The sequence below is a fragment of the Ciconia boyciana genome, chromosome 10, assembly GCF_034638445.1.
Source record: "Ciconia boyciana chromosome 10, ASM3463844v1, whole genome shotgun sequence".
Lineage (NCBI taxonomy): Eukaryota > Metazoa > Chordata > Aves > Ciconiiformes > Ciconiidae > Ciconia > Ciconia boyciana.
This window is the reverse complement of record NC_132943.1, coordinates 21,690,552-21,742,902: the sequence shown is the minus strand read 5'-3', so window position 1 is coordinate 21,742,902 and position 52,351 is coordinate 21,690,552. Positions and strand designations below refer to the sequence as shown.

Here is a 52,351-nt window from a genome sequence, read left to right as displayed (position 1 = left end):
GACAAAATATGTCTTAAAAGGTTACCTTAAAAAGTATGTAAATGATCCACAAACTGACAGGAATAATAGACTGCTTCAAAAATAAGGTAGTAAATTGAATAATATTTTTTAATATCCTATACACAGCTTTTTAAACTTTGCTTTTCTCAAGGAAATAGTTTTAAGATAAATGAGAACTATGCCACTCTCACTGCAGATCACAGGTCATGGCCATGCAAAAATACTTGTTTCTCATACCTAGTTTAGGTTTTCAACGTTGCAGAAACCAAAATGTTACTTCAGAACAAGTAGAGCATCACTTAAACATACCAGAAAATTTTAAGGATCATCTTGACCAACAAGGAAAAACAAATATGCTTACATATTACTTCTTTGGCACCTTCCTGACGCTGGGGATGAGAAGCACATGATGGAGTAGTGCCATGTGTGATGAATTTATTAGGAAAGCTTACTCTGAGTGCTCTCCATTAGAAGAATTAGCTTCACCTACTAATTCAGTGCAAGATGGGTTCGCCTCCTTGTACTAAATGGCACTATTGATGGTTTTCATGTCGGACGGACAGCACAACCGCTCCAAAGGAATGTTATTTAGCAACAGTTGTTTGTTTCTGGTGTCTAGAACCAATGACTGAGGATGCTTTCACCTCCAGGGGAAAACCTGAATTTTACTAGTCTTTGCAACCCTGACATTCCCCAGGAGGAAGGAAAGAGGAAAAAAAAGAGAACTTTCTGTATTTGATTTTACCCCATTGCTGTTTCATTTCTACAGAGAAGCTTCACATAACTTGAAGTGCTCAGTATTGAGATACATTATGAAACATATGGAGTGTGGGCCACTTAGTGGTATGTCCAGCCAAAAAAAGGCAAGAAAATAAACAAATTCGCAAGGCTTTCCATTCAGCGTTCAGGCAGTGACAGACTACCTGGCGTAAGCCCTCCTGAGGCACAGCCGGCGAGACCGCCCGTCGCCGCCGACAGGGGGCGCCGCACCCCTCAACCAGCACCGCCCGCCAAGGTGTGTTCAAACCCCTCCCCCTCCGCCTCGCGCCCAATGGTACGGGACCTCTCGCCCAGATGGTCCCGCCCCCATCTCCCGAGAACCCAATGGGCCGCCAGACCCGTTCCGGCGTTTTCCAGAAGATTTTCTTCCCGTGTCTCTCCCGCCTCCTTTCCCTCCAAGCCAATGGCAGTGAGCGCTCCTGCTAGCCAGCCAATGGCAGCGTGCTGCCAGGCTCTCCCTCGCCCTTCCGGAGGCTCCCTTCAGCGGCGCTGGGTAGCAACGATGGACGCTGAGGTGCAACAGGTGAGCGCTGCTGCTGGGCGCCGTCCCGCTCCGGGCCTCTCCGCGGGCGTGGGGCTGCCCAGGGGCTGGGGCCGGCGAGCCGCAGGAGGGGGTGGTGGAGCCTGGGGCAGGAGGGTGAGCGGCCAGACGGCGCTGGTCCGGGACAGTCGGCGCGGTCTCCTGCCGTCCCGGGGTGAAGAGTTTGCACGAGTGAACCGAGGCCGCCTCTCCCGCAGGCCCTGCTCAATTATTACTGCCAAGAAGGCTACTTCCACCACGTCCGGGCTGCGGCGGATGAGGCGCTGGGGCGGCTGGGCAGCGATCCGGTGTTCCTTTTCTACCGGGCGTACGGCGCCCTGAGGGCAGGTAATGCGGGGCTGGGGAGCTCCTTGTTGTGTCCTGTTCCTCCGCCGCTCTCCCAAAACACTGGTCTTCCTTGCGTCACAAAATTCAGTCTTAAGTCTACTGCACAGAAAGAAAGCAATGTTATGGAGTCTGAATGTTTTCCATGTTGAGAAGATTACCAGTGTTTCATGATCTATCACCGCCCTTCCCCCCCAGTTTGAATGAAACTGATCTAGACCACAAACTGCTGAAGAGAGAAATGATGAGTATGTCTTTATTTTTTTCCTTTTTTTTTTTTTAAATGATTACATGAATGTGGGTCAGGTAAACGGGTTCCTTGGAGGGAAATTGAGACCTGCCCAAATGCCCATTGCATTGTATAACAAAATAAATTTGCTCGTTACAGCTAATCTCTCTTCCCTTCAATGCAGCTGTATCTAACTTTGTTGTCTCCATCTGCCTCAGAGGAGCTGACAGCTAATAGCTATTGGGAGGATCTTTGTGTGCATTAAACTGTTTTGAGAAGTTTATTTAGCTAAATCAAGGATGCCACAGAATACTAACAAGTAACCCAAAGTGAGGGAGGGCTGTGGCAGGGGGCTAGGAAGGGTTCAAAAGACTTTGAGGTGGTGTACCTGATCCCAAACTCCCTGACTCTCTTTGTTTGTTTTACAGTCATACGTTTCTGTTTTTCCAAATGTTGTCTCTTCTATTGATGTTCAAAAGATTTACACAAACAAGGCAAAAATCCTGACTATATAAAGAAACAGGAGCAAAAAGAGCTGCTCAATGCCCTGTATAAAACAAATAATAAAGATGATTTTCATCTTTATGGCAGTTGGCAGAACTAGCACATAACTCCTTTCAAGCTCTCTGCATTGAGATGCTTTTTTCTTTCTTGTGTCTGTTTGAAAGACTTGCACAAACAAGTGAAAATGAATGTGTGAATAGTGAAGAAAGTTATGAAGAAAGTGTTATCAAAAACACAGAAGAAAAAATTGAGGGAAAAATTTAAGTCAGATTGGGGTTTTTATGCTGATACTCTGTCTTGAAAAATGTTGTAGCCTATTCTGCACTTGTTTTCACTAGGTGACATCCAAGAGGGTATTCGACAGTTGGAGTCTATTAAAAACAAACAGGAGGTGTCACTTTGTACAATGATGGCTCTGATTTATGCCCATAAAAAGAGCCCTAATCCAGGTATGCTCATTAATGCAATATTGCTTTGTGTTTTAAACAGCTATGTGTTAAGATCTGAGAGTTGTAGACTAATTCTGCCTAATTTAAAAAGGTATGCTCCATTGTTATGTTTGAAACAGTACTGAGTTGCATGACACTTAACGATACTGTAAACAAAAATACCAAAACACAAAACTGTGAAGAGTAAGACTGAATGTTAAAATAAAACACTGAAAAAAAAAAAAAAATCTGACTTATTTACCGTGACGAAAAATCTTTTATGGGGAAAAACAAAAAAAAGGAATCAAGCTTCTTGTGATTGTTCACTCTTGCCTGATATCGGTTCTTTTGAGCAGAACTGCAATTTAAGCAGATTAAAGCCACGACATTTTTATCCTTCAAGTTACTCTGACATTACAAATGGAGAAAAGAATTTTGTGAATGTTGGTATTCCTTTCTCCAATCTAAAAACTGGGGTTATTTTGCTAAGAATTATATTCTCAAAACCATGGTTGGTTTATCAGGTAAACTGAGTTGTCATTAAACTATTGCCCTGGTATATTCCTGACTGTGCAGATTTATAACTGTTACTGACAACTTTGTTAAGCAGTATGATGTGAAACAGTTCTGACTAAGACATCACTCTTATTTGAGTCCCTAAGGATTAATACTGTAGGGCAGCAAAATTATCATGCATTTCAAAGACTCTGAGAAAGTCATGGCAGTAAGAGTCAGACATTTGATTTTAATGCCTCCTAAAAAAGGACCAGAAATGAACGTGGGTAAAAGAAAATATTTGGCAGTAAGTCCCACACACCAAATGAATTTTCTATGTGGGATTAACCTGATGAGAGCAACTGACAATAACAATGAGGAAGAAGCTGAGCTTTAGTGTTAAGAAACACATCACGCATTTTCCAGGGATTCTGGAACTAAATCATCTTGTGTTCAGCATTTTAGGGCTGCTCTGCAGTTAACTGTTTACTTATTTGGTGGACACTGGTATAAATGTGAACCTTATTGTCAAGTTTCCATTTATCTGGCAGGAATCTCAGCTACAAATCTGAGGTTTAACAAATAGCAGGGTTCTTGCACAAATGGCTATGCTGATGGGAACCCTCTTTTGTCTTTTATATCTGTACCTGATTAATATTTTAATTGGGAGGGATTGCCTGTGTGTTTATATAATACAGAAAACAATGTTTGCTTTGGAAGCCCTTGGCTTATGTGCTGCTCTTTTGTAATATTTTGAGATGCTATCAACAAAAGCTCTGAACAAAATCTTTTCAGATCGAGATGCTATTCTAGAGTTGGATGCAAAAATGAAGGAGCAACGTAAAACAGCAGGACAGCAGGCTCTGTACTTCGCTGGCTTATTTTTGTGGCATCTTGGTCGTGAGGACAAAGCCCGTGAATATGTTGATAGAATGATCAAAGTTTCTGGTGGTGGTAAAGAGGTAACCTTTTTTTAATGTAAAATAGTAATAGGACCATGTATACTGTGAAGCTAGACTTATTGCACCAATGCTGTTTGGAGGTTTCCTTTAACTGTTTTGTGTTCTAATACTTTCTTTCTTAATGTCATAAATTTGACAGGGCTGAGTAGAATTCCCATAATGTTTTCTTTTTTTTTTTGTCCGCTAAGTATTCATTTTCACTTGGTCAATGCAGACCTCTCATTTACTAATGGAAATAATGTGTAGTTATGCCAATTTTGCTACTAGATACTGAGCATCGTAATTGCTAGCAAAAAATTGAACGTGATAGTCTCACAAGAGGGAGACATCTGTTTTGAATCTACAGATTCAAAAATACCCAGAGGATTGGGGATTTAAATTTTCAGCATTTGTTAAAGGTAAAATTTGCCTAGGATTTTACTGAATGTAATTTATTTCAAAATCTGTGTAAGTGTTGTATGTAGCAATGTCTTCTGCATTTGTATACAGATATTAAAATTCACTAGAATCTTTAAAGAGGTTTGTGAAAACTTACGGTGTTGGTTGTTTTTTTTTTTTTTTAGAAGGAGGTATCAGCTTGAATTCAAGGAGAGAAAAAGAATATTTTTTTAATTCAGATGTCTTCAAGGCAGAGCTGTTAAAATTGAATACATAATTGTTCTCTTATGACACTAGTATTAAACACAAATGTTGTTTCTGAATTGTTCCTCTATGTGGTTCAGTAGCTTCCTCAATTTGTAGTCTACAGTTTTATGGTTTACATGATATTATGTGAGTTAGAAGTCTGCAACTATTCTACACATTAATTTCTGAAATTGCATTATGAATTTAAGTAATGGCTTAGCTTTTGAACTATCACTGATTGTTAATTAAAATTGGTAGTTATTTTTAATTACTGGCTAATTTTTACTAATGAAGAAATACTTAAGGACATCACAAAGCATTAATACATTAATTTCTAAAAACACTAAGGATATGCCATTTTGGTAAAATAGCAGTATTTATGACTTTGCTTATTGAAATCATAGTCGTTGGGTTTAGTTTGCTTATTTTTGTTTTTAATAGATACTATTTGGGAATGTTGCTTAGTAAGAAATAGTTCCAGTGGAAGTATTTAATGGATTTGAAATAATTTATTTTTTTTACAGCGGGACATGTACATAAAAAATGTACATTAGCATTTAAATATATAGAAAACAAATATTTTTCCTTTTTTCTAAGTTCACTTATGCTTATCTCTTTTCCTAGTTTGGCAATACAAAGTTATGTGTATTTCAGATTTATTGGGAGGTGGTTAGGGGTGCTTGAACTTGGTGAAATATGATTTGCTTAGTATATACAGTTTGTTTTGATAAAATACTTTATGTACTCCTTATATAGAAGTAAAATACCTTCTGTTTTTTTAAAATGCTTGAGTATATGAATTTCAGCCAGTTTCTGTTGCATAACAAAATCACAACCCTGACTGTTAGCAGTTACAAAATATTGCTCTTCTACTAACATTTGAGTTTTAAATACATGACTCACTACTCTAATTTTACGTTACAAAAGAGCGAGTGATATTTTATAGTTTAAATTTTTGTTTTGACAGTAATTATAATTTGGTTAAATAATCCAGTGCTTCAAAATAGATTTGATTTATTTAAGCTATAAATGTCTGGAACACATAAGAGAAATAGAATTTTTAAAAGGTGAAATGTGTCTTTTCATTGAAGGTGTTATTACTTGTAATTAATGAATTTTAAGTACTTTTTTCTTTTTGTAATACTGTTGGGGATTTGGGAAATGTCAGATCTTTGCCCTTTACACACAAGTTTTTCTTTTTAATCAGATAGTAGAAGAAGAAAAACAAGTTTCTCTCCTTTTTCAGCACCCCATAAGTTTCTCAGTGTCTGATCTGCTATAAACAAAATCTTAAGAAAATATTCTGCAGAAATGTTTGCAGAAAATATTCTTACAGTCTAATGTGATCACTTCTGTGAGGTTTTGTTCTGCCTGCTTAGCATGCTAGATTAGTTCAGTGCCATTGGTTTTTTTAATCCTGCAAGTAAATATACTATTTGATTAATTTAATGCTGGAATGAATTACTAATATTTTAGGTTATGCTGTAGACTAGTTATAATTTCAAATATATATTTTAAATAGTTAAAAATAGATACTTTCATTTTAAGTCCTATTTTATTTTTAGGTTATTTCTACTTATTACTGTATCTAGTATACTTTTTGTACTACCTAGTTTGTGAAGAGTTTCAGTTTATATTTTGTTTACAGGGGTTGATTTTGAAAGCATGGCTTGATCTCACCTGTGGGAAAGAAACTCACATTAAAAAAGCTGTGAAATACTTTGATGAAGCACTGCAGGAAGGCAATGATGTTTTTGCTCTGCTTGGTAAAGTAAGTTTACTTCATGATTTCAGCGTTTCAGAAATGTCATATTAGTCTTGTAGAGTGATTAGAGATGCTGAGAAGAGTTGTCTATAAGTGAGCTTGTCCAGGGAGTAGAAGTATAGCTCAGTCATACTCTTCTTGTTCAGAGGTAAAGGGTAGGTTTTAGCAGAAATTAAGTTTGACTTGATTTATGAAATTGTTTAAGGAACATAGAACAGTTATCACACAAATTGATTACTAGCACAATAAAAATACACTGACATGTCTGTCTCCTGTGGTAGACAGCCCATTTTAAATAGTTTGTAGTTAATTTTAACGAATGGCCGAGGTTTGTAAGACTTCTCACTTGCTTTGACGATTAAGACAAAGGGGCATGCCTGGGTGGCAGTAATGGTACACTGTGTCTGTTACCATATCCGTAATAATGAATTTATGGGGGGTTCTTGTACTATTATTACATTTCTCTGGTATAAAACATTGCTGCAGTGGAATATTGCTTCAATAAATACAATTATACAATTTCCACTTTTTTTGGTTTTTTTGGATGAACTGGAGCTGGTAACTATTTCTTCCCATATGTGTGTATTTCTTAAGTATGTGAAAAAGATGTGCTTTTTTTTTCCTTTGGAATAAAAATGGCTACCAGATGATACTTTAGGGTCCATTAGACACCAATGTAAAAAAGAAAGGTATAGATTATATACAGTCAGTCTAAATATATATTGAGGTTACGATTTTACTATGTACACAAGAAACTGGTTTTAGTCATGTATTTATATGTAAGAAATTAGGTTTCAAATCGCCTGAAAATGTAAAAGTATGTGTGATATCTTCATTTTTGCATGGGACATCTATGAGCATTACAGAATTGCTGTGTATCATGGCAAAAAAAGTAGTAGTTAAGCACTGTAGTGTGATCATCTATGAACATTGTTAACACTTTTTAAATTGTCATTAGTCCGTTTCAAGTGTTCATTTTGATTACGTTTCATTGTGGTATGAATTGTTTTCTTTACACATTTTTCTGTTTCAGCGTATACTAGTTTATCACAGACCTTGTTACTCATTAATGTATAGTTTGTTTAATATTCTAAAGCTAAATGCAGAAAAAAAATTGTTCAATGAAAATAAGAAGACTAAAGTTCAGGAGAGTGTGCACAATGGTGTGCACAATGGTGTGCACACTGTCCGCATACAGCCAAGCACACACAGTGTGCGCTTGGCTGTATGCGGACTGTGGAGTTCAATTACCAGTGTATGTCAAATTTAGTTTCTGGAATTAGATTTTGGACAGAGAGCTATCTTGCTAAGGCTTAAGAAATTAACTCCCAGAAACTATGTTTGCACCATTTCTATCTCAAAAATATGAAATAAAATGGCATGCACACAGTCACCTGGAATATGGTAAGTAAATTTTAAGCATCAAAGTAGAGGATTTAAGCCCTAAATTGATTTCTACTTGATTTCATTTAAAACTGTGATACTTTATACTTCTGAAGTAGTTTTATATTTGGAGTACCCTGTAAATTGCTTTACAGTTAAAAAATGGTTAATTCTGGCAACAACAGTGACCTACTGAGTGTGGGTTTTTAGATGGTACATACCTCAGGGCTTAAAAAATGTTTAATGTATGGATTGTGTTCAATATCCTAAAATCGTGAGATGCTTTATGCAAAGTCATTTGAAATCTCATATGGCAATTTTACTCTTCAGCTACATCTCTCGGTGGTCTTCTTGCTTGTAACTGACTAGTAAATTCTAAATGCTGCCATTACCTTTGTTATAGAGTGCTGCCCACACACCAGGTTCTACATGTCATCTTTTGCTATTTGGTTGTTGCAGTATCTAGTTGTGGTTGATGCTAAAGTAAAACTATTACTTAAAGGAAGATTTTTCTCTCACTAGCTCTTTTTCCTGGTTTCTGTATTAAGAACTTCTGAATCTTTTCACCTCTGTAAGTGTACAGGCTTTTGATGTGACTTCTCTTCCTTCCATTAGGCACAGTATTTTGAGGTCCGACAGAATTATTCAGGAGCTCTGGAAACTGTGAACCAGATAATTGCAAACTTTCCAAACTTCATTCCTGCTTTCATAAAGAAAATGAAGCTACAACTAGCCTTGCAGGACTGGGAGCAGGCAGTTGAAACAGCACATAGGTTGAGTATGAAGTAACACACCACTAATTGTGTTCTTGCCATGTTTACACTGTAAAAACACTTTGAAACAAGTAGAAAGGTTTCCATTGATTTTTAATGAATTTGAATTACTTAAATCAGTTTTTTTAAAAAATAAATTTAAACTAAATTAAGTGTTATTAGAACCCCGCCTTGCATTTCTGTGAGGGTACTACATCAATATGTGAATCCATTTTAGGTGGAAGAGGACCTCTTTTGAGATAGGCATGAAGTAGCAAAGCTGTGCTTTCAATTGAAAGCTATGACTTAAAGTGACTGTGCAATACAAGTTATTTTATTCCCCTTTTAGGATAAAACAGATGATTGAGCAAAGGTTTTTGTTTTGGTTTATTTACATTCACCTTTTGTTTGGCTTTAGACTATTGCAGAAAGATGCCCTCAATTTAGAAGCCATAAGAATGGAGGCCCTGCATTATCTGTGCAGGGAAGGAAATATATCTGAGGTGAGTCTTTTTATTAGCAGACTGTTGAGCATAATACAGCCTTTGTAGGGACTAGATGCCACATGCACTATCTTCTTTGTCTTCTCCTCATATACTTTGTCTGGTCCTGTGCTACACTAGTTATCTGCAGGAAGAGGTATATTCACCTATTCTCACTCAAATGGCTGCTCTAGCTTATTGTTGGGGTGTCTTCTGGATGCCAAGGGAAACATCATTTTTTACCTCCATCTTTCCAAAGAACAGGAATCAAGCCAAACAGAAGTCTCCTCTGGACAGTTAATTGAATCATGTTGATTTGAATCATCAAAGCTGGGTCATCATCAATTTGAATCATCAATTTCGCTGAGGGAACTGGGGTTGTTTAGTCTGGAGAAAAGGAGGCTGAGGGGAGACCTTATTGCTCTCTACAACTACCTGAAAGGAGGTTGTAGCGAGGTGGGGGTCGGTCTCTTCTCCCAGGTAACAAGCCATAGGACGAGGGGAAATGGCCTCAAGTTGCACCAGGGGAGGTTTAGACTGGATATTGGGAAATTTTACTTCACTGAAAGGGTTATCAAGCATTGGAACAGGCTGCCCAGGGAAGTGGTTGAGTCACCATCCCTGGGGGTATTTAAAAGATATTTGGATGAGGTGCTTATGGACATGGTGTAGTGGCAGACTTGATAGTGTTAGGTTTACGGTTGGACTTGATGATCTTAAAGGTCTTTTCCAACTTATACGATTCTGTGATTCTGTAATATTTTATTCTTTAAATGCTCTTTTGATAAATTCATAAGTTATTGTAAGCCTTCCATTAATTTTAAGTATTTTATTAATTGAAATAGGGGAAATAATGTGGTCTTCTAGTGATAAATTTTTGCAAGGGTGTCATAGTTACTTAACAACAGTTTGCGATGTTAGGTTGTATAACCTGTGCTTTGTTCACCGTTTTTTGACAATTACTGTGGGTTTTTTTAGCTCTAAGAAGTCTCTTTAACTTTTTCTTCTCTTCCTAAGATCCTTTTCTGCACAGGGATATATGCATCTATTTTGTACATATGGTGCTTGTGCCATTTTTCAGGAGATTTTAAAATACATTATCTAAATTGTCATGAAAAATCATTAAATATTTAAAAATATTTTTCTCATTATGCAAAAATGCTGGTATAATTTAAGTGGAGATTTAGCAAAAAAGGTAAAGTATTTTCAGTGTTTTGTAGGTTTTTTCCAAGTTCTAGAGGAAAAGGTATTTTAGGTTGTTTAACACATTCTTAGTTATTACAAAGAACTCTTTAGTCATTAGTGTATTTATAATCAAATTTAAGTCTTACTTATGCACAATCATAGGAAATATGGAGAAACAGTAACAACTGCAGACTCCAATTCAATAAAGCTGTCCAGGAATGAAACTTGCTGGACATGGTAGGGTATCAACAAAAGGTTCTGAGGTAAAATGTTACATGTGACTAAGACCCATGTCTAGGGAAAAAATTTTAAAAAACGATGAAATTTAAACATGATTCAGGTGTCTACATCTAAAATAATATTAAGAACAACCCACGTACCTTATTATTGTAACCCCAGAAATGTCTGAAGTACCTTAGGTGGTTTGAGAAACTGCGATGTTAAAAGTCTGAGCATCTGGAAGTGCTTTGGTTTTGAGCATGTGTGTCTGGATCACACTGAAGCCCAAACAAGATTCACAGATCAGATTCCTCAGACTATCTTGCTTTATGGGATTCTTCCATTATATCAGATTCTGATCAAGTCTTTCACTTTTTTTAGAGCATGTATAGTGGACACATGATCTATTTTATTGTCACTTTACTATTCCAAAGTATTTTTCTAGGAATTCCAAAATAAATCTAACTCCTAGCCCTGAAAACTTCTGAGTTTAAATTTCAAGCTATTATTGCATAGTAAAATATGTGACTAGGTTTTAGTGAAAACTGTTCAATTGTCCTAATTTGTTCGTTCTTTCTATTACTTATTATGTTACTCCTTTTTCTCCAAGGCTTCAGCAAGACTGGGAGACTTAATTAAAGCACTGGACAGGTTAGAACCACATAATTCGCAGCTCTTCTGTAAAATGGCTTTAGCTTTCAGTAGAACAGTGAGTATGATTTTTATTTTTTTTTTTCCTTAAGCAGCATACAACTATGTATATACTGGTTTATGTTTTATTTTCTGGTAGACAGTTATTAAAAGTCTACTAAAAAGTAGAATATTGCAGATAATTGAAATAGACTGCCTTGTGTAGCCTTTGGTAACTATGTTTTTAAAATTTTACATTTAGTATGAATTACAATACTTAAGCCATCTCATTCCAAAAATGTTTTTACTGCTTGCTTTTAAATGGGAAACAGCTTTCCAATGCAAATACACTCAAATGTCCACCAACCATATTCTTAACATAGGAAAGTGACAAGGTTAATCACATAACCTTGAAGCTGAAGGTTTCTTTAATCTTTGTATTTATCAGAATCATTTTAAGGAAGCATTCAAAGCAACTATCAACTGTGCCTTATTGTATGGTATCGTTTATTTATGTTTGAATCCAGCACACTTTAATGTCACAATTTTTATAGAATCACTACAGATTATATTGATCTTATATGAGAAGTTGTTGTCTCAACTGCTATAGCAATACGTAGTGTGTTTTTCTAAGGGAATCTGAAAAATAAGGAAAACTTGAGGTTTAAAGATTATTCTTACCATTAGTGTGGCCGGAACCAACTCATCCTTCAACATACACAAACCTTAGTTGAAAGAGCATCTGATTTGGCATCCGACAATGCAGAATTTGCTACTGAACTTGGCTACCAAATGATTTTACAAGGGAAAGTGAAAGAAGCTTTAAAATGGTACAAGACTGCTATGACACTTGATGAAACAAGTGTTTCTGCACTAACTGGTAAGGTCTTACACTTTCTTTTGATTTTTACTGGTCTTAAGACACAGACAATGCTTTTGATCACGTTTTCCTGCTATTAGGAAAATCTAGAACTATTAGAACAGGAGCATTGGGCAGTACTTCTTGATTCATGTTATGCTGTCTTCCTTGTAGCAACAGTTTCTCCTCACTGGATATGTCTTCTGGTCTTCCTTTTGAAAAGTGAAACTTTTCACTTTTAAATTAGAACTCTCAAGGTAATGGTAAGGACAGAGATGTGGCTGTATTTTTTTTTTTTAAATTATTATTTATTTATTTTATTTCTGTAGTGCCTAAGAACTAGACAACTCTTAGGCACTACAAAAATAAAAAATTTAAGGGCAGCTGGTAGAACAAGCTGTCCATGGCTACATACATGTCTAAATTAGATTGAAAAACATAATCAAGTCAAAACATCCGACAGTTTTGATGTACATGTTATGTTCTTTGAAAAAAAATTACTTTTGATAAAGTCCAATTGCTTTCAAGAAAATGGAGAGTAAATATGGCATACTTGCTTCACAGATTTTCCCCTGCATTTTTTCTCCTTGACATGCCATTGCCTTCTAATCTGAAACTTCAAACAGTACGAAAAATTTAGAGGGTAGGAATGGCTTGTGTGTGTGATTTACTGTTTTAAACTTTGTAATATAAGGGATGACATCTTTCCATGAAACTGCTTTATAGCATTGCATGTATTAATGTATCAATCATGTATCATCTGTCCTAGGTATTTCTGAGTACATAAAACCTGCATTACCATAAGTCTTGATCTATTCTGTCGTCTTGTATCACCACTTTATGAAGAGGTTGAGGAGAGAAAAGGTCAATTCTGGAAAACAAAGCATGTGCTTGACTAGGAAGACAAATCTGCAATAAAATGTTTAAATATGTTACAGGAATTATCCGTTGTCAGCTAATACAAGGGCAATTAGAAGATGCAGAGCAGCAGTTGGAGTTTCTTAATGAAATTCAACAGTCCATTGGGAAATCTGGGGTAGGAGACGTCTTCCTTCATTAAAATACTTTGATTACAATTTGAATTGTGGTCTACTAGCTACTTCATGTTCTATATTTCAGTCACTTGAACAGGGCATTCTTAATGGAGTATCATTAAATCTAAATTTCAGTTTTTCTTCCTATCAATCTGAGTTAATGTGTTGCCTAACTTTGCAACACAAGGCTGTTCAATGTTTTGATGAGCAAAAACATCATTGCCTTCCTGCAGTGCTTTATCTCTTTAAAATGTCAGGAAGGGAGGGATGTTAATTATTTTCAGGATTTGGAGCTCAGAAAAATTCAGAGCTTCTTTCACAAATTAAAGTAATGCATTGATATAATAATCATCGGTGTCATTTACAGTGAACATACTAAATATCTTACAGTATCTCTAAATATAAAGAAGAAATGGCTAAGATTAATAATTACATAGTATTGTATAAGTAACAGATGAACATATCTGGAATATGGAGATTGTTTTATTTCTTTTTTTTTTTCTGTAGGAATTATCTTTCTTGCATGCAGTCCTAGCTATGAAAAAACATAAGAGACAAGAAGAAGTTATTGCCTTATTGAATGATGTTCTGGATACTCACTTTTCATCTTTGCATGGTTTTCCTCTTGGTGTGGAATATTTTGAAAAACTAAACCCTGATTTCTTGCTAGAAATCGTTAGGGAATATCTTAATTTTTGCCCAGCACAGGTAAGCAACTGTAGGTCACATCTGTCTGAAAATGGAAATTATTCTTGGATTTCATTTTGAGATCAGTTAATCATGAAGCAAAAATTTAGAAATTTTTCCCTCTTAAATGTGAATTTATTAAAAGTAAAAGTGTGTTTTAAGGTATTATACCACTATTTAATCAAAATCACTATGAAAATACATCTTTTCTGAAGTGAGCAAGTTGCAATAATGACACCTGAGGAAACTTGGGATATTTGTTTAATGCACTCTGTGTGTGTATGTATACTTTTTTAGTATCTCTTTTGGTCAGGAAACTGTAACAATACAATGAATAGAGCTATGTCAATATGAAACTAGGATGTTCACGCTAACGATCCTATTCTTGAAATGTTTTTGTCAGCTCAGAGTATCTCTTCAATATACATATGTTCTTTCTTTCAGTTTCTTTTGTGTGTCGGTAAAAATCAGTGGAATACTACTTTTTAATATTATTACTAATTCCAAAGAAAAATATCACTTACATAGATGGCTAATTTTCTGTGACTGAATTTGCTTGTGCTAGTTTTGGCAACAAAAGCATGTAGAACTTAATAAATTGAATGTGGACCTGACATCTCTAAATCAGAAGAAACACATTTATTTTCTTTAAATAGTGTCTTCCTTAAATAGATTATTCTTCTGAAATAGCTGGGAGCCGACTCTTGTTATCCTGTAATTAGCAGATTTCTAGTCTAATTATAGAACCTTCCCATAAATATTTGTTTATGTACAGTTTTAAAATCTAACAGACAAACAAGTAGTTTTCCATTGTTATGAGCCATCCCACCATCTATAATGAAATGGTAATGTTTGAAAATCTGGAACATCAGTAGCAATGACAATTTCATGTCACAGATGGAGATAAATAAGACGTGTCATTCTATGAGGTAGTGTCTTGTCTGAAGGGATATATTCCAGAAGTACTTAATGGCAATGATGGTTTTTAACTTGGAATGAAAACTGTTTTTCCTGAACTATTGTCCATAGGAAGATTTGTAAAAGAAAAGATAGGCTTTTCCTGAAGTGTCATTATCTCTTTATTGCAAAAAGGAGTTTGTGACGTTAGAAAGTGAGGAGTTTAGCCAGGTGGTGGAGGCTTCTGGTTTGATAGTGGAGGGTTGCTGCTTCCCCAGGGCTTGGGTCCTGTGGAAATGTTAGCTGTAACCAGAAGGATCTTTAGGTTGCCTTTTTTCCTTTTTTATATATAACAGTTAGCAACTAGCTAAAGTAATAGAGGGAATGAACAATGTTTCTGATAATGAGCAATTAAAATGTGGTACATTGTACTAGGAGTTTACATGAAAGTAGCTATTTCGCAGCTGCTATTTTCAGTTTGTTGCTAGCAGTATGGATATGTTCTGTGGTGTGGAATGAGGGTAGGAGGGACAGAACCAGAAACTCTTCTCCTTATCCTTCTGGTCATTCATTCTAACTTCAGCTCTCTTGAAGTTTAGTTCAAGTTACCATTGTGTTGGATGAGTTGGCATGGTAATTTAGAGTTTGTTGCCAGATGTTTATGGACTGACTCTTCAGCTTATGCCACATCTGAAGCGTTTTATCATCCTTGAAGTCCATGAGGCTGTCTTGTGTTCCTGCTGGTATCAAGAAGTCGCCCCCTTAAATTTAAAAGTTATTTTTATATTTCTTCACAATGTTGTGGTTTAGCTTCAGTCAGCAACTAAGCACCACATAGCTGCTTGCCTGCCCCCCCCCCCCCCCCCGTGGGATGGGGGAGAGAATCAGAAGAGCAAAAGTAAGAAAACTCGTGGGTTGCGATAAGAACAGTTTAATAATTGTGAAAAGGAAAAAAACTATATAAAATAATAATAATAAATTGTAATGAAAAGGCAAACAACAAAAGAGAGAGAAGAACAAAACCCAGGGAAAAACAAAAAAAACAAGTGATGCAACCGCTCACCACCCACTGACTGACGCCCAGCCAGTCCCCAAGCAGCGATTGCTACCCCCCAGCCAACTCCCCCCAGTTTATATACTGAGCATGATGTCATATGGTATGGAATAGCCCTTTGGCCAGTTTGGATCAATTATCTTGGCTGTGTCCCCTCCCAGCTTCTTGTGCACCTGGCAGAGCATGGGAAGCTGAAAAGTCCTTGACTTAGTGTAAGTGCTACTTAGCAACAACTAAAACATCAGTGTGTTATCAACATTATTCTTGTCCTAAATCCAAAACACAGCACTATACCAGCTACTAGGAAGAAAATTAACTCTATCCCAGCTGAAACCAGGACAACAGCTTTCAGCTTTTTGGGCTGAAGAAAACAACAATGCTTTGCTATTTGTCATTTGAGTTTAAGATGAAGCTCAGACTTGGAATCAAATCTAAGTCCAAAACCTGTCAGCTGAAGTGTTGGTTTTTGTTTGGTTGTGGTTTTGCTTTGTGGTTTTTTTTTGTTTTTTTTTTTCTCCTAGTCTGCAAGTCCTGGGCAGTCTCTTTCACCACTTCTCAAGCACTGTGCTTCTGTTCTTGAAACTGTGGTAAAAACTGTGCCTGGTCTTCAACAAGCTGTCTTTTTAATTGCCAAAGTGAAATACTTGTCAGGTAATAGTTACATGAATGGTTGGCTATCCATCTCTTTAGTTTCTTTAATATAAAAAATTAATTTCACACTTTTAAATAATGATGAATATTTTTCTGTCACTGCAGAACCCTGCACTACAGCTAAGTGAAGAACTCTTGCACTGCCTTTTTTTTGTGATTTGTATGAGCTATATTAATTGCGCAGACACATAAGTATGGTATTTTTTATCTATTGCTTCTAAAAAAGATCACTTATTGAATGATTTACAGATGGAACAATGAGAAAATATCTTACCTTTGACCTGGGTTTGATTTCATTTCATAGCCACATAATACTTAGTATTTGAGTGTTTTCACTAAATGCTCACATTTATTTAAAAATCCCAAGTTATAAAATTGGTGAATAATTAATAAATGCTCTATATTTAACCTCTTTATTTCATATCAACTACTTTTTCACTTTCCCTTTTTTAACTTCCTAGGGGATATTGAAGCAGCCCATAGTAATCTACATTACTGTCTTGAAAGGAATCCTTCTTACGCAGATGCACACTTACTGATGGCCCAGGTGTATTTGGCTCAAAACAATACTAAACTTTGTTCTCAATCCTTGGAACTTTGTCTGAGCTACAATTTTGAGGTGAGTTGGACAAAAGAATGAAACCATTTTCTTCAGGCAGTCATCTGAAGTTATATGTTATTTTGTATAATAATTTTTAAATGGAACTTTTTATGACTCTTCCACTACAAGTTTAATATCTAATATTTATATGAACATAGTATCTGAATATTTATCAAAGAAATAACCGTAAGGACAAAACTAATACCTTATTACAACATACTGAAATTGTTCTGAAATACAAAAAAAGGAAATGGTAGCTTTTTTCAAATTCTTACATAAATATTAAAAACATGTTATATAAACAGAATCTGTAATTCCAGACTAACCTTGCAACAGTCTTTAAAAGCCAGCATAGAAGGATTTGAAGAGTGATCCAGTGTTGTTTCTGGACGTTTTGCACAGATACACAATTGCTAATGAAGATATGCACAGCTGCATGAGTGGATCAGGAGGAGTCCGTAGTTACCTTTTGACAATTCATGCTGCGTTAAATACTCTAAGCCTTAAGAGAGTAGTCATATGCTATGCTTTCTTCCATTAATGTCACATCTTTGTCTGTCTTTTCTGTCCCTTCAGGAGCAAATTTGGTAAATTAAGCCCTGTATTAGAAAACTTTCACTGTTTTGCAGTGGTCCTCACCAGTTTTATTTCTTGGGGCTAATACATTGCAGTATGGGATTTTTGATTTGTTGACATCAGTGGACTTTATGTATGATTAACAGTGAGCTGGGAACACTCTACACAGCACTTATTAGGTCTGTATTGTGCTAAGTCTCTTGACAGAGCTTGGCTGAAGAGTGACAAACTACAATTTCCTTGCAAGCATGCTCCCATCTTGGTTCCTTCCTCCAAGTGATGCAAGAAAGCTGATGATAAACTACCTAGTTACGAGACATTGAGGTGCTTGCGGCTTTGTACACAGTTACATTTCCCTTATGGACATTTCCTTTTCATGGGAAGTATGTTTTAAGAAGGTGGAAAAATGGCAGGCAGGACTTGTGCCAAATAATGATTGTATACTTCTTTTAATTAATAGCCTAACAAAGTGTGCATACAGCAGTGTGGGAGGTGCTTAAAATCCCTTAAAATTCAGTCTAGTTTCAAATAATGCTGTAATGAATGTTTTTTTCTATCCCAAAGTCTAATCTCATGTAATAGTTTTTCTTTTTTAATTAAAAACTTAATTACTAGTTTGCATACTCTTTGAAAATTATAATATTTTCCTAATTAAATTACTGAAATTGAAATTGGATATATTTGGAGGAAAGAAGGAACTGAGGTCAATATTTAAAAAAAAAAATTAAAAATCTTCTTTCAAGGGGTTCACAGTATTCATACTGTGCATAAAGTAAAATTTGGAAACTCCTTATCTCATTATATTCTTTTAGGTGAGAGAACATCCTGTTTATCACTTAATTAAGGCCCAAACCCAGAAGAAGATGGGAGAATTATCAGAAGCTATTAAGACCTTACAGATGGCAAAGAATTTGCCTGGAATGAGAAAACCTACAGCTTCCTCAAAAACTAAAGGAAAAAGAATGGCAGTTGATGCAAGTGATCGTGTGTCTCTCTTCCTAGAGTTAGTAGAAGCTCATCGTTTGAATGGAGAACCGGTAAGATGGCAAACTTGTTAAGATGTAATATATACCTGAAAACAATTTCCTCTTCCCGTTAACAGAAGTGTCTATCCACATTAGTTCAGAATAGAAGACCATCACTTCTTTTACCAAGAGGATTTGCTTGCTAAAATTTCCAAGATGTTAATATCTGACTTGACAACCTGTACCTTAAATCGTACAGACAAAAAAAAAAAAACTACTTGCAGGTGCTCAATTTTGAGTCTACAAAACCCCTTTTAATTTTGAGGAGGAGATACTGTTGATGCTCGTTTGCCGGCATGTGGATTCTTGTTTTGCTGTCAGAATGCTATTAGAAATATTTTTGGATCATGTAGCAGCATCCTTACTATCAGCTGTATCTTAATAATTAACAGTAGGACACTACATATGTATAGGAATATAAGAGAAGCCATAAAATCGTGTAGTTGGAAGTCACCCCTGGAGGTCATCTTATTCAAAGCAGGACCTGTTATAGCAAGGTGCTAAAGGCATTGTCCAGTTGAATTTTGAGCATCTCCTTGTATATATGCAATACAAGAGTTATTTTCTCTACTAAAACTTTTTCTGGTAGTTCATATCACATAAATTTTATTTACAAAATCAAGAGGAAAAAAAAAATTTTTAATGTTTTAGCAAAACAAATGGATACTATGGTTTGGGGGTTTTTTGTGGGTTTTTGGTTGGTTTGTGTAATGCCCCCAGACATTAATTTGCTTATGATGTCTTTATTTTTGGCTGTTCAACAACAGGATATACATTAATTCTGTTGGTTTTATTATTTGAAGCATGAAGCTGCTATAATACTGCAAGACGCCATTAATGAATTTTCTGGAACTCCTGAGGAACTAAGAGTTGTGATTGCAAATGCAGATCTGGCAATTGCTCAAGGAGATGTTGAACAAGCCTTGACTATGCTCCGAAATATTACACCTGAACAGCCTTACTTTGTACAAGCTAAAGAAAAAATGGCAGATATTTATCTTCAGTACAGGAAAGATAAGAAGTTATATGCTGGCTGCTATAGGTAAAAGTTTGTGGTGTGTGTATATATTTTCCTACATGTTTAATGATAGCATGGTGAGCTCATTTTTTCCCTTTCTACTACAATAAATCAGAAATATTTAGTGGCATAATTAATTCGTCTGAGTAAGTGTTGTAACATTTAAAACAGTAATTGGAAGTCCTATTTTGGAAAGATATCTCAGATTTTTTTTGTTTTATTTTCAGAAATAAAGAAAAACTAAAATCTGCAGAGGATAAAATTGTTGTGCCCTATTTGTTGTTGTTTAGATACCAGTATTGACATGTTAAATATTGAGCAAGGTTCTGTCTTCTGTTTCCAGAGACCTAGTAGAAAAACTGCCAAGTGCTCATACTTTTCTTCTTCTTGGTGATGCATACATGAATATTCAAGAGGTAAGTGCTTGCTAGAGATTAATAGAATGATTGAGTCATTTGTTGACTTTGGCAACTTGAGACAATGTAGCATGCTGACTTATTGATTAGTAGTTGGCAAACAAACTGCTTAGGATGCAAAAAAGCATAATTACTGGCTACGAATGTAACTGTTCTAAGTTCAAAGAAAAACGTGTTGAAAATTTGTTTCTTCTAATAACTGACTGGGTGGAAGTCAAGGAGAGAATTTTCTCTAGAAGACTGACCCATAAGACTAACGAAAATCTAAAGTGAGAGCTAAATTAAATTCAGAAGGAAGTTGGAGATGTTTAGAACTAGAGTTCTGAAGCTTAGAATAATTCTAGATAACTTAGTTCTCATATTGAAAGTTTTATTTAAAAATTTTAAACTACTGAATTCCTATACTTTTTTTTTAATTTACATCCTTTGCTTTCTTGATGAACTGGAAATGTTATTCAGTACTTGTAAAAGACAATGTAGTCAAGTGGACATAGGAATTTGAAGGATACACATTTAAATTCATATTTTGAAAAAATAGATTGGGTTACGACATGGAATAGTTTAGATTACTAGCTTGGGGCTCTGTAGGTGATTAATGGTTCTTTACTTATTAACGTTTGTGTGTAGTTTTCTGCTTAATGAAGAATTATAAAGCAAAAAGGAATTTGTTTAGATCTGCTGTAACATGGCTAGAGGAGAGAAATGGATGATCATCCAACACAGTAATAAGTTTGCATAATTTTTGTTAACATGAAAATAGTAGTAGAGAAATTTCAGTGGAAAAAGAATCAGGTTAACTCAAACTCATTTATTTGCCAAGTTCTCTCCACATTCTGTTTTAGCATGGAAATGTAAATTTACATGGGCTTTACACTTCCTGCAATTTCATAGTGACCATTCTTCTCTCAGAAGTGTTGTAGCTTATGAACCAGTAGTACTTGGCAGTCATTCCTGGAGGTGTTACCAGATTTTGTTTTCTTCAGACACTTGTTATATTAATCCTTGACTTCTGTGTTTTTTATCTTTTACTGTTGAAGCCTGATGAAGCCATAGAAGTCTATGAGCAGGCCTTGAAGAAAAATCCAAAAGATCCAGCTTTAGCAAGTAAAATTGGAAAAGCCCTAATCAAAACACATAACTATTCAAAGGTATTCTATAAGTACTGTATTACGCTAATTAAGTATTGTGTCCATTATTGTCAACATATGGGCTTTGCCTGATTTTTGTTTTCAGGTTGGGTACAAGCATTTCACTTAAAGTCTGTTTAGTGCTTTAATCCTGAAAGTAGGTTTGTAGATCCCCTTCAAAATATCTAGTCAGTCAGCTCTGTGGCCCTTGCACGGGACAGGGACGGGAAGAAAGTATTTTGGGACAGCCTAGGAAGGAAACAAGCAGGGCTGTAATGCTGGGGAAATGGCGTGATTGTACCCTTAGTGCTTACATACAGGAATCTTGAACTTGGGACTTTTATTTTTTGTTTACATCTCACTGAGCCTTTTAATACAATGTTCTTAAATAGTCTCTATGTTGCCAAAAAGACCTAACTGTTCTGTGCTTACGATATTCTGCATATGGACTGTGAAAGAAGCTGAGAGTTTCTAATTTATTTTTTGGAGGAAGCAAACATCTTCTCAAGCTGTCATGTGCGTTAGTTACAAGTGGTTTTGACATGGATTCGTAGAAAATTGCAGAGGAATCAGTGCCAGCTTCCTAACTTTCAGCATCTGCTGTCTTTTCTAGTCACTTATATTGAAATAACAAACAGTAAATGGGTACAGAAAGTGTCTGGGAGACCAAGTAAGAGAAATGGCTCTGTACTCTGTTTCAGCAGCACCTCTTCCATAAATGGTTAGCACAATCTTCCTCTGTACTCATGGAAGTTATTTCAAATAATGGTGTCTCTATGTCTCTTGGACCTGGAAGAAGTTAGGAGGACAGCAACAAAGATGATCAGGGAGTTGGAGCACCTCCCCTATGAGGACAGGCTGAGAGTTGCCGTTGTTTAGCCTAGAGAAGAGAAGGCTCCGGGGAGACCTTATAGCAGCCTTCCAGTACTTCAAGAGGGCCTACAGGAAAGGTGGCAAGAGACTCTTTATCAGGGAGTGTAGGGATAGGACAAGGGGTAATGGTTTCAAACTGAAAGAGGGTAGATTTAGATTAGATATGATGAAAAAAATCTTTACTGTGAGGGTGGTGAGATACTGGAACAGGTTGCCCAGAGAAGCTGTGGATGGCCTGTCCCTGGAGGTGTTCAAGGCCAGGTTGGATGAGGCTTTGAGCAACCTTTTCTAGTGGAAGGTGTCCCTGCCCATGGCAGGGGAGTTGGAACCAGATGATGTCTAAGGTCCTTTCCAACCCAAACCATTCCATGATTCTCTGAAATCTATTTTCTGCCTTGGATTCAGGACAGGACTGTTAGTTCCCATCATCACTTCTTGTCAGGCTTAATACTGATTGAAGGTTCCAGTCTGAATTTTTGTATTACCAGCTTAGATAAGCGATACTGCATAGACTCTTTCAAGCAACATACTAATATGCCATCATCTTACCTGTTTAAAGTTGCATGTTTATTACCATTGTGCTAGGAGGTTGCCTAAGGGGAAACATGGTGTTAGCTCCACGGAGTAAACCCAAAGGTTCTCTATCTTCTGGGAATGTCTATTTAATAGATTTTTTTCATTTTTTCAGGAAGACTATTAATGAACAAGCAAGTTACCAAGCAGTGACTGGGGAGTTCTGTTGCATAGAAGTCCCACTACAGATTTCTTTCTTATCACATGGAATGTGAAATATTCAGTGTGTTGTTCCAGGGAATACACAGTTTTTATATTTGTGATGTATGAGCTGGTTTTTGCATATATGCACTGTGATTAGTCAACTGCACTTTCACTGTTTTCAGGTTGGATAGAAGGAAGCCTTTCCCTTTAAAGCACTAAACAGTCTTTTTATCCTGAAAGTAAGTTTGTAGATCCCCTTCAAAATATCTGGCCAAAGGCACAGTTACATGTTGGTGGATACAAATCTGGTGAATTGTAGTTCTGGTGACTTGCAGTTTATGTGGTTTTGGGCCTCACTCGAAACCATGTTTAATTACTTCTCCATTGACCCAGTCTTATTATGTCTTCTAGCCTTAACATTGGCTAGGAGAGTAGTAATAGAGGCTTTAACTTATTGTAGGAAAAGCAGAAGAAAATGTTTGGGGAAAATTTGCCAGAGCAAATGATTTTATTTGGGCAACTCAAACTACTGGAGGGTGTGTCCAAATTGTGTTTTGTGTTTGCAATGTTAGAATTTTCACTTGCTTCTGTTTAGGTCAGTATTACAAGCAGCTCAGTATATGATTCCTATCTTGCTCCGTGATACTTCAGACCTTTTTTGTGTGTGTGTAATAATCTAATGTACTGTGAGGGTTCCTAGAGTTACTATAGAAAAACTTGTAATCTCTATGGTGATGAGTGTTTTATGGACTTCAATTTTTTTATTTTGAGGCTTCACCTATATTATCCTTGCGATGCTTAAGCCTAAATAGGTAACCTGCCTGATATATGCATTATTAGCACATTTAAACATGTTCTATTTTAAAACAATAGAAGTTAATAAAATATTTCAAATTCACTTTGGAAATGTAACTTTTCAAAATAATTCCAGTTCTCATTTTTCCCTTTACTTAGACAAGTAACATCCTATTTCAAGACTACTTAAATTATTTTGAACTGTTTTTTTTTTTTAAACTTGTGGAATAATAATTTATTGATGCAGAACATTGCTTTTTTTTCTTGAGTATATGTTTGACTTTTTTAATCGATAGTCAGTTTTTGTGTTTAAAAATGCAAAAAGAGAAGACTCCTTTCTATTAGATTATGCTTAGTTGGTATTTTTAAACTTTTCGTTACTGCTTTTATCTTCATGTTTTGCAGGTAGACTTTGGGAAAATATTTGTCCTTTGTATACAGTAAACTCCAGTCTGACTGAAATTATACAACTTCAGCAGCTAATGAAAATGTAGTTTAATTGGCAGTGATCCTGTCAAAGATACAACATCATAATGTGGCTAGGCTATGTAAATGCATGTTTGTCAAAATGTGGGCTCTAGTTATTCATTTATCTTTTTAATTTGGCATTACATTCTCAGAAGCCTGAACTTGCAACTAAATAACATCTCTTTAATACAGTATTTATTAGAAATGACTTGGCTATAAGAGAAGTGAAGAAAATAGAGAAAACTCTAAGCAGCATGTCATTGAATACCTAAGTAGCAAGGTGGTTGTCTTTAAATAAGAGTCAGATTTTTGTTTCTTCCTTTTAGGCAATCAGTTACTATGAGGCTGCATTGAGAAGCGGTCAACAGAATTTCCTTTGCTATGATTTGGCTGAGCTTTTAATGAAACTGAAGCAATATGAAAAGGCAGAAAAAGTACTTCAGCAAGCTTTAGATCATGAGCCTGGTAGGAATGGTATTAATTTACAGCAAAACATACAATTTCTACTGTTGTTTGTGTCTTCTGTGTGATTGTAAGGAATAAACAAGTTCCATATAAACTTTTTTTGAACTGTAAAACACAGGAAACTTAAGTGATAAATGAGAAATGCACTCTAAAATTAACTTCACTTACATTTAAAGGTGCCTTTGGCAGGAGTTTTAAACTTGCAGCATCTGTGATAGATGAAGTCAGTAAATACAATGGCAGAACTCCACACGTGCAAGGTCCTTTCTTTTCTTTGCTAACAAATGTTCTGATTCTGAATTGATCAAATATAGATGAGTCATTCCTGCTGTTAGGGAATGGTTGTTTAGGTGGTAAATGCTATACAGTGTCCTTCAGAGCAAAGAGATTGAAGTGGTTGAAAATGTCTCTTAGGACCCTCTTTTACATGGAATATGTATGGGAATATGCACTTGTAAAGCTAAAACTTTTGGATTTTTTTTCCTTGTTTTTGTTAAAAGGCAATTATGAAGTTTTAAGGTGTTTAGTGTGAGCTATTGAGCTGTACCCTTAATTAAGGAAAGCTTTTTGTAGTGGTTTAATTATATTTGTTAACTTTTGTGGCTGAATACAGAAACAGTACTATCAAGTCTTATTACGAGACCCTTCTGTAAGTTTTTCTTATGTCACTATTTTACTGGTCTTTCGTACTGTGCAGTGGAGTGTTGGTTTTCTGTCTTGTTTACTTCTTACTGAAAAAATCCTCTGATTTAATGTTATATTCCTGTCTTAGTTAAGCCTTTGAGGACCTGGCTAATTTAATAATCATGCTCAAGACAGCTTGATCTTCTAGTGTGGAAATATAAATTAGCAGTAAATACAGTTTGCCCCGTATACTTTAAAATCTTCTCTTCCATCTTACAATGAAGCAAAAAGTACATAAGCCAATATCCTTTTTGTACGTCTTTTGATATACATGCATTCTCAACATGAAAAAAGTATATCTCATTGGCCGACTGGGAAAATTATTGAACAGTTTAATATCTTTTTTTAGAAATGCTAAAATATCCTTCATTTGTGAAAGAAAAATGAAATATAGGAAATGTACTGGAGGGAATGATCTTACATGGCTGGCTACATGGCCTAATCTCTGATTCAGAATAGCATGTCACAATTACAGCACTTTGAAGACAGTTTGCTAATAGAGTATATCTCAAGATACTTTTATTTTTTTTAATTTTAATAAAGCATGGATTTTGGTGGCTTTTATGTTTTTAATGTGGAACTGTGCTCAAGATACCACTTTGTCGATAGATTAAAATGAATACAAGCCAGGGAGATCTTGTATTCTTCAAATACTATTTTATGCATATGTATTTTAACTATTATTCAAAAGTAGCTTGCTGCTTTTTTAATAGATACTGAAATATTTAGTTAAATAACTGTTTGTATTCATGTCTGTTCCAGATTCTAGCAAAAGAAAGGTAGTTTGAGGTCTGACTAGAAATTTCATCAAACAATCTCATGCTTTTTGGGTGTACAGTAGCACTCATTGAATCAATTTGGACATTTTTCAATGACTTTGAAGAGGATTTAAACAAGAAATGTCAGGAGGGGTTTTATTTCCTGTCCATTTAAATCAAAAGCTTTTCTTTCATATTTCTGAGAATGCAAATAGACTAGACAGTTAATTTTTTTGTATCCCTTTTTCATCTTTCAATGTCGTTGGCCTTACAACCTACAAACAGAATGAGATTTAATGTTTGCTTTGCCCACTAACAACACACCCGAGTCAAATCACAATCCTAAGATCGAGCTGTGGACTTTTCTCTTAAGCTCTTGCCTGGAGTATGTAGAGAGCTTCATCTTTCTTCGACTTTACCAGGATCAGTTCTTGGAAGAATCATGTATGTTCAATGTAATTCATTCTAGTTAATGAATTGTCTTCTCTCATGGAAGATGGACGTTACCAGGTGCTTCTGGCAAAAATTTACAGCAAAATGGAGAAGATTGATGAAGCTATTGTTTCATTACAACAGGTAAAGGGGAAAACAAAAAACGCTATAAAAGCTTGCAGTGGCCTCACTTTTATCCCTGGTTTCACTTTTATCCCAGATTCAAACCATAATATTTTTGTGAATGAGGAAAATGCATACATGGAAGGGATAAAGCACCAGTGACTGGTGTGAAATGTAAAGAACATAAGTGGTTAGAAAGTCTTAAGATTTTGTGAGCAGTGTTATCTGAATTTTAGCTCAGAATGCAGGCTTTTACTGGAAGCCTGCATTGGTACTATGCCTTCATTTGTGTGTGGAGCATAGTTTTAGCAGAGCAGGTGAAAACAAAATTGACTATGGGGACAGCTAGGTTACATATCTTTAGCTCAGCATTGAACACCACTCATTGAAAGCTGTTCCAGATTGTTCTATGGTTACCTGTCATTTTGTTCTACCGCTGTTTATTTTAAACAGCAATAATAAGATCTGTTCATTCTGGAGTTGAATATTATCACTCAGTCTGAGGCTTGAAAGGACAAAGTTGGAACCTAGAGATAATTTAATGCATTTAGAAGATGCTTTCTCAAAACAAAGGCTGAGCAAGAGGTTGGGTCAGTACATTCTCTTCTGTTATACCTCCACTCTGTTACAGAAACAGTAAACTCTGGTAGCATCTTCTGACCAGCAAGAAAAGTAAATTATGTAGATTGGTTAGAAAGATAATTGTACATAAGAGTTAAAATCCTACTGATATTGCTATTTAATCTGTTGTTAAATTCTTGCTTCTTTTTTCCTTATAATGCACTTTTTTCATTCTCAAAGTTGTTTTTTTTCCCCCCATTCTGCTTTAGTAAATTTTGCCCAAAGCAGTGTACTTCCCTTACTCTTTACTACTTTAGTTCTTTCAAGTTTCTCACTACATCTCACTTCAAAAACTTTGTGTTTGTGTCTCTCCCCTTTTTTTTCTTCTGTTGTTGTTTTTGTTACTGACCTCAAAACTGTCCTTCCTTGTACCTATTCTCTTTGAAATCTTTTCCTGCTCCTTCTCCTTTTGCTGCCACATTCATTTACACAAAACCACCTGTATTTTGATTATTTCAGCAGGAGTAGCTGCTCGGTCATGCTATTGCCTGTTCTTAAACAGGTTTCTTCCCTTGGTTTTCAGAGTGATGTTAGAAGTTCCCTGCAGATTTTACTTTGTGTTTGAATTCTCCTTCCCTGCTAGGCAAAATGGGGGGCGAGAAGCAGCAGAATAATATTAGTGCTTCCTTCTCTTCAGCTTGTGAACTTTTAAATGAGCGAAGCAGCTGTTCTGAGATTTTATTTCAATGTTAAGATAGTTACAAAACTGCTTGAGCAGAAAGAGGGAATCTCTTGTGTGTTAATTGGCTAGAATTCCAGTTGAAATCAAAGAAAACTGATCAGGCATAATCAGAATTGGGCATAGCTATTTCCTTATCTGACCCCTTTTGGGGCATCTGCTATTAACAGAGGTCTACCTCTATGCTTTTGCTAGACTTTCTCAATCACCCCCTAAATGAAGGACCGCAGAAAATAAAATCTGAAGGATTTTTTGCACACACCCCCCAGGTTTTCTGTGCTTAATAATAGATTTAAGTACATACACCTTCTGGGTTTTGGCCTTTGAGGTCTTGTTTGTACATCTTATCAAAAGCTTAATTTTAAGAAAAAAAGGAAAAAGGCATGTAATGCTTCTGTTTAATATTTTTGATGTAGGAAAGTAGCTTGGAGACTAAGGAAGTTCTTAAGGGGAACCCATGGAGATGATGATAAAATTGTTCTAAGCAAAACTGTAGGGCTTGTGTGCAAAAGCATTGCTTTTCTCTTTAATAATGAGACTTTGTTCAATGATGTCCTACACCAGCATTTTTTTGTGATTACAGCTCTGCTAATAGTTATAAATTGGAACATAACCATTTGAATTGGGGAAGAGGTTAGTTATAAATAATGCAAGGCACAGAAATACTGGGGGAAATTTAGACCAATAAAAATGTGTCATCTTTATTCAAATAAATGTATTTGACCTAAATATTCCTTAGATGGAGTATTAAATAAGCTTGTTCATACCACCCTTTTCTTCAAGTACACAAGGGGTAAACTCGATCCCTCCCTGTCTTTTTGCTTTAATGTCCTGTTCCTTACGTTTCACAAAATACAGTATGTAAGATTATCTTAATTATGTTCTACAAAGTGTAGAGTATACATTATTGGATTGGCATGCAGTTGTCATAAGGAGTATTTTAGAAAAAGTGTATTGGGATTCCATCTTAGTGGAAGTGTTGAACACTAGGTTGCTTTTCAGCATGTTTCTAATGTGAATTTTGAGGAAGCAAGGCAGTTTGACACAGGTTGTTGAGGGAGAGATATTGGGGGGGTGTTTTGTTTTGCTTGTTTTCATTGATGTTTTTTATAGTGGAGACGTTTTTACCTGCTTTTTTATTATTTGGGGCTTTTCATCTATAAAACACATAGTATGCTTACAGAACCTTTTAATTACATTATTTTTAAGTAGATAATACAAAATTCATTCCTTTGAAAATTTTTGACTGTTCAGTCCTTTCCCCACACTAGGCTCGGGAATTACAAGCCAGAGTGCTTAAACGGACTCTAATAGAACAGCTGGATGCAGTTCCTGCACAGAAACAGTTAGCGGCTGAAATTTGTGCCGAGATTGCAAAACATTCTACAGTCCAGCGAAACTATGAAAAAGCAATTAAATTTTACAAAGAAGCTCTTGTTCACTGTGAAACCAATAACAAGGTTAGTTCTCCCTCTGACTTTTTTGCATTGTTTTTCCATTCAGTTTTGATATCTAGCAATACATTTTTCCAGTTATCCAAAGTGTAGAAGTATATTTGCAATTATTTCTGCTTTATGATATACATAGAGCCTTGAACTTTCTCCTCTTCATTGCTTATCATGATAAACTAGTTGTATGTACTGCTAATTTCTGTCTCTTACACAAACTCCTGATTCAAGTGGTGGTCTGCATGTACTCAGAGTTGTCCATTAGATCATATAGTGAGCTTGTCTTCATGTACCAGTTGAGGACATATAAGGTACGGCACGGTAATAATGGAGATTGAAACAATCTTGCTTGTTACCTGTCCTCTGGAATGAAGTCCCAGTGGTTTCAGTCAGTTCAGATAATTTCTGTCTCTTCTGTATCTGTTTTGGCAGTTTTAGACTTTTATCTCGACTTGGTAGGATTCCAATTTTAGTCACAAAATGTTGGTGATGTTGAGCAGTGATTATTGCACTGCTTCTCTCTTCCCTGCACTGTCTCTTCCCCACAAGTCTACTTGTTGATAAATGCTGGTAAATTTGAGCTTATTTTTATCCCTCTTCCTTCTTCTCCTTTCACAGCCCTGGGTTTTAGAGATAAGAGAGGGAGAAGTGAAAGGCTGAGAAACTTACAATGAGCACCAAAATTAAGTGTCAACTTTAGTAGGTTTTCTTTAGATTAAAAATAAATAAATATATTTTTGTCAAAGTTCCATTATTTTCTAGCATAAGTGTGTTGTATATTTAGGTGTATGTGAAGACTTCTTATTTTAATGCTTCTTATTGCACAGCTGTCAGATTCACCAGCTGCTAAATTATCAGCATCTCACCTGGTTTTAATACTTGAACTTCTGTGTTGTGGTTTCAAGAATCTAGGTCCTTCCTAAAGTTACAACTTCAGCATCTTTGAGACAGCCTTTACTCAAGGCATCTTGTAAGAATGATGGAGAAGAAAAATAAATGGGGAGAGGAATAAAAAAATCCTTAAAATCTTCAAAGGAGGGTGACTTCCCTATTCTATCATTAAGAGTGAGGAGACTGCCTGTCATAGTACAGGTACAGTGTGGCTTTTGTGGTATGCCATCCCAGTAATTCAGTATCAAAGCCTTAATCTTTTTTTCTTTCACACCAGTACTGAAATACCAGCATGGCATTTCCCTTCAATTCTTGCTAAAATCATACTATTGAGAGATTCCCATTGTTACAAGATATGGTATGCACTGACACTTGTACTGAGTATCTGTTAGATGCACTTACTGGAGATTTTTGCTTTAATCCTACTTCACTAACAACATGGAATACAGTGACATCTTAGAAAAATCTAAGACTGAATTTCTGATTAAGAACTTGTTTCCTGCTTAGAGTACTGAAAGCAAAATACTTTTGGTTACCCACAACTAGTATAAATGAGTCATCTCACTCTATTTCTACAATTTCAGTAGATTTGAACTTGTTTTCTTCCCTTCATTTTTAAAACCACTGCCAGTACAAGGTTGGAATTGAATTCTTTTAGATTACAAAATACAAATTTGAACTGTTAAATACCAACCTATTTCTTGATGTCTTCACAGAGGTTACTTTCCTTAAAATTATATGTGGAAGTATTGGAAATTCCTTTGAAGCTCTCTGTACCTTGTTTCATCAGAACAAAACCTCCTGTATTCCAGCCAAAGTAACCCAAAACAGATTTGAAATGTTGCATTAAACAAATTATTCAGCTAAATGTGAAGAGACTGTAGTCCATGTCATAAGGGTTTGGGGTTGTGTTGTTTTGTTTCATTTTACATAGTCAAATCTGGTAGGTAAGATCCTACCTCATTTCTCTGACCAGATAAGAGGCAATGCAGTTTCCAGATGCAGACTTGAAGTGGATCACAGACTGCATCAAGCACATCATTTCACAGTATCATTGTTTTCTGGGTTGGGGTTGAAAACTGAGACACCACTTCCAGCCACTAGAATCTAGTATAGAAGTCCAGTTTAACTGGCATTCTTCTCTTGACATGCCCAAGGCAGGAAATGTTCCTTGACTAGCAGACTGCTTTTTGGTCTTCCAAGAACAGTGGCTTGAAGAAAGCCTTCATAAATTCTTACATGCATGCTATCTCCATATAATTTAAATGCTTACCCACCTGCCTTTCTGTTTCAGAATTATATACTATATGTTTGAATATGCAAATAACAGGAAGTAGGAAGAAAACAGTTGTTAAATATTACACAAGTAGCCTTCATATCCTGAACAGGATGTTAAAAACACTATTTTGATTCAGAAGTGCCTTTCAGAAGTGTAACCAGAGAGAGAATTGCAATGCAATTATAAATGCCTCCTTTTTAAAAACAAAATCAAAACACTATTTAAAATTAAGCAGGAGTGACATTGCTTACTGTTAGTCTACTGCTAATTTTACTTTCTGATTGGTTTCACTCCCATTTGTTTCAATGGGAACTTGATTAAATCTGTGGTAACTCTTGTGTTTGTAAACTTTTCTGTAGCATTTTATTCAGAATAGTCTATGATGGGACTTCAGCCTTAAGGATGCATGCTTATGTATATTTCAGTTTGTTAATATTTATTCTGCAATTGCTTCTCAGAAATGGATCCACACACAGTCTTAATGTGGTAGGTTTGGAAATGCAAATAAGAAAACTATTTTTGCTGGAATTTGCTTGTACTCCAGAACTAATTGGTGAATGTTAATGAGGTGTTTGCATTTGTCACTGAATTTAAAACTACTTGCATTTACATCTTTTTCCAAAAAAATTATTCTTACCAAAATACTGTATTCTTCAGAGCAATACTATCTGAGCAGCTATTTTCAATGTACCTGCAGAATATCTCTCTGTTTTAAAGGTGAGGGAATGGAAATTAATTAAATTACTTGACCAAGAGCCCACAGGAAACAACAGAGAAATCACTCTCTTTAGAAGAGAAATAATTTTTTCCTGAGGCTCTGAAATCTCAGGTTAATACTCGTAGAACTGAACCAGCTTTCTTTAATCTTTGAATTACATATAGTTAAATATTTTAATCTACAGGCAATGTTGGAACTTGCACGTTTATATCTTGCACAAGATGATACTGATGCCTGTCAACATCAGTGTTCCTTACTACTGAAGAACGACCAAGATAATGAAGCAGCAACGATGGTATGTGCTATTATACTAATACTATATCAGAAGTTTTTTGAGATTTGTGTGTCTGCAATGTGATGGATCCATAAAATACTACTTTTAAGAAAGCCTACAGCTTCTGATTTCAAAAAACATGTGAAAAATCCATTGCAACAAAATGTTTTTCTCTTTATGCTGGATAATGATTCAATATGAATTTTCTAGCAATCATAGCCTTTGTTTTATCTCAATGCAAAAATGTGTCTTTAAAAGTACTAGTAGAGGAAAAAGTAGTAGTTGTAAGATTGACTAAAGCATGGGTTAATGCATGTTCTATTAACAATGGACTAATGGTGAGGGAAGAAGTTATTTTTCCAGCACAGTAATATTAATGCGAGTATCTAAAAAAACTTCCAGAAGAAAAGAACTGTGTACTTAAGGTGGTTTTACAAATTATACGATCACAGTTAATCATATTGCTACTTAACCATTTTTAATCACAGCTACAGATTCTCTGTACAGGATTTGTATACTTCTTGGCTTAAAAGACAGCTCAATAGACTGAGCAACTTTCGCTTTAACACATTAGGAGCAAAATGATTTTAAGACAGGAATAATTTATTTTCTCACAGCAGTCTAACACCTGGAATTTATCCTAGTATGGTGCAAGGACAGTGGTAATAGCACTCTTGAAGAGTAGATTTAATAACATATATTATTAGCTCCCTCTTAGTGGAGAGAAACTGAAATGAAATAATTTGTTTTACTTCCGCTGCTGAAGTGGGCTATCATCTTTCTTTTTCCTAACTTTAAACTAACTTTGCTTTTCTATATGCTTAATCTGCATTTATGGGAAATAAAATTAGGAGTAAAACTATACAAGTAAAAACAAACATATTTGAAAGGTACATCAAAGTGTCTTATTCTCTTTTAATTTCTAACTTAAGTGAAAAATTGAGATATGAGCCTCTACCTGCTCATTACTATCCTGTGTGTCTGTATATAGAGTTTGTTTTCCAGAGAGTAGTGAAAAACCCAACTCTGTTTACTACTTGTGCAATTCCTGCAGCACTTGAAAGCTATAGTTTCAGTTCCCTACTTTAAAAACTAGGGTTCATTATAAACCACAATTCATAATGTTTTGTTTTTCTTTTTCTAAATTGGTCAATATCGTAGATGATGGCTGATCTCATGTTCAGGAAGCAAGATTATGAACAAGCTGTCTTTCACTTCCAGCAGCTCCTAGAACGCAAGCCAGGTGAATATTAAGCAGTGATATTTTTAATTCTTTCTGATACATAGTTCTAATGAGAGAGGGGGATAAATATCTAAAAAATACTTTGATTAAAAAGAAATGTGCTATTTATAGTGTAATGGATACTAAAACCAAAGACCACTACTGTATAAAAACCATAAAGTTATTGTAGGGGAAGATGTGAAAATTATTTCTAGTAGATACAGTAATTTACTTTGCAGTGTAATGTGCATTGTTTACCTCAAGCCAAATATAGCTAGGGTGTTATTTACTTGTAACTGTAAAGCACTTTCTCTTGTGTTTAAGATACCCAGTGCATGAATACAAAGCTAGCATTTTATTTTAAGACTAATAAAGGAAACTTCTCGGACAGGAATAAGTTTCTTTTAGCAATTTGGAAATTATGACCAGAGAGAAAGCTACTCAAATCTATTAAAATAATACTATAATGAATGTAAAACTTTCTAGTGGACTTTGTGAAAGAAGTCGTGAGAGTACAGCAAATGTTTTTGTCTGAATGCTTTTCAAACTGAACTACAACTATCCTTATCTTTATACAGTTTTTTTTAGAAGTATTGCCAGTATGACTTGGTATCTTCATTCTTGTATCTGTGGTTGCTACGTAATATGCCTTATGTATTACACAATATATCATTTTTGTATGTGAAAAAACAAGGCAGGCTCGCTATTTTTTAAGCTATTTGTACAGCAAATAACTGGAATTACAATGTCCTAATTATTTGTATATTTAGATAACTATGCAACCCTTTCGCGATTAATTGATCTGTTAAGAAGAGCTGGGAAGCTAGAAGAAGTCCCAAGATTTCTTTTAATGGCTGAAAAACATTCTTCCAGAACAAAGCTTGAACCAGGCTTTCACTACTGCAAAGGACTGTATCTTTGGTACTTGCAAATATAATAAGATAAGGTTTATTTGATTACGTAGTACATATTTGAATTAACTTTCTTGTTATCCGTTATCATTCAAACGTGTAATAAGTAATATAGCACTACTTTCCTAATTATTTAAGGTGCTAGGATTTTAGGAAAGCTTTCCTTTTCTCTTCTGAAATACTTTCCAATGAGCTTCTCTTGAAAATGAAGTTATTTTATCTGTCTCACATACATCTTTCATATTTCCTACTTGTTAAAAGGGATATTCTTGCTGGTTCAATAATATAATGTTACTTATTTTCAAATTTTAGAATTTATCAGAGTGGTTTTAGTCTGCAAAAACAAGTTCCTCGCAATAGTATGCATGCTGTTCAAACCTTGCATTATCAGTGTGTGCAAGTGCGTCATCTGTTTTTCAAATGCTTGGGTTTCTTCGTGGTATTTGGGGCAGCGAATTTTACTTTCCCAGCTTTAAATATTTTAATTATCTGTCTAGGTACACAGGTGAACCAAATGATGCACTCCGACATTTTAATAAAGCTCGAAAGGACAGTGACTGGGGACAGAATGCAGTCTACAACATGATTGAAATTTGTTTGAACCCAGATAATGAAACTGTGGGTGGTGAAGTCTTTGAAAATCTGGATGCTGACATAGGGTAAGTGAATGAAATAAATATTGCTTGGGTTCTTCTGTCATACCCTTTCTCTGCCACCCCTTAATGTGCCTTAATTTAAATTGCTACAACTTTTGAGCTCATCTAATGGTTTGAATATTCTACTTACTATATTGCGAGAGACCATCCTAGTATAAGTTGGTTTCAAGCAGAAAATATAGAAGACTTTATCTGGAATCCTGGTCACTTGCAGTGTTAAAAACAGCTTCTTAGGTTGAAACTGCTGTTGTTACAGAGAGAATCAATGTAGAATGCCTATATAACAGAGCCATCTTGTACGAAATGGCATGCCTTTAGCATGGAATCAGTACTAACTCGTAATTAATTTGGTGTATATTAAAAAAATAAGCTTTTACAAACACTTTCTGATAACAGTAATTCAACAGAGAAGCAGGAGTCTGTGCAGTTGGCTGTAAGAACAGCAGAAAATCTTCTGAAGGAACTCAAGCCTCAGACCATTCAGGGTCACATTCAACTGCGGATCATGGAAAATTATTGTCTCATGGCAACCAAACAAAAATCAAGTGTTGAACGAGCACTGAACACTTTCACTGAAATAGTAGTTGCTGAGGTTAGTAACCTGTCTCATTTCTTCAGTCTTCTCTTTCACACTTAGTACTTTTTTTTTTAACTAGTCTCACAGTTTGTATTCAGGAATAGTGGCGTGTGCTAGTGCTATTAGTTCTAAGGATTTTTTTTTTTCCTATTAGAGAATATTTTATATAAAATTTGAAAAAAAAAAAAACATGCTGAAATAACATCATCTTTTAGAAGTTTTAATTTGGATTGCAAATTTATAACTCAACTATATGCTAATATTGCCGGTTACTGAAATTTGAATAGGCTATTTGGTCTGAGTTGCTGGGTTTGGTTTTTAATCCCCAGTCTTGCCAGCAGAGTGTCTGATGATATAAGTCTATACAGTACCTTCATTCTATAAGCAAAAACAATTAAATATAAGCTGCCTTCATGTACTTCATGGCAATTTGACAGAATTTAGATTCCAGGGCAAGGTTATCCATCTGCTTAAAATTCATCCTTATGATGGAAATCTTACTTTATAGCTACTTGTAGTCATTAGCTTTAGGATTAAAAACAGATACTCTTGTTACCAGCACCTTTCAACATATTTTATTTAAGCATGTGTAGATGCATTTAGTCCATCAGAATGGCAAGAAAAACTTAAGTTACTACTACCTATTGACTGTGTGCTACGCTGCTCCTTGGCTGAGCTGAGTATACAAGCTTATCTTGTGTGTAAGGCAGTTCTGAGAATCACAAACAGGGTGTCCCTCTGCCTCCAGTACTGGCTTCCCAGTTGTGCTCAGAATTGATCTGAGGTCCTGTGAACCTTGAATGTTTTTCACATGGTGACACAGTTCCAGCAGGAAGAATGCTCCAGTCTATTTAGTCTTCTCTCCAGGGTTGCATAAAATACACAGTTTTAATCTCTTCAGACTGAGAGAACTGAGTCGATTCCCTCTTTGGGTAACTTCTAGGTAAGTGCTCTTGCCTTGGCTATTATAGGAAAAATGGTCACCTCTCTTTTCCTGAGCTCCATTTTGAAAGACTGTAACGTGACAGAAGGTTAAAGTGCCTGAGGTTATTGATCCATGCTAGGTGTGACTGTTGAGGGAGAGGGGAGGTGAGCTGATCATTATGTGCAAGAGGGGCTTTTGGTAGGGGCATTTTTTTTAACCCACTATGACAAGCCTATTTACAACACAACTCTACAAAGAGGTGTAGAGGCAGAATACCAATAGTGAGCCAGGAACACTGAGAAAGAAGCTTTTATGGTAGCTGCTGATAGAACTACCCTGCATTTAGGAAGCAGTTTTGGGATATGAGCCCCATTCTCATCTATACTCCATGCTAATAAAGGCATGATTTTAAAAATCACACTGGCTCCTGCACTGCTTACTGCTTGCTTGAGGCTCTTGCATAAAACGGTGGCTTTTAAGAATCCTGTTCATTATACATAGCTTTTGGATACAGGCAGTTTAGACTTACATTTTTAGGAGCTGTACACCTAATAATAGGAATCGGTGTCTCTGTTATTGACATTTGACAGGTACTTCTAAAAGTAGAAAATACCACTTGTATTATAACTCCAAGTGAGTTCAGTTTCTATCTGAAGTATTTATTTGTGTATCAAAAGGATAGATCTTAGTGGTATCGGAATGCTTCTTGTTGAGATGAAATACCTGCAGATGCTTTCAGTGTTTCCTGAGCCTGGAGAAGATTGTTTTGAGCCCAAACTTATATTTAACCTCTTAATTATTTAACGTTGTTTTTATCGTTATGATTAGTCTTACAGAAATGATCATATCACTAGATGAAAAACATGTTTGTAAGATTGGATGTTCGATCTTTATTTCCTGAGATTTAGCTTTTGGTTTAGTTTTCAGATACCTGGTGAAAGTCTTATTTTAAAAAAAAAAAGTTAAAAGCAAAATAAAAAAGCACCAAGCAGTCACTATGCTTTTTACTGCAGAAGGATCATATACCAGCACTTTTGGGAATGGCCACAGCCTACATGATCTTGAAACAGACTCCACGAGCCAGAAATCAGTTAAAACGGATTTCAAAAATGAGCTGGAATCCCATTGATGCAGAGGAGTTTGAAAAGAGCTGGCTTCTGCTTGCAGATATATATATTCAATCTGCAAAATATGATATGGCAGGTGAATTATTAAAACGATGCCTTCGTCATAACAGGGTAAGTGACTGCACATTAGAAGTAACCTTAGTAACCTTCTATTTTAATTCATCTAAATGTTTAGTTTTCCTCTGAAACATGATTTTGAAATGTATTTCTCTTTCCAATTGCCTGGTATTTCACTTACTAAGGAGAAGTAGACCAAAACAAGCCATGAAACCAGCAGCTTCACACTGGAGGGTAGTAAACAAACCTGTGAATGCTGTTTAGTCATTTTAATTCATATTCTATAAGTTAAGCAAGTTTTAGCTGTGGTAACACTAGAAGCTTAAGGTGTTTATGGAATGTCAGAGATGCATTTTACTGAGTCTCACAAACCTGATGAAGATGTAGCCATATACATTTCGGAGACTTGCTCCATTTATTAAGAGATATTACCTTCATATCTTAAAACATGTTTTTAAACATTTATGGTCATAAGCCTACTACTATACTGTACTTTCTTTTTTAATGCTAGTATTAATCCTCTGCTGTGAAGATACTGTCTGGGGACAAGCTCTAAGGTTTTTACCTCAGGGTTTCTAAGCAGGTAACCTGCTCAATACCCTACTTTGACTATAGGAACAGGCACAGATCTTGGCTCTTGCGCTTATTTTTCCTTTTGTCCCTTTTTGCTGATCACATTTTTCCATCTATACACTTCACTTTCCTTCACATGAAGCACAACTAGTAGGCTGGTCTTCCATAGATACTATGCTGCAGGTTCAGGATCCTGTTTATAGTGCACGGATTTGGTTTAGAAAAGGACCTGATGCTGTATATTTCTTTTTCTGAATTCATCAGTACAGAAGGTAAGGTTCATTATTCAGTCACATTTCTGCAGCCTCCTTGAGAGGTAGACTTCTTCTGAATTTGTACTCTTTTTATTTCTAAATATAAAATTAAGAGGCAACTACAACAGTTCTTGGTATAATGGTATTATGTACTTCTGCAGAGATGCCTCGTAAAATAGGATGTACTCAATTTCATTTTTACAGAAAATGAGTTTGAATTTAGTTAAGAAAAAATTCTGCCTTAAGGTCAGTTACACACTTGACCAGGTGGCCAAGGGAAGTTGCAAAATCCACAAAAAAAAAATGGAGGATAAACATGAGTCATCTCCCAAAATAAGACATATCTTGAAATAGGTGGCCTGTTGAGCAGGTATATACCACAAATGATACTTTGTTGCAGAAATTCTCAAGCAGCTCTAAAAACGTAGCCTACGCTAGCCTGCCAAGTTGTTTTCTTCTAAAAAGTTTGAGACCCATAAACAAGCTCTGCTTGATAGGAAGGAGGATGGCAAATTAGAACTCTGCAACTCCGGTTCCTTATCAAAACAGCACGGTAAAGATACTGACTTTTCTACAACTTGCATGCAAAGCAGCTAAGCAGGAATTGTACTATACAAATAGATGTTGGATATTTTAGATCTTAGAATTCTTGTTAATTCACAAGACAATATTTTGCATTGTATTCTCCAATTTGGAAGATTTGATTAGATTGAGAAAACATGTTATTGAGATGAATTAGTTTTTAGGATTGTTTTTAGCAGTCAGAATTGAATGACATGGATTTATATATACAATTTCAGTAAATATATCGAGTGAAAATTTCATAAAAGCCTCGTATCTTGTAATATGGGTTTGTTTTGATTTTAAAAGACTTAGGTTTGGTTAGTAAGATCCCAATGAGCAGATTGTTTCTATGAAATTGGGGTTTCTTACTGATTACTCTTCTTGATTTTGAACTTTTTGTTTTGTTTATCACAAATGAGCGGGGGAGTATATTTTTATCGTCATCTCCCAGGCATTCCCATACTGTTTATCCCAGTATGCTGTGATTTGAAAGCTTTTCATCAGTAGATTTTGGAAGTCTAATTGGAAATGGTGAAGTTAAAGATGGAATGTAACTTATATATCAGCATTTCTTTGCTCTGCCTATGTAAACAAGGTGCATGTTTTCAGAAAAGCTTCATTTTTCTCTCAAATATTTGACCTTTTGGCAGGATGATAATATAAGCTGTTCACAGTAAGGCCATATGGTAGTTAGTTTTGCTTATTTTCATAAATTTTTTTTTCTGCTTTATGTAAGAAATATAAGATTTCAGTATGAATTACTGTATCTTTTATAATAACTTTTATTATGGAGTTAAATTGATTTATATGTATGTGTAACATAAGCAAGGCTAGTATTTTCATTTAGTGCTTAATAGTTTTTGGAATCTGTTTTTCAGATGCTTGTAACTTGCCACTTGGAGTTATATAAAATGAAATATTTAATGGTTGGTGTTCTCTTCAGCATATTTGTGTCTGTCTTTAGCTTTAAGTGGAAAATTATAATGCAAAACAGTTTCCAAAAATAAGGCTATGAAAGTATCTTTTTAAGAAAAAGTGAAACAAACAGTATTTGTGGAAGGTGCAATACTTTTCAGCTGGACTTGAAATGCGGCTGCCGTAGGGTTGTTGTTATTAACTGAGAGAGGTATCTACAGGGTTCCTGGAGGCTCTAAATATTTTTGAAGGAGTAGTTGCAGTGTCCTCTGTGATGAACTCTATACTTGACTCAGAGTAACTTAGGAAGTCACTGTGCAGAATTCCCTATAACTGAGTTCCATATAACTGATTTGTATTACAGATGTTTTAAATCAAGACCGTCTTGTCATCAAAGTTAGTACAAGTATCACTTATCCTTTCCAGTTGTATAGATTTGAAGTATTTAAGCAATTAAGCTGTTGGTATTATTATATATAAGCTTACCTAAATAAAATTTTGAATGAATACTTATATTTTGCAGTCATGCTGCAAGGCTTACGAATACATGGGATACATAATGGAAAAGGAACAAGCATATAAGGATGCAGCAATAAATTACGAGATGGCATGGAAATATGGAAACCAAACTAATCCAACAATAGGCATGTATATATAACCTATACGTATGATTTCAGGCACTACAGTAGGAATGAAACAGCTACCCTTTACTGGAAAGACTGCTTTTAATTTTCTGTATAGAGAGCGTATCACTGGCTTTCCTCACATAAAAACCACAGATGTTTAAAGATGTACTTAACAGTCACTTAGCCCCCATGGCAAGAGGTAGCAGTTTTATGATACTTCAGAAGTTCCTGCTTACTGTTTTAGTACAAGGTTTGGTCTGAAACCAGTCTTAGTTTGCTCATTGTGAACAACTTTCTCTGCAAGTACAGCATTCACTTTTAGTAATGTATTTATAGTAAGGCAGTATGTACCATCTATAGTAGAGAACCTTTTATAATACCCAATATATATCTGATGGTGGCAGATCATTATCAAAATGAAATAATTAAATCAATCAGACAAATTATCTATTTATATGGATAAGGTTTTATATACATGAGTAAGGATTTTAAAAGTAAATCCTTTAAATGTCTTTATATGTGGTTTCAAAAAGATGGTTAACTGAAAACTTGGGATACTATTCAAGTTCCAATTTGGATGGTTAATTGAAGTCTACACTAAACTGTCATATTTTTAGACTATTTTAATGTAGGAAACCCTTTATGAAATGGATACATAGGATAAAATGCCCTTTCCTACTCAACACCTAGAGTCTGTCTCTAGGTCCCAACATGGGTGGTTTATGCAAATTCTGTTCCAGGTTTTGGGCTATGCTTATGGCCCCTCAACAATACATACTTCTTGCAGTCTTTAATCTGTGGTCTTTTTTTGTGCCCTAGGTTTTTTTTAGTGTTAGGGTGAGGTAGCCTTTGGCATCAACTGGAAAAACTGTTTTGTTAACAAGATTGTAACTGCTATGCATATGAACTGCCATACATTTTGTTTCTTTAACTCCTGGATGCTGCAATGGTTTAGTTCATGATTTTATATAATATGATCTGTAGATTAAAGTAGTGTTTTATTAATGGAACTAAATGTTTTGTGGTTTAGCTCCATCTTTTATAACACAGTTAAAGATATAAAAATGCACATGCATGGATGGATTGCCAAAACTAGATGTTACCCTATGTACTGTGAGTCAAAAAATTAGGAGGGTCAAAGCAGAAGGAAGACTCAGATGTCAAAACAGAAATAAAAATGACTGATAGAAATCTGACTTAGGTTATGTGGGAAAAACTCTAGATGCCTAAGTATGAGTTTGGTTGTAGTAATTTTACTAGTTGTTCCTGCTCCTGTAGACTGACCCATGAATGTCTTGGCTAAGATATTACAGTTGTTGATCAAATAAAATGTATTAGAAAGAAGAAGTTTTAATAGTAAAAAAAGTGTGATTTCTTGAGTTTGTAGAGAACGTAGGTCAAGACTTTCCTTTTGCTATTTTGAAGCCCTCTAGAGGGTAAGAATTGAACAAATGACAAAATTGTTTGGTGTCTAGACAGCAGAATGCCTTAGTGAAATTAAACTGTGGAACGATCTTGCATACAAAAAGTGAGAGTATGATCTTCAAGGTGCTATGTGCACATTGTTTTCTAGTTTTGCATACAGCATTGTGAGAATTATCATGCATTAAAACTAAAATGGTTAAAGCAGCACAAACTGCATCTGGCAAGTAAAACTGCATAAACTGGTATCAGATCCCTCGTACTCATTTGCTAGTGAGGATAAGTTCATAAATGAAAGATCCAAATTTTCAAAATTTGGAAATTGCATGCTTATAACCTTTTTTCCTCAGTCCTGATCTCTGTCCAGACTGATATACTTGAGCTATACCTTTTATGTTGAAAGTATCAGCCTCACATGTTGCTATGCGACTTAGTTATTCCATGTGACTTTTTTTAATCAGTGGTCTGCTGACAGTGGAACAGAATAGCATTTTAATTCCCTAGTTTGTTATTGCTATCCTGATTTTTTTTTTCTTCTTTTGTCCTTTAATAATGGAATTGCCTTTACAGAGGGACAGTGTATTGCAGGTCACAGTGAGAAACTCTGTGGGGTACCATAGTGATTGAAAGAGGACAACCACTATGTATTGTCTGTAGTAACACATGCTCTCCAGAATAATGTCTCCTTTTGATTCAAACATAGCTATCAGTGTGTAAAGGACTTTTACTTACTACTTGAAGTGACTTTCAGTAGAAATTTTGATCTCTACAGGCTTAGATGAGAGAATACAAGAAAACAAACATACTAACTTTAGAAACATATGGTGACCAAAATGAATCTGAATGTGATATTTTCATCATTCAGTACAGAAACTGAAATTGTCTCCTTTTTTCCCCTTTTACTTGCAGGATACAAGCTGGCTTTCAATTACCTGAAAGGAAAGAGATATGTTGATGCAATTGATGTTTGTCATAAGGTAGAATATGTACTTAATACTCTGTCTACTGTAGCAACTTTCTTTTACATAATGATCCTTTTTATTTTTTGTTGAGTTTAAATTTCTAAGATACACGGCTTAATGTCAGAAAGACGCCCTATTTAATAAGTTTGATTAAATTAAATATCCTTTACATAATCTGCTTTATCCTGAGCTCCAGGATAATGAACTGGTAAATAAGAGATAATGGGTCTGGCTATCATATGTGGAAGCATATTCAAATGGCAGCACCTTCTTTTGGCCCTGTGGTTGAAACTTGGTAAATCTATGCAGAAGTATAGCTGAAGAAGTTAATCAAATGTTAGTATTAGAAGACACTGTTAGAAAGTAACTTCCACTATTACCTTTGTATGGTCCAAACATAAATAGAACAGATGCAGAGTAAGAGGAAGGGCTGCTACTACAGAAGCAGAGTGAACATTATGAATTAATAATTATTAGTATTCATAATGAAATAAACTATATTTGCTCTTTTGGGGGGAAATAAAGGTAACTAGAAAGGACAAATTGAATGGAAGGATAAGGGAAAGGAGGGAATTGAAGGACAAGAAGATGAAGTGGGTACAGTAAGAAGGAGCCTGAGAGAGTGAAAACATAAGAGCAGTTTATCATTCCACAGAAAGTATACTTAAAACCTTGCAACTGTCTCCAGAGGTCACTGTTATGAATGCATGGATTTCAAGCCACCCAGAGGCTTTAGTCCTTGACCCCTGTATCTTTCGCACCAAGGTGACAGGGCAGCATGAAAGGGAAGCAAGGTGTCTTTGATAAAGCTGTTCTTGACCTCCATACATGGTAGTCTCTAGCCACAGTTAAATATTTATGAATTCTTAAAACAAACTTGTCATGTTGTTGTTTTAGTTTTAGAGTGTAAGCTCAGTGGTGAGGGGGATAACTAAACACAGTATTCTTTCCTTTTAGACACAGAACTTTTGGGTTGTTTTGTCTTTTGACAGGTTCTTGAAGCACATCCAAACTATCCAAAGATCAGGAAGGAAATACTTGACAAGGCCCGTGCATCACTAAGAACGTGAATTTTTCTTTTGTATCACTCATGGATTTGTGTTTAATCTGACTTCAGAAACTATGACTGAAATACTGCAGTGACAGAGACCATATCAGCACACAAGTATTGTGAATATGATTAACTTAATTACACTGGAGATCTGGATTATTTTGAAGAAAAATCTGCAGCCCTGAAAGAAATTGTATTTATTCTTATTCAGGAGAGAATACTGCTTACATGTGTGCTATGTAAAGTGTCATCCAGCATCATAAAAAAGTGTCATCAGCATTATAAAAATGTTTTAAAGCATATAACTCATCCATTTGAAATAGCACTCAAAACAATAGCCTATCCTATCTAGTGCAGGTGCATTGTTAAGATGCTGGATTTCAGTTCATGTAAATCATTTATAATTACAGTGTAATCTTTATTACTACAGTTTTACTAAAGTTTTTTTATGTATATTATAAGCACACTTTTTTTAATCTTGAAAAACCTGCTATATACATTGCTCTCAATGCAACTTACATTTTAAATGAAAATCTAATATTTAAAATTAAGACCTTATGTAAATATTCAGTAAAGGCTTTTATAGATCATGCAAGGCTTAACCAGAAAATAAATTCTGTGTATGCTGTCTATTATCCACCTGTCCATGAAGAGAAAAGTTTGACATTTTTAATTTGGAGTGTTCAGTCTTTCAACATTGTATGTGTGGACAGTACAGTCATATGTGCAGAAGTTATCACTCATTTGGTTTAATCCATGTAACATACCTTTCTGGAGAAATCATTTTGATTACAGGGGATTATGATCTTGTCTCACATATATAATATGCCTGTGGATCTCCAAGGGAGCAATAGCATGTCCTAAATGAATGAGAGGAAGGAGAAGGGTCAGGTTTTATTCAGTGTTGCAGAATTTTTGAAAAAACAAATGCCTAACAAAAAAAACCTGTTATGCTGCTGTATTTGGTTTTCAAACAGCACTTGATGTTGTATGTATTTAACTAGAAAGATAAAATGGCATGAAAAGAGAATTCTTAATACTAGTGATTAAGTTTCTTAAAATAACCAATCTCAGTTTCCTCCTTAGGTAATTTTAGCTTTTCATGTTGACATTGTGTAAAGTCACTTTCATTTGATTTTTGGGTTTCTTTTTTATGACAACTGAATGTTAAGGCTACAAAAGGGAGCCTGTTTACAATCGTATCTAATCTTGCTTATCAATAACTGGGTGCTGTATCTTGGGTAACTTTATAGCCGTGTTTCCTAAATAGATTGACATGCATCACTTAAGCAATGATGCTACCTACTGGTGGTTTCCAGGCTCTACATTCCAGTAACTTTTGAGCTGTTGGTCAGCTTAACTAAAATTAATAGATTTGTCTCAGTACTATAACACTTCTACAAGATTTGTGTGAATATTAGAATTGAGAAAAGACCCAAAAAGCATCCTCTCCTTCCTTAGGGAACCTTGAAACTTAGCTGTAGCTTTATCCCTTCCGTTTGAGCACTGGCAGTTGGCGTGTACATGACTGTACCAGGTTTTTGCCTGCAAGTTGTGCAGCATGGTAGAGCTCCAAGGAAGAAGACTTAGGAGACTGGGGAAAAAACAATGGTATGGGAGTGGAATGAGGAACATGGAAGGATCTGGAAAATGTTGAGGCTGGGGGGAATATAAGGGAGCTGGGCTGTGGGCATCAGTAGACTATGAATTCTTAAACTATGTTGTTTAGGTTTTTTCCCCCACTGCTACAAGAATAAGTACATAGGACTTATCAAGGCAGTTTCTAGTAAAACAGTGTTTCTTTGTACACAGCCCTATTCATACAGGATCAATGTGGTTTTGCTTCCTCAATAGCATTGGAATAACGTTTAGCTGAAGTTTAGAATAAAAATGGGTGGTTTTATATCAATACATGCAAGATGTTTTCAAAAAAGGCAAGACTAATCTACGTCTACTTTATTTTGTTTTTATCATGAGCATAAGATGCACATTACCCTTTCATAAGATGGATAACAGGTTAGGTAATGACAATGCTAAGATACAGAAATCAGTTGATAGAAACTGAATGGAGACTTTGAGCTTTTCATGGCTAACTTTTGGCGAAAAGCTTTATTCATATATCATGCAGGTAAATGATTTCTGAATTCCCTATTAGCCATCTTAGCATATCTAGCCACTAGTGTCTTTTATGGATGAGGTCTTTAAAATAAGAGTGCAGATGAGGCACATCTTTGGATTTCAGTTAAAAAAAAAAATAATGGTGGCTATAAATAGTCCTTTAGAGAATCTTGCTTTAATATAGTATTCCCAGAAGAAATAAGTGGCCTTTCCATTTCCGTTTTGGTTTATGTAAGCCAATTTAAGTTTTTCTGTCCTTACTAAACCTTTTTTTACTTTCTCTGCAGAAGGAATGGCTTTGTTTCATTTCTCTTTACTCCAGCTAACTGAGAGTGTTAATTTTAGCTTTTCTTCTGTTTTTACAGTTCCTTATTTTAAAAAAGCATGTCCTGGTCGCTTTTTTTTTTTAATCCCCTTTCTTAATAAATGGTTTTGAATGGAAGAGACTCCTGGGATGGAGGGGAGTCAGTCATGCTAATTTCAAAGAGCTGCAGTCTTTAGTGCGGTGTTGCTTAGCAACCCATCTTCCAGTTTTGCCTTTGGTGAATAAAAAAGGAGAGTGAAGCTGTGGTTTCTATTGATTCATTCATTGAAACTGGAAATCTAAGCATCTTGTAGCTATAGCAACGTAAGCCATAGGTGTCTCTTTCTCTCCTCGCTTGCTCCCCTTTCCCCTGCAGGTACAGAATGCCTAGAGTATCTTCTCGAGGATATGTAAACATTTTTGGTAACAGCATACTAAATACTTTTGTTTTAATTCCCTACTGCTTTTTTTCAGATTTGTACCAATACTAGAAAGATGGTCTGGAAAGTATCATTAGGTAAAATTAGTATAATTAGCTAAAATAACTAAACTAGCAAGACTCTTATAGAAAAATAGACTAGAAATAATTTGCATGTTTTTCTCCTGTTTTTGTACTAGGTTTGACTATTATGAGTTATTTATCAAATGTGGCTACAGCAATTTTTAGCAAGACTCATAAATCAGGCAACTCTGGTTTAGTAACCTAAACCTTAATCTTGTTAGCTATTAGATGAGTGGGTAGCTTTATAAACATAATAGTTTAAACAGTTTGTAGTGTTAGAGAATTTGTTGAAAATTTTCTGAACGAATTATCTTTTAAAGTGGTCCAAGAGACATTTCAGGGAAGTCTTGATAGTGGGGATGGATTCTGGCTCTTTGGAAATTGATCATAAAGAACTCATTAGTGTGTTCCCTATACAATGCTGAACACAAAAAAAAATAGGAAAAAGAAATTAAGGGAAAGTTTCAGTAGCAAGTACTTCTCCATCAGCTTGTGACTATGCCACTTTTTAAAGTAATATCACTATTTTGTCAGTTTAGGCTCCTTACAACTGTGATTTCGATTTCTGGCCTTGTTCACTCTCTGGTTTTACCTCTTGCTTCATCTTGCAATGAAATCAGAACTTTTTTTTTTGAAACATTTACCTGCCTTAAAATGTTGAGAATTGGACCATTACTGCAAAAATCACATGCTTTTATCTCTGCTAAAACTTGGTTTAGTAATTATGTGACATAGCTCCTCTTTTAGCAAGTGCCAAGTGAATGGTCTAAATCTTGTTCCGAACTACTATTTTCTTTTTAAAGGAGTCAGTATGCCTGTTAATGCAGGCTTTATTCTGGAAAACAGCAGCTTTTAAAATGGTCACACTAGAAATTTGCCTTACTTGAATTTTTTTGTGCTGCAAAAAGTTGCATGTTGGCTATGCGTGTCTCAGGTGATGTAGTACTTGCTACAGTTCAGGCCTTTCAAAGGCATAAGGAAGGATTTTAACATGCTAGAAATACCGGAAGATATTAATTGTGATTAATTCTGATCTAAATCTTCATTAAGTGTTCCTGGGGAAGATGACTTCCATCATAAAATACTGGTATTAACATTTTTTTCAGTGCTGTAGAATCAGGATAACAACTGCCAATGCACCATTTAGTTGCTGAGCAAATTTAGCTATACCTGCAGTTCAGCAAGCTGAAAGAAGTCAACGCTGAAGCGCTGGCAATTGCCCTACTTTTATTTGAAAGAAGGAAGAGGGAGGTTCTATGCTCTCTTAAGGGAAGTTAGGAGCAAACTGTGCGATTATTACTTTTTTTTCCTCCCCAAAATTTAACCATGTCTTATATATATAAATCAGATTTTTATATAAAAATATAAAAAAAGTGATTTTTATATCCATCCCTCTGGGAAACTTTGCATTGTAACGGAAGGGAACTCAGTGTGATATCCTTTCTCTCAAACTCTGATCTCACCTCTAAGGGATTTTGTGTTCTGTTTCCCAGCAACGTGAGCTGGGAGTGCTTGGTCAACCACATCTTACACTTAGGTGTCTGAAGAAAAAAAATCACAGCACCCTGCCGCGATGCTTAAAATGCAATCTGTAGTTTGGATGTTAAAGCATGCATAGATGGCCGTGCCCCGCTGCGGCGCGCATTATGTAATTGTCTAAAAATTACGTTTTCCTTTGGGTGCAGAAGGCGAAGAGGGATGAGTAAAGCGTTCCTCTCAGAAGCGTGCCTGCTCTTGAATTCCTTCAGCAGCAGCCCCCAGGCGCTCCTGCGGCCGAGGGCCCGTGTCCCCTCGCCCCGCCGCTGAGGGTCTCCCGCTCCCCCGGGCAGGGCTCGCTCCCCCGCGCGGGGCCGCGGGCGGCGCGCATCACCCCCCCCCCCCCGCCCCAGCTGCCGCCGCGCGCGGCCCCCGCCGGCGGCAGCTGCCTCGCGCACCTGGGCGCCAGGTGAGGGCGGGGCAGTGCGCAGGCGCAGGGCCGGCCGGCCGCGCGCACCTGGCGGCCGCTGAGCGGAAACCGTAGCAGCGCGCCCGGCTTCAGCCTCCTCGCGCCGTGGGCGGCCTCCCGGCCGGGGCGGGGGCGGCGGAGGGCGCCGGTCTCTCCCTCTGCCTGCAGCGGCTCGCGCGGGCCGCGCCTTCGTCTTCCTCCCGCCGGACGAGGTGAGTGGGGGAGTCGCGGGGCGGGGGGAGCCCGCTGGCCTCAGGAGCCCCCGTGCGGCTCCGCTCCTCCTTGGCGAGGGGCCGCGGCTGGCGGCGGGGCAGTGCCCGGTGCCGCTTCTCCTCCGTTCACCGCCAAGCGTCCGGGTGCGCCCGGCGCGGCGGGGGGCACAACAGGCGGGAGGGAGTCGTGACATGAGGGAGCGGTCCTGGGGCAGGCGCGGGGCTGGGGCCTGCCCGGAGGACCCCCCTCAGACACCCCTTCACACGCGCTTCCCCCCGGCCACGCACATTCTCACACGCACACTCCCCACACATAGTCCCCTCAAATCTCACCGACGCAGCCAGCCCCGGGGGCCTTCCAGGGGGCCGGGAACAGCCCAGCCTTGCGTGCCCCGCTCCGGGCAAGCGTGAAACGGGGCGAGGAGCCCAGGCTGCGGAGAAGGGCGCTGCTGCCTGGCAGCTGGGCAAACAGGTCTCCGGGAAGTGCTGGCCACCAGCCGGATACCCTGTCCAAACCGAAGGTGTTGACTGAGGGAGGTGTCTCTTGCCACGTACTGATCCCACCCAAGTATTTGTCACAGTACCGCATTGATTCGATAACAGCAGGATGATAGTTTCTTTGTGTACGTTGCCAGCTTCCTCTGGTATATTTCATCTTATGTGAAGTACTTGTAAGTTACTAGATTGTCTCTTTTCGCTGGCAGCTTGTTAGTCTTACTTCTACACAGCAGGTGATGGTACTTACAAATGTCTTTTTGGCTCTGGAGAACCGACAGGAAAAATGAATTGTAACATAGATAACCTTAGTTTCATGGATTTTTTTTTTTAACTTTGTGTAAAATAAGATTGTATAAAGAAGTATGTATTAATAAATGATTTTATTGGTTTAAATAAAAAATATCTTACTGGAAATATGAATTTTATGTATGCATCTTGGTAGCGTTTTACATGTTAGTCTTCTGTTACAAAACAACATCTTTTGTTTAAAAAATTATAAATTATGTTGATCTGTTCAGTCTTGACTAAAGCCAGTGTCATGCTGCTGAGCCAAGTGACAGAGTTAAAGACTGAGACAGAACAGCCAACTTAAGGCTTTTGGTTTCTTTTTTTTAACTAGGTTTGCTCAGTGGCCTGGTCAGTTTGGCATCTACTACTATCATCTCAAGGCTTCTCAATAACATAGCAAAGTAAAAATTAAGTTAGTTACAGAAAACCCAAATTACTATTTTTGTTCCACTGTGGGAAGGAGAAGACGACCAGCTTTCCTCCTCCTCGTAACTGCTATTGCCATTTAACTTTGCCTCTTTCTTTGGGTGGGGCAATACCACGGCAGCCTGGATATCTTGACTTCTGTCAAAATAGGAACATGATATAATTGCACTCTCTGTAACATTTCACCAAAGTCTGCGGTTCTAGGTGACAAAACTGCGTTGCTTTGAGACGTTCCTTTTTGCTTTGCATAAATTTGTTGCCTCGTCTGTCTGTTCTGAGAGCTGATATCTAGTGCAGGGCTTCCCCTTTCTTTGGAATCAATGTAGAGAATCATGTTCATCATATGAATTGCTGATCAGGTGCCTGCCAGCACTGATGAGCTTCTCCTCCTAATCTGCTCATTTCTGTGCTTATCTTCTAGACACTTGCTGTCTATCTTACTATTGTCTGCTTTTTCCTAAGGTTCACTGATATCATGTGCCATATGAAATAGTTCTGCTTACAAATGGAGAAGTCATGTCGCAAAACTACTGACAGTGACTTAGTAATTAAATTCTATAGTCAAATGACTATTTGTTGTTAGGTAAGGTTGTGGGGAGAGGAGGAAAGCAAAGACACATTTGGGAGATTCTGACAAAGATTAGTTTAGCAGTCACTGACCCAACAAACCTCAGTAAATCTCAAAAAATCCATGAGAAGGCTTGCTTTGCTTTACACTCATTATTTAAACAACTTAAATGTTTAAGGCCAATTAGGGTGTAAAACTGTCATTTCAAGCCCTGCACTTAATATTCAGATGCTTTTGTTATCTTAGAAACATTACTATAATCAGGAAAACAAAACAAAACAAAATTCCCTTGGTTATGGTCCAGAGATTATTTTCTGGTACTTAAGTGAAAATCAGACACTAATCCTTCTAAGTTAAAACAGCACTTTACAGCTGCTATGGTGCTTGCTTGTCATCATGGCATTTTTAGGGACAGTCTAAAATTATTTTAACAGAGGCCCAAACCACTCTGTCCAAGAAAAAAAGGAAACTGCAGAGTTGAGTGAAATTTAAGTTTGAGTTCAGTGCATGTTTATAGTCCCAGGACTGTAAAAATAAGCCATAAAGATATTTTATAATATATGGTTACTGTATACTTTTAATATAGTATCTATTGTCACAGGGAACTATCTCTCTCTGCCTATCATGTACAGTGCTTTGCTGTAGAAAAATAGTAGTGCTCATTTTGAAAGAGTTTTTGGAAGCACTTCCATTAGAATACATAGAAGGAGGAGGATTTTTTGTTGTATTTAATTTTTTTAATCTCAAAGAAACTGCTGAAGAAAATAGTTTACAAAGTTGCATTCCAGCTAGGTGTTTCTGCTGCTGCTCTGAATTTCTTTAGCCTATTGCGTTATCATCTGGTTACAGCTTCTGATTTTTATGTAATAATCACTGGAGCAGATTACATCCAGTCTTTGCTAGAATAATCTATGCCCTTAATGTTTCTAAAACTAAGACTGAGGAACTGAATACGTTCAGTATTTCTCTTACAACTTACTTTTTTCAGTAGCACCACATTTCCACTGGCTGAGCTTCAAAGAATGTACTCAGAGGAACAGTATCTGGGGTTTGTGAGTCTCTGTTTCTTTTAGGTATGTGTGCCCTATCTAGGAGTGTATTCAGTAGGAATTCTTAGTGGAACAGATAGGCAAGTATCTTTTGTTGCAAGTGTAGAGCTAGAAACTGGCCATCTG

The 52,351-nt window shown here is 36.3% G+C and overlaps 1 protein-coding gene across 7 annotated transcripts; it reads left to right on the top strand.

Annotated features, from left to right (window-relative positions):
* Positions 1–1,174: 1,174 nt before the first annotated feature.
* Positions 1,175–48,581, top strand: TTC21B (tetratricopeptide repeat domain 21B). Of its 7 annotated transcripts, none has more exons than XM_072873949.1 (29): positions 1,175–1,303; positions 1,519–1,648; positions 2,717–2,827; positions 4,097–4,263; positions 6,536–6,658; positions 8,651–8,808; positions 9,206–9,290; positions 11,284–11,382; positions 11,991–12,183; positions 13,101–13,198; positions 13,704–13,904; positions 16,356–16,485; positions 16,947–17,104; positions 18,475–18,699; positions 19,491–19,729; positions 20,049–20,121; positions 21,159–21,269; positions 24,428–24,566; positions 26,505–26,584; positions 29,135–29,323; positions 32,384–32,494; positions 33,635–33,716; positions 34,466–34,616; positions 35,104–35,265; positions 35,659–35,854; positions 37,778–38,002; positions 40,778–40,898; positions 43,212–43,279; positions 44,257–48,579. In XM_072873949.1, the coding sequence occupies exons 1-29, from the start codon at positions 1,184–1,186 to the stop codon at positions 44,332–44,334; spliced, it is 4,023 nt and encodes a 1,340-aa protein (XP_072730050.1). In that variant the 5' UTR covers positions 1,175–1,183; the 3' UTR covers positions 44,335–48,579. The 7 variants fall into 7 exon arrangements, 6 of the variants coding, with proteins under 6 accessions (XP_072730050.1, XP_072730049.1, XP_072730053.1 ...); XM_072873948.1 differs by having other exon boundaries at positions 26,478–26,584; XM_072873950.1 differs by lacking the exon at positions 1,519–1,648 and adding an exon at positions 1,844–1,893 and having other exon boundaries at positions 1,279–1,303; positions 26,478–26,584.
* The last annotated feature ends 3,770 nt before the right edge of the window (positions 48,582–52,351 follow it).

Coding starts and splice junctions, on each gene's coding strand:
- TTC21B (XM_072873948.1), top strand. CDS start 1,184: ATGGCAGTGAGCGCTCCTGCTAGCCAGCCAATGGCAGCGTGCTGCCAG. Junction 17,105..18,474: donor GTCTGAGCTACAATTTTGAG/GTGAGTTGGACA, acceptor ATATTCTTTTAG/GTGAGAGAACATCCTGTTTA. Junction 19,730..20,048: donor TTATATGCTGGCTGCTATAG/GTAAAAGTTTGT, acceptor TTCTGTTTCCAG/AGACCTAGTAGAAAAACTGC.